Source organism: Chiroxiphia lanceolata, chromosome Z (genome assembly GCF_009829145.1).
Source record: "Chiroxiphia lanceolata isolate bChiLan1 chromosome Z, bChiLan1.pri, whole genome shotgun sequence".
Lineage (NCBI taxonomy): Eukaryota > Metazoa > Chordata > Aves > Passeriformes > Pipridae > Chiroxiphia > Chiroxiphia lanceolata.
This window is the reverse complement of record NC_045671.1, coordinates 36,607,757-36,668,704: the sequence shown is the minus strand read 5'-3', so window position 1 is coordinate 36,668,704 and position 60,948 is coordinate 36,607,757. Positions and strand designations below refer to the sequence as shown.

The window sequence follows — 60,948 nt, the reverse complement described above, 5'->3', positions numbered from 1 at the left end:
CCTGCTGACCATGCTATGTCAGATACAGGCCAGGATGCCATTGGCCTTCTTGTCCACCTGGGCACAACCTGGCTCGTGTTCAGCCAACTGTCAGCCAGCACCCCCAGTTCCTTTTTCAACAGACAGCTTTCCAGCCTCTCTTCCCCAAGCCTGTAGTGCTTGTAACACTTCAGCCCTGGAGCTGCAGGCTCACAGGCTTAGCTGGGAGTTTTACTTTAAAAAAAAAATATATATATATATATGTACACATATATATGTGCAGTTCTTTAATTCCTCAAGATGGCATTAAGAGCATAAGCAACAGACTTGTTCCCAAGATGTGTCTTTATTAATTTAGGGGAGAAAATAAGGGAACTTGGCAAAGGTTCAAAAAGGGCAGTACACAAGCTAGACAAAAATGTTCCACCACAATACTGACTCAGCAGATATTAATCCACAACTCATAAGTCAAGATCTAATCAATCTACAACACTTAAGTCAATATCCAGTCCCTCCAGCTCCAAGCCACCCAAAGCATCAAGAAAGGAGCAAAGAAAAAGAAGCAGAGGGAGTAAGAAGAGAGAAGGAGAAAGAGGGAGAGTCAGATTATATAGCTACCATTGGAACCTTGTGGAAGACCAGCTCTCAAATGTCCAAGCAGCAGGGCCATGACATGTGGCAAACGTATGCCTTTAGTTTTATCTGCTCTGGTCCTTATGGCAAACCTGCTTGGTGGGGCCTCTGACCCACCAGCCACTCTGGGGTTCTAAGCCAGGGTGAGGAGCAGTGTCCTCACTGTCCCTGCCAATATGAGGCTGGCTTAGAGGCTCCAGGAGGTGTGGTGTCTTATAGTTTTCCCAGGCTGCTTGTGTCTGACAGCTACTCCGAGGCTTCCCCATGTAGGCTCCAGGGGTCTGCCATGAGGCATACAACGCCACCCCACGTCTGTGAGGTTTGACCTGTCCCTTCTCCCTCCACACATACACACACACATATGCACACATGCAGTCCCCACAAGGTGGTTCTGACCCAATAATTACTGATCTGATGTCTAACAGTGCTGCATGAAGTTGTTGTGACCAAAGGGCAGGACCTGGCACTTTATCTTGTTGAAGCTCATACAATTGGCCTTGGCCCACTGTACTGTCCAGATCCCTCTACAGAGCCTTCCTACCCTCCAGCAGATCAACACTCCTGTCTGACCTGGTATTGTCTGCAAGCTGACTTGAAGGGGCGGTTGATCCACTTGTTCAGGTCATTGATAAAGATAGTAAACAGGACTGGCCCCAGTACTGAGCCTTCATGACTGATCACCAACTGCAAGTAACTCCATTCATCACCACTCTTGGAATCCTAGCCATCCATTTTGATACTACAGGAATTTAAAAGCACTTTGTTATCTGGTATCTTCTTAGACATAGATTCTTAATTAGCGCAATACTCAAAATACTGAGTATATTCCATTTCATAAAAAGCAAGGTAGTTGAGAACAACCTAAAAGAGGTATCAGATTAAGTTAGTTCCTAGCTTTAGTGGCAGAACTGTGGTCACATGGAACAGCTGCTGCTTTCGTGAGTGCTGACATCTGCCCTTGCAAAGTTTTCACACCTTGAGCTCCTTGATGAGATGAATCTAGAGTGACATTGGCTAGCAGTACACTGTGTATCTTTTTTGTTTCTAGGCTGGGAGTGAAACTTTGATCTTCTCCTTGGCAGTTCTCCAAGGAAAATTACATGTGCAGCAACAAAAGTTGATCTTGCTGCAACTAAAAATACACCCTCGTAGTTTTCTGTTTACACTTTTCTGTTACTTTCTGCAAATAATCACAGATTTGCTAAGAACTTGCTATTGTTTTTGTTTTGAAAAATGTCTTTTAAAAAATCTTATATAAAATTAAAAACAAATCAAAGATGGAATCAAGGATAGAATCCCTAAAAGAATGGAAAAAATACTCCTTATGAGTTGCTTAGTTTTCCTGCTCCCCAGCACCAACCAAGAATTTCCATGAGGAAAAAATTTTGAGGTGTTTGCACCAGAATGAAAGATCACTGACAAAATTTAAGATACAGGGAAAAAAGACCAAAGCTACTATATTTAACCTGCAATACTGACTGCCTCATGTTTGTTTGTTTTTTCCTGAAAATAGGTTTCCATTCTAAAACTGTATCCATTCCTGTAGAGATCTCCTACTTGTAGTTCTTAGGAAATTGGGTTTTTTCATGTCACAAACATAGTTTTAGAGAGAGAACTGTAATTGAAGTGGATGGTGAAAATCTTCCAGCATTTTTCAGTAAATTTATAAGAAAAATTCCCTTTATCAAATAAATCAAAGTACCTGAGATTTGCCTTGATTTTGGAAAACAAACTCACTTAACCTCTATATACCAAATAGATGCACATTCTAAGATAAAATAATGGAGTAAATTAGCTGTGTGAACGATGTCAAACTAAAACTAGGCCTAAGACAGCAGATGGTGCTGCATTAAACTGTGTAAGTGATGCAAGTAAAACCAGAAGTTACCAATTCAGTGAAATGTTTTAGATTAATTTAAACTCCAAACTGTGAAAATGTTTTCTTTTTGAAGAAAAGTTATTTATCCAAAAAATGTAATGAAATATTTGAAGACCAAAAACACAGCACAGGCAAAAAACCCTTACTGTTCTGCTTGCAAGTTCTGGAGTTGTCTAGCTTTTATTTTAGTGGTTTTTTTTGATCTTTAAGTCCTGGCCATGTTCTCTGATCATATTCCCCATAAAAAACTCCCATATTTGTTTCCTTGTGAAACAAATCGGTTTGAGATTTTGCATCCAGAAACTGCATCAAAGGGTACAATTTTCATCATTTTTTGCAAGATGGGCAAGATCCCATCAGAATGCAAATCTGTAAGGTAAACAAAAAATCTAGTCACAAAGTGTTGGAAAGTTGGAACTACAGTATTAGGGACTATCAAACAACAGGTCTACCATAAAATACACATTTTGTCAAAAGAAAATAAATCTGAATTTTTAGCAAACCTTATAGTAGTCATTTACTGACACTGAAACGTTGCGCAGTTCTGCATGTGTGCAATTTATGGTATGAAGGCAATGGTGCACATTTATGATTTACATTGCTTTTTGTTGAAGTGTCTGACACTGTTTATTGTGAAAGTCCCCAGTAGTGTAAACACTGCCCCATACATGAAAAGTTTCCTAGATAAATTAGATCAATTTGTTCTTTGAACTAATTGTCATGTAATATAGTTTCCTTGTTTTCAGCTGTAATTTTTCTGAATTGCTTGTCATACACTATTTTAGTGCAACACAAAAGTATTGCTGATTGTAGTCTGTTATCGTTTATTACACTACACATTCCACTTGTGGAAATATTTATTTATTTAAATTCAAATGATTTGTTTACTGAAATGATATTTTAAGGCTAAGGTTAACTAAGATTTCACTCTCATAAAATTTGTCATAGTTCGATGATATCCGACTGATCACCTACATCTTGAGAGCAAAGAAACCTTTTGCAGCCAATGCTCTTCCCCAATTGCTTGTCCTAGGTAGTCACTAGAGGGCAGCAGTGTCCGATATAAAACTATTGCAACCATTTTATCCTTCAGGTTTGGCTCCTGTTGCAAAAACTAACAAATAAACCCCCCACATGACAAATGCATACGGTCAAAACGTGGGTTAATATAGCAGAACATTTTCACTATCTTAGTAAATTCAATTCTTTTTTTCAGTAAAACAACCTTTCTAGTGGTTTATTACTTTCTTTGAAAACTACCCCAATGCTAAGCTTCACATTCAAGAATCTTATACCACCTGCCCACCCTTCCCCTAACCCTCAACATGTTCATTTTTTTCTATAGATTGGTTTGGCTGTTCTGATGTTGGAGATTGTGGTGCAGCAGTGGCTGTGTCTATGGCTGTGGGTGCCAGCTGCTGCCTTGCAAAAATCCCTGGATTAGTTTCATTCTTTGATTGCTTTTCATTTTTGAGTACCCTCAAGTTCATAATAGTAACTTTTAAGGTTATTATTTTTATAAAAAAAATTGCATATGGTAATTTTCTCTAAAGACAAGCATTTCATTATAGTCTTTGAATGGAGAGGAAAAAACCTCTGACTGACAGTGTTTCATAGAATGAGGAATTTGTGCTATGTTTTGTGTCCTAGAGTGTAGTGAAGACAGTGAAGAGATTACTTCTTCCAAGAGTCTCTTTACATGTGTGTCTTGATAGCCTGACCTTGTTAATTTTGAGTAAGTAAACAATTAAAATATAACAAGTAGAAGACTTTCACTGTGAGACTGTCCTGATTAGAGTTTTGGTAGTGTAGAGGCATACATTAATTGGTAACTATTTTAACTAAAACAACTGTAAATGTTAAGACTGGCTAGTCCCGAGGTATTTATTTATTCATTGCCCCATTTCATCAATGAAGAAATGTTTGTTCTGTATCCTGCTGATCAGCCTAGTGTAATGAACAAATGTTTGCAGTTGGAAACAAATGAGCTCCATGCTAGCCTTACTGTGTGCAATGGAAAACACTTGCAAACAAAGAAGAAATAACTCATCAGGTGGTGAACCTCTGACCCTGGATCAAAGTCACTGACCTGATGCTACAGTAGCCTTTGCCTTTACTGTGGAGGCTGTGAGCCGAGTGAGAACTGGCCCACAACTGCCTCCACAGCCCCTGTCACTGAGGCTTTATATGGCTGCCTGCAGCTGTGGAGAGCTTGATGCCCCTGTGGGATCATGAGATGCTTGAATTAAAAATTTCCAGGTATTGTACAAACAAAAGAGAAAAGGATCTACCCAAATCTGCTGCTGTTGGCTGCCGGTGAGGTCCCAACCCTGCAAGGTGCCAGCCATGCTGGTAGGAGATTGATAAGAAGACTGGGGCATCCTGGGAACTGGTGAGTGAGGGTGAAGCGGGACACTGGCTCTGGGAGTTGACCCAAAGTTCACCCCCATAGCAGAGGGCCTGCTGAGTGAGGGTGGGAGGGTGGAGCTGCAGGGCTGTGCCATCACTAGAGGTGGTGGTATAAAACATTGTCCACTGGCATGAGTGGTGTGGTGAGCTGGTGGGTGCTCATGTCTGCTGTTGGGGATATACCTGAGGCTGGATTCTTTTGAGCCAACCCCTTCCCATATTTTGTATAGAGGCCCTGTGTGGGAGGAGAGAGAGAAAATGACCCTGCTGCAGGCTATCAAGGCTGCTGTGAGGGTGGAGAGGAAATTAATGTATATGAAAGGGAATAGGCTCAGAGGGTTGGGGAGAGATGCGAACAGGGAGCTCAAAGAGGGTGAGTGGAGGACTTGAGAGAGTGCTGTTTATATAGGCAACCTGTAACAGCACCTATTTTTGAGAGGATGTCAGGGCTGCAGGCTCTAAACATGCTCTTCTGCATTGCTAGGTGAATTGCATAAAGATTCATATTCTGTGCTCAGCTGGCCTCTCTGTGGTGTTTGACCCTGCCCCACTCTGGGTGTTGGTGCTGCCTTGAGCTCCCACTCACCATGCCACAAGCAGGGCACAGCCCCTGGTGGGACCCGGCTGTACAGTTTTACAGTTTTGTGTAAACTCACATTGGTTTACATTATCTTTTTTCTTCTTTTTAACAGAGGATTTCAAGGTCAATTGGTCATGTCTGCTGTTTGGAACAGCCCCAGCACTGCCATTATCTATCCCCCTGATGAACCTGTTGGTGGCTGCAGCTACTGGAGGTTGGGAGCTGGGGCATCCAAGCTTAAGTACCCAATAGACCTCTCCAGACATCCTGGTGAACAAATGTCAAAATGCCATGCATACGTGGGCATAAGTTTGACTGTTTAAAAGGTAGAGTCTAATCCCAAATGGTAACTAGATATGAGTTGCATTAGAGACCCCTTGGAGCCCAGGAGGAGTTTGTAAGATGGTGGGTATTGAAGCTATTGTGAGATGATGGTGTTTCCAGAGACAAAATGGTTTATGAATTGTTATTTCTCCTTTGTCTCAACATGTGAAAAAGAATAATAAAACATAAGAAAATAGGATTTTTTTTTCAAAGTCTCATAGATAGCTTTAATTTCTTCCTTGTCTTCTCCGGTTTTTGAGAGGAGTTGCATGGGAAATAATAACATTTTGAAGCAAATTCACATGTATCTGTTCTGGAGGTAGGTTTATATTCATGTGTGTGTCTGTATGTATAAATATATATATACACATACACACTTTTTTCCAAAGTGAGTTGCTTATGAGGTTTCAAAAGCCATGTTTCTATGATTGTTTTTGTGTTGCTTCAGTAACTCTGGAGCATTTGTCCATGTAATAGCATGGTCTTCTGCTTCACTGGTTATATAGAACTCATGCTTCAATAACTTTGTTTGATAGGATTCAGATGAAATGCTGCTTACTATATTTTGTGTTTAAAAACTTACTTATAGCAAATAAGAAAAGCAGACATTTTAAAAGACATAATCAGGTTGATTTAATAGGCTAATTAGGTTTCAATATGTATTAAAATAGAAGGCTGAACCACTTGTTTTTAATTGATGTAAATGTTGCTGTTTATTGTGGTACAATTGAAATGTGAATTATTGGCAAATACAGTTTTTGGTAAGTGAAGAGATCTTAATTCCTTGTATAAATAAAAAAATCCTAATTGGCAGTGTATTTTAGAAGTTGGAGATACAGAAGGTTAGTCTCCACATCTCAGTTAACTCAGTAGTCATAGACATTTCCAGTCACTTTCTTGCAGTTTCTTGCAGTTCAACAGTTACAATGTGTCCCAGGGACAGATAAGGGTTCTTCTGGAACAAGTAAGAAAGTAATTTTTTGAAGCTGTGACTCTTACCAGCTGTGCCTTCTCATATGTCACTCAAGTTTCAGCTCAAACTAGGTTGTTAGTAATTCTTCAAATATGGCAAACCAGAAGGTTTGTCTTTCAAATGAGTTCCATACATGTGAAGTCTAATAGCTTAAACCCCAAACCTGGAATTCAATCCAGACTTGAAACAACTGATTGCACCTAGGGAAAGAGGGATGTGATGAGTGTTTGGGCAACCGTTTTTGACTGCTGGACTCAGTCTATTAGATAATGTCTACAGGCTTGTTATATTCTCTTGGTTTACTCCCTCAAAACTTAGCAAATAGGAGACTAACAATGTCTAGGAGGGTTTCTTCTTCCTAGCATGCAAATGACAATCAATTATGGAGGCTATCGGGAGAAACATGACAAATCATGGTTATTACATTGTCTCCAGAGTACTCTCCAGAGTCCAGTCTATAAGATGTAGCTGTCTGCCAAAACAGTCTAGAAATATACACTGACAATTTGATTCATCCTTTTTTAAGTAGCAGGAAATGTACTACTTGATGAATAAGGAATTGCTTGGATAGCCACATTCAAAGAGTTGCAGTCAGTAGCTTGATATCCAAGTGGAGACCGGTGAAAAGTGGCATTCCGTGGGGATCAGTATAGGGACTGGCACTGTTTAACACCTTTATCAGCAGCATGGATCATGGGCTTCAGAGATGGGCCTGGGTAAACCACATGAAGTTCAACAAGGCCAAGTGTAAGGTCCTACACAGGGGTCAGGGATATACTAAGCCCAGATATAGGCTGGGCAGAGAATGCATTGAGAGCAACCCTGAGGAGAAAGACTTGGGGGTGCTGGTGGATGAGAGGCTGAACGTGAGCCAGCAATATGCACTTGCAGCCCAGAAAGTCAGTTGTATCCTGGGCTGCATCAAAAGCAGCATGGCCAGCAAGTCAAGGGAGGTGATTTCTGCCCCTCTACTCCTGTACTCCCACCAGGAGTGCTGTGTCCAGCTATGGGGCCCCCAACATAAAAATGACATAAACCTGTTGGAGCAAGTCCAGAGGAGAGTCTCAAAGATGTTCAGAGGACTAGAGTACCTCTTCTGTGATGACAGTCTGAAAAAATTGTGGCTGTTTGGTCAGGAGAACAGAAGTATTCAGGGATATCGTATAGCTGCCTTTCACAAGCTAAAGGGAGGCTGAAAGAGAGCTGGAGAGGGACTTTTTATGAGGGTTTATAGTGATAGGACAAGTAGGAATGGCTTTAAACGGAAAGTGTGTCCACTTAGGTTAGAAAGAAGGAGAGAGTTTTTTTACAAAGAGGTGCTGAGACACTAGAACAGGTTGTCAGATGAAATTGTGGGTGCCCTGGAAGTGTTCAAGGCCAGGTTGGATGGGGTTTTCAGCCACCTGGTCTAGTGGAAGGTGTCCCTGCGCATGGTTGGGTGGTTGGAACTAGAGGAACTTTAAGGTCCTTCCAACCCAAACCATTCTATGATTCTGTGAAATGTTGTTATCAGATGTTTGGTATTCCTTTTTTAGTGGTAATCTTGGAACCACAGTTTCAAGGAGTCTTCCATTCATGAAAGAACTTGCCAGAACTTCAGGAACTTCTCCACAAGAAGTGCATTTATACTACAGATATGATTTTTTTGCTTATATACTGTGAGAAGATAAACTTTAGCTTTACAGTTTCAGTATAAAACTACACTGGTAAGTGAAGGATAGAGCATGACCACTGTCTGTATTGTACAACTCTAGTTTATTTTGAGAAAACCCTAAACTGTGTACTTCTGTCCAAACTGGTTTTCCCGCTGTCTGGGTAAGTTAGGTATTGGTGAGGTTTAGTCCACATCAGCCACGCTCACCAGACAACTCCCTAAGCTATGAGTTTCTTAATTAAAGTGTGCTTAGTTTCAGTGAGAGAGCTGAATCCCTAGCAGTGAGGAGGGAGAAGCATGTGGAACTGGTCTCTACTATCTACTGGAAACATATAAAATGGAAGAGCATAAGATCTAAAATAAATTGCCTAAAATAAATAACTCTGAATAGTAAGCCCTCTTCAATGGTGAACGCCATCTGTCTAGAAGAAAAAGTAGGTTTTAAACCTTTTCAGAGTGCGAGTATATGTTGTGAGCCATTTAGACTGCCAGAGCAGTGGTCTGGTTGTTGCAGTTTGATTGATTTGGCTTATCATTTCTCTTCCTTAGTTTCAGGGGATCAAGGGGAACCAACAGAGACAAAGACCCTCATTGTTCACATCTCAGCCTTGGATTCATCTTACGCATCTTATTGATTATGTTGTTAACATAAGTAACTAGAGATATGGTGTTACTTGAATCACTAGTATGTGTTAGCAGGAAACCAGGGGCATGCTGATACTTGAAGTTCTTGTAGTTGACCCCTGACTCTGGGGTAAGAGTAAAGCATTCCTCAAAAACTTAGAACGACCAAGTGTAGACTGGATGGTATAGCTCTGTGTGGTAGAAGACTTAGTTCTCTTTTGGTTTTACCAGAAGATATTGCAAGATGGATAGTATTATCTCTGGTAAATAAAAGTGTATTTTTTCATAAGACTCCCATGTCATTAAGTACAGAATGCCAAATTGCTTGTTGAAGGCATTTGGGAATGTCAAGGAAAGCTAGACCTTTCAAAGAATTAAGACACAAATCTCACTTTAAGCTTGGATGAAAGAATATTTCTCTCTTTTCCACCTGTTTTTTTTTTTTCCCCAAATCTGTGTACTCTTACCAAGATAGAAAATGTAACTTTTTGATTGTTTTCTCATCTTCTGCAGAATGTATGTCGTGAAGTGACTAGTAATGTTAAACAAACTACCTGATATAAATAGGTAGTTTCACAATTTTTTTCCCAACTGAGTTATTTCAGGGAAATGGTTGAGTAGTTTCTGATTGTATATTTAAATAATGTACAGAGAACAGCTTGAAAAATTCACTCTTAACCAGTAAAATTTGCTGAAGTTATAAGCAAGGGATAGACTTATAATAAGATAATACAACATTTTTTTTCTTGCAACATAACAAAAATAGAACTGAAATGGAAATTATTGTAGAGGGAGAGAAGTAGAATATGTATCAGAATCACTACTTCTATAAATGGTGAAAAATATGCAAAATCATACTTGGGTGTGATCTATTACTGCATCAATATCCAACATGGAATATAAAAAATGGCTTTTATAAAAGTGTTTGATAGTTTTCTGTGACTTTTTTTCTCTTCCATTCAAATTACTGTGGATACAGATCTTATAACGGGGTGGGGAGGATTGATTTTGAGGGGTACCTAAAGTCGTGTAGGTACTGATGATATGAGTGACCCTGAGATTAGCTCAGTTAGTTGGAGCATGGTGCTAAAAAAACCAAGTGTGAGGCTGCACAAACATCTGGCATTGCCCCATCCCAGGACAGAATCCAGCGCTTCCCCTTTTTGAACTTCATATGGTTGATAATTGCCCAGTCCTCTAATTTGTTGAGGTCTCTCTGTAGGGCCTCCCTGCCTTCGAGGGAGTCAACAGCTCCTCCCAGTTTTGTGTCATCTGCAAACTTGCTTAGTGTCCCTTCCAGTTTGACATATATTCAAAAGAGATTAGAAAGTTTTCATTTGGTGAATTTTCTAAATTTTGTGTAAACATCTAGTAAGAACATTAAGGTGTCTAATCAAATGCTTAATGCCACAATGTCAGGAACTCCCTAAACTGCAGACTACTGAAAGTTAAGAAAATTCAGGAAAGAAGTATCATGATCTTTAATACATCAGTCTTTTCATCCCTACTGTACTGTGTCTATTTGAGATAGAAGGGGTTTTTTTGGTTGGTTGGTTTGGGGTTTTTTTTCAGTAGCAGGTTATATGGTGTTTTGAATTTGTGATTGAAACACTGTTGGAAACACACTAATGTTTTGGCTATTGCTGTGTATTTCTTGCCCATTATCAAGGTTTTCTCTTTTTCTCACTCTCTTCCCTCAACTTCTCCTGTCAGGGACTAGGTTGGGTGTGGACAAGAAGCTGGCTGGACAACTGATCCCAACAGACTAAAGGGATATTTTATGCCATAGAACACCATGGTCAGCAATAAAAGCTGAAGAAAAGAGGGATTAGGTACATTTGTGGTCATGGTTTGTGTCTTCCCAAGTAACCATGGTGCATGCTAAGGCTCTGCTTTACAGGAAGTGGCTAAATGTCTTCTAGTCCATGGGAAACAGTGAAACTGCTTTTTTTCCAGCTATTAAATTCTATGTTTTGATCCACGAATATTATTCTCTCCCTTCTGTTTTCTGCTCTCCCAAGGGATAGGGGAGTGACTGGCTGGCTGTGTAGGTATTTGCCTACACAACCCATTGTGCGGACAACCCACCACAAGACTTTTTATTTGATAACACAGGGCTTAAGAGGTTCAAGAAAACATCAGATTTGTTTGTAGTCTGAATTTATAGCTGTTATAACTGTTATTTTGCAGCCTCTTATGCTTGCCATGAGGCTCACTTATTAGAGTCTGTGGATTGTTGATGACTGGTTTTGCTGTTTCAGGTACTACTTATCATCTTAGTTTGTCATGGCTGGCAACGTTTTGATTAACAATATGTGCCCAAGTGCCTGGACTGGCATATGACCCTAGCACTGCTGCCATTCCTGTACTGCTGTACCAGACATGCACGAAGTCAGCTAGGAACTGGAGCAGAAACACTCCTGAAGGGACTATGGCCCATGAGTAAGCACATACTGGAGCAGGTACACCCTCAAAGGAACTGCACCCCATGGAGGGTTCATGCTGGCACAAATGCAATGTGTGAATGGTGTTGCAATAGTAACTCTATTACCTGGACCAAAAGAAAAGGGGTGGAAATTGTAATGGATATACATTTAACCTGTTATAACCCATGGTTTGAGTTTGGATGTTGTAGGAAGTGCTGTAGCAGGAACAACCCAAGCAAACGGAGGACCAACCTCACAAGAAGCTGAACAAGTGAGCTGGTGACTCAGGTTGAGCTGTCTTTGCTTCTCAACAACACAACAAGCCATATATTTTATTCTGATCTTTTATAACAGAAGGAACCCAAGTTATGGACTGAACTAACTCAATAGACTTTTATAATCTTACCACCTTTCTCCTATTTTGTCTCCATCCTGCAGGAGAGGTGAGTAAGCAAGCAGCTGTCTGCAGGTTTGTCTGTTGACTGGGATTAAACCACCACACCTACTTATCTGTTACAAGATACATTTAAAAAAAAAATTCTCCCTGGATATGGATGTCAGCTCTGTCTTTCCAAACCTTGGAGGTCTCCCTTCTAGGAACCTAGATAGAAATTAACTGTTGGATGCTATTTGAGGCAGAAACTTAGCTAAGAAAGACCTTTCACATGATCCAGTAAAGTTTTTTTCTTTTACTGATAGGGAAATGCTTCTTCTCAGTCTCCCTTATGTTTTAATTCAGTTGTGTTACTTGGGTTTGGTATCTTCTTAGCAGAAAGACATGTTGACTTAAAACTTTAATTAATACTTAAGATTTATAGGGTGTGAGGAATCACTCAAACTTATAAATGGATAATGAATGGATTATTGCCACGGTCCAAGGGGGTATGGGGCTGTGACACAGCACGGACAGGTCTGGAGACAAGGCAGAGGTGCAAATGGAATACTTTATTGAGATGTCCAGAAGTTTTATGGGTTCAGGCAGGGAAAGGGCTAGAGCATGGGGTGGAGCATGAGACAGACAAACAGGGGAACAAACCAGGGTAGGGACACAGGCAAAGGGGGAGGAATGTGGGAGGAACCGGGGAAGGAAAGGGCGAATGGTAACTGTCTCCTCTCTGCAGCTTCTTCAGCCTATCACAGAGGGGAGCGGGGAAGCAGGGAGCAGGAAAACTCGTGGCAAACCCAGTCATGCCCAGGCTGTGCACTGCGTAGTGTGGATACATTGAAATCGCATAATAATGGTAAAGTCTGTATAATAAAGTCCTGTCAATTGCTATATGTCTTTCTCCATGCCTGGAACCGCTCCCATCCTGAATCTTGTTCCTTCACAGATTATTTATGTGAAGACTACAGTTTTGGATTGAGATGCATTAACTTGAATTAGTCAAAGGGTAAAAACACCATCAAAGAGAAATTGCTTATGTTTGTAAATGAGCTTTATTATGATTGTGGAATGAGAATTTGAAAAGAATTGTTGAGAACACTCCAGATAGAGTTGTATCATTTTATGGAACATATGTTTGAAACTAGACCTCCTTTTCTATCCTGTAGATTAAAAAGGACCACACTGAACAACATGACTAACACCTTTAAAATCAAGTTAGCTATGCTATGTAAAGGTATGGTAAATCAATGAATCTTAAATCAGCTTATCTTTCTTTTCCATTTGTTTTGGTTCCGAACAGATAATTCTTCAATTTACTGTACATATGGTAAGGACCTTAGCCAGTATTAGAGTATGCTCATAACTGACGCATACAGAATGTCTTTCAGACCAGAGAAGGATATGATGAGAATGATAGCAAATTTTTTTTTGCTGGGAAAAATATGGCAATGTCATTTTATCCCAGTGTCTGATTCTGCTGACTCTCCTTATTTTAGTCCCCAAAATTAGGTATACGAGAGTCTAGCTGAACAATGATATAACTACCGGCTTGCCATCAAATTTTGTTACATTTTATGCCCTTTTTTTCCTCTGTTTACGTCAAGAAGAAAAGGTTATTTCTGACAAAAACTGCCTGGCATTCAAGTTCTTTGACAGAAAAAGCTCAGGCTGATGTGTGCAATTCTTTTCTACTTAGGTGTGAGAGTTGTGGATCTGAGTTGTTTTTTTTCAGGTTTTTAAATTTATTTATAGTATAACTATTATATATGAAATAGAAATACATAGTACAGAATAGAATAGAATAGCATATATATTATATGTATTATATATTTTATATATGTAATACATATAATATTATATATATAAATCTAATATAATATATATAAATATAGTATAAAAATATATATAAATATAATATAAATACATATTTGTATAATCCTATCTGATAGAGCTTTTAGTAGTTGTGTTCTACTACAGCAGGTAAAGGAATAACCTTTACATACTCTTGCCAAGATAACCCTTCTTGTGTTTTTTTTTTTCTCAAATCTGTTGGTCAAAGAGAGAAGGATTTAGCCTTTTGGATCAAGTATAAGCATGTCCTTTGACCTGGATTTAGAAACAACTGATAACTAAGGCATAGAGTACCATACCTTAAGCTCACTCAAACAATGGTGTCACCATTCAGCAGTTCAGGATTGTTTTAAAAGGCAAAACCTAATAAATAAATTAACAGAAGAGGAAAGGACATGTAAAACCTGCTGAGCATGAGGTAATTTTTCTGATTCACGTTTTAGCAAATAGGGCAGGGTTGCTATCAGTGACAGCAGGACACATGCTGGGCGAATCACTAGAGCAGAAATTCCATGTTGGTGGATTATCTCCTTCAAATATGAATGAAGGAATGAAGCAGTATTTGAAAATAGTAACGTTTTGTGTTGAAAAGCTTGATTTACTTTCAACTATGAATTATATCCTTGTTGTGGTAAATAATACTAGACTATAGCCTCCATTGCATAGACACACATTTAGTTGAGATCAGCTCATTGCAACTCTCTCATTACTCTAATTGGTTACTCCAAAAGAGTAACCTTTTGGAGAATGTGTAATATGGTGATAGCTGATGACAACTACAGGAAAACGACAGAATAAATAACAAGTCAGATCTTAACAGATCAACAAATGATCTGTGAACATAATTTGGGACACATGGATAATTTGCAACACTATCCTCCTTGTCATATTCTAAGTTGTATGTACAAATAATTACATGGTCAAAACCTTCACTGCTGTCCCTCTGTAGTCTCTACGTCTTTTCATATTTAACATGACAATAGAGCATTTTTTATATATGATCCATTGATATATTTGGCTTGCACTGATACACTTGAAGGCTCCTTTTTATAGGATTTTTGTGTGCACAAAATCTGTTGATCTCTCACTAGACTGCCTTCTTTTTCATAATGGCTTTACTGTGGCTTTCTTATGTTTGAATATAAGAGCTATTGCAGAGCTTTTGCATTTGACTTCATGTTCCTAATAGTAAGCTGACAAGCCCTTCAACTCAAAGAAATTCTGAAGGTATTACATCCTTCCACAACATGCTGGGGAATCTTTCAGTATAACAGGGTACTTGAAAAAAAAAAAGAAAAGAAACTTAAATTAATTAATGATACTTACCAGTTATAAATTAGTTTTCCTCTTCAAGATACTTCAGTCATTAATTAATTTTTCAACATCTTGGTACCTTCCCCGTCTGCTCCATCATTTACCTCTTCATTACTACTATTTTCTACCATCCTCTAATTTTCCACAGGAGGTAATACAGCCTCACTGTGTTTTTCATACTTCCATTTGGTGGTTGTCTAGAAGCATCATTTGATTCTTCAGTAAATGTTTTAATGCACACTCATCACTGAGCATAAATCATTAACCTATAGAACATTTAATTTGCTGTATTTTATTGTGCATCAGATTCTAGCAAACAGACTATAAATTAATCTGATATAACTTTGTGCTGGTTTAAAAGTTAACCAGCAGGGGAAATGAACTCAACTCATAAGAGAGATTACAAGTCAGAATAACAATTAATAAAATAATACAATAAGCACGACTACACAGACAAGCAATTGGTCTCAACCCACAAAACCCAAATGTATAACCCAGCACCCCGGGGCACAAACAAAACGGTGCTACCTGGGCCCCCCCTTGAGTCCAAAGCAAAGGGAGAGGGGAAAAACCTGCTGGTGGGAGAGCTGCTGCAGTCCGGCCAAAAGTGATGATTGCAGTCCAGCCGAGGGTGGTGGTCTCAGTCCGGTTGAGAGTGGTGAACTGCAGTCCTCCTCTGGGTCCCATGAGTGGTAAAAAAGGTTCCGAAACTCCAGGTTTATATACTCTCCAGTTCAGGCAGGAATGTTCAGTCCTCCCCTCAGAGCGGGGAATTCCATAAAAGGGTGTTTAGTCCTTCCCTCAGAGCGGGGAATTCCATAAAGGGTATGAGGATGCTCATTCCATAAAAGGGTATGAGGGTGCTCAGGAACATCCCCCCCCCCACCTCGCAGGCCTCTACTGACAACAGTTTCTGGGAAATGGCATGGAAGGCTATAGAATACACAGTTTGGGCTTTACCCATCCAGTGATGAATCGGTCCCAGCTGTTCTAACTAGGACAAACTTCTAGACTCAGCGCTGCTGATTCATTAGGAGGTTGTCATATATAAAAATTGGTACTATATAAAGTAGATGTTGATAGCTTCAGGAGTGTAAATAAATACTTACAATTAATTCCCTCTTCAACTTTACAACTTCAGTGTGGAAATACTAGTAGAAGTATTGTGACATTAACAGTTTGCATCATAAATATGAATTTTAATTCCCTAGAATATTAGAGAGAAATAGCTGAAATTTGTTTTAAAATTAAGTAAGTCAAGTGTCATATATCTGTTGCAGGGTTAAAAGATGGGACATAGGAAGATCATGCTTCCCCTTGAGATTTATTGTTGGTTCCAGAGAAAAGCATTGTTTGAATCATCTTTCCTGTGAAAGGGATAGAACTGAAATGCAGATACACCTGACCTTAATCTGGATTTAGAGTCACAGAATCATAGAATGCTTTGGTTTGGAAAGGACCTTAAACTTCATCTAGTTCCAATTCCCCTACCATGGGCAGGGGCACATCCCACTAGACCAGGTTGCCTAAATCTCCACCCAACCCGACCTTGAACAGTTCCAGGAATGGGGTATCTGCAGCTTCTCTGGGCAACCTGTTCCAGTGCCTCACTAGCCTCACAGTAAGAAATTTCTTCCATATGTCTAACCTAAATTTCCCCTCTTTCAGTTTGTATCCATGACTCCTTGTCCTATCACTGCAGTTCCTGACAAAGAGTCTCCCTTCACCTTCCTTGTTTTCCCCCTTCAGGTACTGGAAGGTTGCCACGAGGTCTGCATGCAACCTTCTCTTCTCCAGGCAGAACAGTCCCAACTTTCTCAGCCTGTCTTCGTAGGGGAGGTGCTCCAATTCCCTTGGGAACACACTAAATATAGCAATGGGCTTTCTCTGCTTTTCTATAGGAAATATTCGGTGTCCTTTAGGATAAGACAATGCTTAAGTTTTGTTACTGTTTTATATCTACATGAGAATCAATATCTCTGATCAGTTATGATAGTATGAATACTGTTAAAAGTAAACAGCTGGTTTTTTTCATTGACTTCACTTACAGAAGCTGTGTTATTTCCAAGATTTGAAGTAGTCTGGTTGCTGTTTGTCTTCATTTCAGTTAGTTTATAACAGAAATATAAAATGTGCATGGTGTGTACCTGTTATTCTCTCCTTCCTAACTTGCGTGCAGTTGCAACAGTGCTGTCGAAACCAAGAGTTTTTACATAAGGTAACAGACAAACTATGAGTAAATGACTCTTTACTAACTCATGGCTTTAAAATGGGGAAAACTAATGGTTGTACTGGATGTTTGCATAAACGTCTCCGACACTGTCTTGCAGGCATGTTGGTTATACACTGCACGTAGAGAACTCGTGTTTCAATTCCTATCTGGGAAGAGTTTTGCAATTCCTATCTACCTGTATTTACTTAATCTAGATTAAGTTAGATCCATTATCTTTCATCTGCTTTGCAAGGTGATGGTCTATAAATTATTATTTACATTGATGATAAGAAGGGATAATTGACTGTCTTTTAGTCTTTGGGATTTTTCCCAGAAGAGCGGGAAGAGGTTTAGGGTTTTGTTTGTTTGGTTTTTTTGTTTCTTTTGTTGTTGTTGTTTTTTTCCTGTTTTATTTTTATTCATGTTTCATTTATTTTTAACAGTCGATTTGCTTTAATGAGACTAGGCTTGAAGTCTAGAAAGACAAGAGCTTACCCTTTTCCATTTTAAAAAATATAGGAGCTTTTGTTTATTGGTTACATGTAACTGAGAAGCTTTTTTAAGTGCAAACAAATGTTATATAGCTCTACCACATCATCAGAACTGAAAGAGGTCTTACTCCTCCTGGAGATTTCTATAATAGAAGCTCTTAATTATTTTATCAAACACAAAATGCTTATAAAGTCTTTCTTTAGATTGCAATGGGAAGATAACCCAAATCTTTGGAAGTTGAAGATGGTGCTTCTTTTATTTCGGCTATAAAACTTTCAGTTATTTAAGTTCCTTTACAGTATTGATACTGACAATTCCCCTAAATGATTTGTCTACTGAGCTGAATGACAATCTTTCTTTTACCTGAGGCCTCAGACCAATAGTTCTGAGTCACCAACTGGATATTGTCCTAAATGCTTACTACTGCTTTGCTTCACAATGTTTTTTCTATGAAATAAATATTCCTCTTCCAAAATCTGTTATTTCTTATCATCATGTCCATCTTTCTCTTATATTAAAAAACCGTTCTGAATGTATGGACTCAGAAATTCTTGGCCTATTCAGAAAATGTTACTACAAAGGTGGTAGGCATGTAGCTGGAGAATTCTTGGCATGATCTAAATAGATCAATTTTTTAACAACAGGTAGGAGGATGGAAATATTCCTCATATATTCCTAATGCGAGTGATCAAGGCCATTTAATCTTTCAACAAACCCCCAGATATTTAGTGCTCTACCATTTTATCTCCTGGGCCTGGAATGCTCTTCAATGTTAATCACAATTGTTCTACCTAAAAAAAAGTTATGATTAAGCTATATTTAAAAATCTCTCAATTATAAAACTTTCTAGAAAGATTGAACAATACTGGTGAGATGGCATGTGATAGACATGGAAAACTAGAAAAGATGGTTATAGTGGAAATCATCGTCCTAGAATTGATGGGGTAAAATACATATTAGATTAGTTTTCTGTCTGAACCCTGTTTAATTGGGGAAAACAGATTGAAAGGAACTGAGTGATGCAATTTTAGTAAAACAGATAAGGCAACTACTCACAGGGCTGATAGACTTACTAATGAGCAATATTCTTATTAAATTAAGTGTAAGAAAAGACTGTTTTGGTTTTATATTTACAAAAGAAACTGGTAATTAACATAAACCATTTTGGTTTCACTGTACAAGTTTAGAATTTAATAACTTGGGGCTCAATTAGCTTATTTATATTCGGTGGTGATTTTAAGAAAAATGTGCTGTCTTGGTATATTTGGGAGAGGGGAACTCCAATAAGATGAAACCCCTCCCCTTTTGTTCCCCTTCCTCTAATATAGAAGAGACAAAAATGAAAGGAGATGTAAGTGAAAAAACAACTATTTACTAAAAGAAAATAGTTACAAAATAACTGCAAAAATACAGGGGGGAAAAGTTTACCCACAAAACCAAAGATCTACCAAAAACAAGTGGCGCCCACCTCCCTGGGGACAAAAAGGGAACTGATACCGGTTCAGAGTCTCTTTTTTCTCTGCCACATGTTGTCCTGTTTGGCTTGGCTGGGCTGCAGGCAAAGTGGCATTGGCACTCCAGCAGTGGTTCTGGGCAGGCAGTGCTGGCGGGCATGGGAGCAACCCCAAAACACTCTGATTGCGGCATGGTTTTGTGTCCCTTGGCTTTGGTGTGGAATGGCAGCAAGCCTTCTGTCTGTGCAGTAGATCTGGGCTCATTTGGGTGGCAGTGGCAGCAGCTAGGACCGCGGAAAAGAGACAGCCCTGGGCTGATCTCAGAGAATTCCCACCACTGCAGCAACAGAAAGCAAGAAGGAAGGGACTGTTTCCAGTTCCTGCGCCAGGCCAGGTCAAGTGGGGAATCACTTTTTGGCACCTCCTAAGGCCCTGAGAAAGCTCTGACCCACATAAAGCCCTCCCCTGCCTTCAGGTGACGTAATGGTATGAATATTCATTGCTAAAGTTTCATCCCCAGTTTATAACTATAATGTGTCTAATGCCTAAGTTCTGGCTTATGCTGTGTAATTAAGTGTAGTTGCTGTAGTCCATAGTCTATAGTTGCTATAGACTATAGAGTCTACAGGCACTCTTCCAAGCAGTAACTACACTTAATTATAATAATTCCACCTGTTTGTAGCTGTATCAAGCCCATGGGTAGTGTCTGAATGGGCAGCTTCACTGCGGTTGTTTTTAGGAAATTGATTTAATGGAAGGAGAAAATGGGTCCCAGAATGTGGCTTTATTAATATAATAAATAAAACCCACACGACCCGGTTGATTGGAGTCCCAACAACCAAATCCGTTTATTGAAGTGAACAGTATATTTTATATGCACTTTCAAACAACTTTAAAACAACCACCACAGGTTTGCCACTGCCCAGGTGTATTGGAGTACATTTGGGACTACATCTCCCAGGGTGTCTCATCCAGCATCCCTAAAACACGTTCCTTACATCTCCCCCAGTTTCACTATTAAGACGAGTCATAGAACAGTGCAAATATAGAACAGTACATTTTTAAACCTTGTAAAACCTTTAGCAATTACCACTGTATCACAGTGACCCAGCTCACTGCTTCACCCTGGTTCTTCAACAAACCTATTTATCAGAATTTTTCTCTTTAACCTTTCGAACGTGCTTGATATAAACTTGAACCTTTATTTTCCTAAGGGTGTAATGTACTGAGATAAACAACTTTTTGATCTGACAGTTTTTTATAAAACTGGGTGGTACTTATTAACAGGAGAAACAGAAACGTTAGTCTTTATTTGTCTAAGGGTTTGTGTAGAACAGTGAAAATTCAACTTTATTTCAACAACAGGGTTTATTGAGGGGCAAACATTATGAACTGAATTCTTCTAATATGACCATGTGGTTGAGGTAGTGTTACCTTTTTAAGGGTAGTGTTAAGGTGCTTGTACTCTCACACAATTCTCTTTCATTCACTCATACACACTCACACCGGTGGCCGCCTCATTCTTTCTTCACATGCGCACTTAAGGCCTTTAATAAGATTCTGTATTTTTGCCACACTGGTCATTTTCAGTAGTAAACATCAGTTATGTGTCTTTGTCTACAGTCTCTTCAATTATCACTCTGGTTTCTTGCTACTGCTCTGAAGGTGTACCTATATGGGGTTTGACACACCTGGAAGGAATCCATTTTATTCTTTACCTGTAGATATGCACGCATACCCCCTCCCCCATCACGAGATCCACTGGTCCCATCCATTGCCCTGAAATTAAGTCTTTTATCATGACCAGTGGTTTGGGAGAGGAAAATGCCTGAGGTCTATGTTGTCTCTCATACTTGCTTTTCTCTGCATTGTCAAAATTAAAAAATTATGACATACGTTGCCTTCCACAGACGTTCCTGTGGACTACAGATGGACCTCCCCCTTTCTTTGTCTTTTGAGCATGACTTTCAGGGTATGGTGTTCTGTCTCTACCATGGCCTGTCCCATGGGTGAATGCGGTAGCCTGTGGAATGAGAGATTCCCATCTGTTAGGAAAGTTTTGGCTTTTGCTAAATGCATGACGGATCTTGTCCAGTTTTGTCTTTTTTGGGTTCCTAGTGTTGCAAATTAAATTAAATTAAAATGGTGGTGAAACAGGTTGCGTTCTCGCTCCTACCCTATTCACCGCTTTCTTTAGCATGATGCTCCAAAGGGCCAAAGCGACCTCGATGACCAGGACGGATCTACAGTCGATACCGTACTGATGGAAGTCTATTCAATCTAAGGCGACTGAAGGCCCACACCAAGACTTAACCATCTTGTCCGGGAGCTGCTTTATGCTGATGACGCTGCCCTTGTTGCCCACACAGAAGCAACCCCTGCAGCGTTTAACATCCTGCTTTGCAGATGCTGCTGAGCTCTTTGGGCTGGAAGTCAGCTTAAAGAAGACAGAGGTCCTCCATCAACCTGCACCTCAGGAAGTCCCCCCATCATCCCCACATCACCATTGGCCAATCAGAGCTCAAATCAGTCCAACAGTTTAATTACCTTGGTAGCTCATCTCCTCGGATGGTAAGATCGACGGAGAGATAGACAACAGGTTAGCTAAGGCATATAATGCTTTTGGAAAACTCCACAAAAGAGTATGGCGTAATAAACACTTAAAGAAAAGCACCAAGATCAGCGTTTACAAAGCCATAGTGTTGTCTACTCTCCTATACGGCTCCGAATCATGGGTCATCTACCGCCACCACCTGCGTCTCCTAGAACGCTTCCATCAGCGCTGCCTCCGTACAATCCTTAACATCCGCTGGTCAGATTATGTGACCAATACATCTGTACTAGAGCAAGCAGCTTGTCACTAGTATTGAGGCCACGTTACTGAGAAACGCAGCTGCGCTGGGCAGGGCACATCTCAGGATGAAGGACCACACACCGTCTTCCTAAGATCCTGCTCTACAGTGAACTTGCCACTGGCTGCCGCATGAGAGGAGCCCCTAAGAAAAGATTCAAGGACTTCCCTGAAACAACATCTCAGCCTTGGCCATATTGATCATCATAAACTGGTCTACTCTGGCCTCCAATCGGGAGGCCTGGAGGACACCCATCTATAACGCAGCTGTCTCCTTTGAGAACTCACGCAGGATCCTCTCGAGGAAAAAAGGCAACCGCAGAAAGAACCGTGTCTTGCAAAATACACCATCTAAGGAGTCTTTCTGGCTGCGCCTTTTGCAATCGATATGTCTGTCACGTATTGGCCTTTTTAGCCACCAGCTGCCTGTAGCAATGTGGATAGTGCCTTCCCAAATCTTCGTTCGCGAAGCCTAGCCAAGAGAGTGAGAGTGAGTGAGATGTTGCAAAGCAGTTAAGCCAGTGCCTTCTCCCCAGTATATGCAGTGGCATTATGTATCTGGAGTGCGTGTTGACTGTACATTAACATAGTTCAGCCAACCAAACCTCAGCTAGGTGTGTGATATCTGTCTGCACACCTCATTAGCTCTCAGTCCCCTGGGGTTAACTCCTTCTTGGTTTAGCACTGGAGTAGTTTGTTGGCAGCCTGGACATGACATGACTAGATCTCGAGCCTGATTAAGGGTGATTTGAAATTGTCTCTTCAGAGAATGTGAGTTCTGGTGGAAGAAGGAATGAGACAATTTAGCCTGCTTGAGAGTTCTAGGCACTGTTGTGAACATAGCTGCTGCATCAGCTCTTTGGTTCCCTTCTGCTACAGGCCCCGGCATTTCTGTGTGTGACCTAACATGCATTATGTAGAAATCAAACCTTCTGTGCTTAACAAGAACCCATACTGTACATATTTCCACGAGTAAGTGTGGATTAACAACATCTCAAAGGAAGGAAGCCTTGAGAAGTGAAACCTGCTGTATAACATGAATTTGTAACAATGTTAATTGGCTGATCAGAAAACAGTTCAAAGGCAATAGGAACAGCTGCGAATTCTAGGACTTGTACTGAACCATGGCTTATGATCTGTACCTCCTTTTCCCACTATCCTGTGGCAGGGTTTACCCACGTCAGTGCAGCCTTTTTGGACCATCCAGATGCATCAGTAAAAACTGTGAGGCCTTTTACTGGCTAGTGTTGGCATCTGCGTGTGGCTTTTAAGGGTAGGTTACCCATTTCTGCTCAAAGTCTGTGTTTAGGATAGTGAATGGAAATGTCACCATCATAGCCTGCCAAGGCAGCCTGGAATCAGCATCTTCGGCCAGTAGTCAGTCGAGGTTGTCCTTCATCACTGGGATGTAGATGGTCACTGGATCCCATCTGTCCAACTCCTGTAGACGTTCTCTGCCTTTAATGACATGTTTAACAATATTTATTAAATTCCACACAGTCTTTTGTGCTGAGTGGGGCAGAAACAGCCACTCCAGGATCTCAGTGGATCCGATTCAGCCTGGTCCCACTGAAACAAAACTGCAAATGGCTGGAACCTGCTAGGTACAGGTGCAAGGCAGGTGTGAAGTTCAGGATTTCTCCTTCTGCCTTATGCTCTGGATTGCCTGAGAATGCGTTTTTAACGCCTGCTTTGCCTCTGTAGTCAAGAACCGACTAGATGTTAAGTCTGGATCGCCTTTCACGGGTCAAGAGGGGGTGCAGTTCCTCTGTGGTCAAGCCTAAGATAGGCCTTAACCAGTTGATGGCTCTTAAAGTTTCTGCAAGTCATTTAAGGTTATTGTCCTTTACCTTATTGTCAGTGGTTGGGGTGCGATTTCCTGCTGCGTGATCCTCCATCCAAGGTAGGTCCAGGACTGAGATCATTGGATCTTCCCTGGAGCGACCTGCAACCTGCTTCTTGGACAGCATTAGTCAGAGCAGTTAAACAGTTTGTAACTCAGTTCTTTGGGCTGTGGTGACTGTAACAGGGAGAGTTTGTAAGGATGTCGAGATTGAAACGTACACGTTGAAAGCTCAGCAAAACCCCAATATTTATTATAAGAGGTGACCAACAAACAAAAACTTGAGAGAGAGGAAGGAGTAGGAAAATAAGCCCTCAGTACGACTCCCCCAGTCCCCTTGGTGTCGCTTAGAAGTTGTCTTACGACCCAGAATGCTAGAATTACCCATAGCAGAAGCTGCATTCTCGGGGAGTCATCAGTCTCACAAGATAGGGCATCCCCCCAAAAGCCGATGTTGTGCTTTGATGTGAAGCTTTCATTTTTCATCCTTTACCCACATGAGCTATCTACTTTTTATGCAATTAATTAGTGATGTCTATCTGGGCAGGTGTGGCCAGCACCACCCAGTTAGAGGCCTTCAGTCCCACCTCCTGTTATGCAAGTGGCATCTCTTCTGGCATGCATGGGTACCTTGGAATTCCCCTCATGCTTGTGCACTAAACCTCAGGAGTCTTTTCTAAATGAGTCTGGGTCTTACTTTATCCTTCTTCTCCTCACTTTCTCTTTCAAACACCCTGAAAGATGAAAGCTATAAGCCAATCATAAGACAGCAATTAATTTCAGTTTATACAAGATGCTTGTTTCAAGGACGTAGTTTATCAGCACTGTTTTCTCATAACTTCGCAGTAAAAGAACAAACTTTCACAAGTGGACTGGGCCAAACACAGACCAAAGTATCAACATCTAATTAAGCTCTGATACAGCGACTAAGATGTCATCCATGTAATGGTAAATAATTGCTGAGGAGTGAAGCTTCTACAGGGTGGATAGCCTTTGCCACAACAGTCCGACAAATTGTTGAACTGTTATGCATCCCCTGAGGCAAAACAACCCAGTGGTGCCTCTGCATGGGCTCTGCACGGTTTAAAGCAGGGATGGAGAAAGCAAAGCATGGTGCATCATCAGGTGTAGGAAAATGGTGAAAAACAGTCCTTTAAGCCAATTACCATTAAAGGCCATTCTGCTGTGATGCCTTAAGGTCCATCTGTTTTTTTGATTTTTCTAATTTTTATAAGTTTAGTGGCGGTCTGAAAAAAAAAAAGTAGACATGATTCCAGCATGGGGAAAATTGGAATGCTTTATTGAACACGATAATTCAATTTAAAGGCATCTGGGGCTAGACTTGTTAAGGAAGGGGATAACCTATGTTAATTGGGGAGTTACACAAGTTTTACTACAATTTCATAGTTAATTTTTCTTCAAGTAGGATTACATTGGGGATAGAGGGATTACAGGGTTTAGACATGGTTTTAACAGCCATCTCAAAAAGTCCTTTCTTAATTCATCTTGGGAGCCAGGTTTATATCTCCAGGTTGCACATCAACAGCTCTCAGGACAAGGGTCCAAATTTCTTCAGATCATGAGATGTTTGTCAGCCTTGTTTTCCAAGGTTTGTGATTCAAATTTACTGAGCCTCCTTTTGCTGAGAGCTGGTTTTGGGCTCCTACAAGTTTATAAGTCGTTATATAGTAGAAGTAGATTAGAAGCAGCAGCACTTATTCCCTTACCCTTAGCGTAGTAACTACAACCCTCTTACCCCAATTCCCCAAATCAATATCCCCTGAATTCCAGTAGAAATGTTTAATCTCTTTAAGATAGGCCTCTTCGTTTGAAGACATCTAACTGGCCTGAACCGCAAGAGTACAGTCAAGAACTGGGTGAACATGTGCACCCTGTACCCCAAAGAAGATAGACTGATGAAGAGAGGGTCTTAAAGGACACCAGCCCCAATTCCTGATCTCTATACAGAAGCAAATTGCAATAGTCAAAAAGGTTAATTGCAGCTGCTTCAGAATCTATGCAAAATCTAAATGCCGAATTACTTCAATCAAAAAACTACTGCTCTGAACTAGGGAATGTTCATTCATTCCCATGTACTTTGTTTTTCCAGATGATGTGGTATAACTCCTGATCCTGACTCCATGAGTTTGGGGCTTCTGTGAGAGATGATCCTAGTGGAATTATAGCACAAGAAAGAAAGTTGTTTGTTTTATTAACCCCTTGTCTTGGGATTAGAACCTAATTCAGTACAAACAGTTGCAGAGAGCAAAAGGCAAATACAACTGAGTCAAATTAATTACTTTATTCACAAAGAGATCTCATTGAAATATTCTGGACAGATTAAACCACTCTTGAAAGTTGTTTTCAGAAGTCGTTTCAGTAGTGCAAAGTACTTTAATTTTTATTATGTTAGAGAACCACTGTAGAATTATATATGATATTTCAGTGTGATGACATCCATGTAGCTTTTCAATGTATTTTGGCAAGTAAGTTATTATTCTATTTTTTTAATAATATTAGATTGATAGGGAACTCCTATGAAATGTCTATCAACATTCAAAACAAGAAATTCTTTAGATAATATCCATGCATTGATACTTATTCCTGAAAAGATCAAGTAACTTCCTTAATTAGAAGTATTGTATAAATCTCATTATTCTTGAAAACAGTTAAGCTGTGCTTTCATGTACATCAGTAGTATTATCATTGCCTATATAGTATTTGATGACATCCACAATGCTGCTTGTGGAGATACTAGAGATTTAAAGCATAGTGTACCAACACTGTAAAGAATAGACTTACCCTGTGTGCTCAGTAATAAATTTATTTATTATGCCTGTGTAGTTTGCAAGTAGAAATTCGAGGGGTAATGAAAATGTATTAAAAACTCTGACATTATAGGGACAGTCCAGTTTCAAAAGAAAAATCATCACTTTCCAGTTGTTAAAAAATCTTGGTGGCCTTACTCACTGGGATGAAATCATAAGTTAGATCATCTCTCTGTGACTTGTTTCCTATTGGGCTTCTGTGCTACATCACAGAAGTCCTGTCACTCTGGCACATTTTTGGCAATATAACCTGGATCAGGAATGGCATAGAAGAAAGAGTATGGGATACTAAACAGCGTGGGTTTTGCTTAAAGGTTCTTAGGAAAAGTAACCCTGTTTAATGCATATGGTTACTTGGAGATTCATCTGCTGTCTTCCCTTGCTGTCACTGCTAGCTAGCACTTTCTATTTCCATCCTTATGTTCCTCAGCAAAAATATTCAGTGAAAATAAAGTCTTGCAACTCATTAGATCTTACTGTATTAGTCAAATACAAGCCAACTCTGAGGTATGTGGTCACCACTAGTTACACACATGTAGGCTTTCTCTCTGTTGCTGGCAACGGTTTACATTCTGACGTGAAGACTAAACTTCCCTGTCCTGGTTTTGGATAGAGTTAATTTTCCTCTTAGTAGCTGTACAGTGCTGGGTTTTGGATGTAGTATGAGACTAATGTTGATAACACATTGATGTTTTAGTTGCTGCTAGTAGTGCTTACCCTGAGTCAGGCGCATGAGAAGCTGGGAGGGAGCACAGCCAGGATAGCTGACCCAAACTTGCCAAAGGGACATTTCATACCATAGAATATCGTGCACAGTATATAACTGAAGGGAACTAGCCAGAAGAGCTACATGGCTGCTGGGGGTTGGGTTGGGCATCAGTCAGCCGGTGCTGAGCAATTTTATGTACATCTTTTTTCTCTTGGGTTTTAGTCCTTTCACTCTCTCTTTTCCATTTCATTATTATTATTTTACTTTATTTCAGTTATTAAACTGTTCTTATCACAACCTATGTTTTACCTTTTCATGCTTCCCACCAGAGAGTGTGTGTAAGTGAGAGGCTGCATGGTATTTAATTGCAAGATGGAGTTAAACCATGACATGCCCATACAGAAAATAAATCTGAAAGCATGGCTTGGAGTATAGCCAGAGGGCATTCTATAAAGTCCGTGAAGCTGGTGTGCCTGTTTGATGGTGTAGTGTACAGGGAGACACTTCAGAGCTGGTTGCCACATGGACAGGAGGCATGCTGTGATCACAGCTACTCTGAGGACTGCTCACAAGAAGCAATGAAAGCATAACCAGTAAGAGTTGACATTACTCTACTCTGTAGAAAAAGTATTTTTCTCCTTGTGGTCTATGTTTCCCTCCCCCTATCTTCTCACATTACCTATGGCTATGAAGAACTTTAGGCTTCTGCAAAACAAAAAATTTTATGTAAAGATATCATGGGGAGTGTCTTAACCTACAGGCCATTAAATCTTTAGATATCTAAACATCTCTAAAAATCTGGCCCTTGGGCATGAAACGGAGCTAGGGTCTGAAGAGTTAACTGAATACTGATCGAGGAATCTCCTGCTCAGAAGAATGTAATGCTTAGCTAGAATGTACTGCTTAGCTAGAGGCAGAATCCAGGGCTTAAGGATTAGATGGTACCGTACACTAAAAGAATGCTCACACACCTACATAAATAAAGATAAGGAGCAAATAGGGGCTGGAGTCCAAAAGTCTTGCAAAATTCCCATAAAGTCAGCAAAAAACCAGAAAGTTGAAAAGTTCAGCCAAGGAAGAAGAGTAAAATGCAACCCCTGAGGCTGAAGAAACAGGAACGACCACCGAACACACCCCAAAAAGACGACTCTGCCCCAGACTCCGCCCAGACTCTGCCTATTATGAATGTTATAACTAGATGTTGCAATTATATGAATACACATATGAAAATGTTGTAATCACTTGTAGAAATTGTATATAATCCTGTCTTTCACTGAAAAGGCAGAGCAGTTTCTCCAGAGCGAGCTGGCTGCTCTCCAATGTTGCCTTGAATAAATACCTTGCTGCTTAAAGAATAAAACTTTGTCTTGAGCAGTTTCTCTGCACCTTTTGGAGCAATATTTGGCATCAGGCACTTTTAAAAGTTGGGTATTTTTCTGGGACATACTATATATATTATGTATATGTGTATTATACATGTATGGATGTATGTATTTCTTGGATAATAATCTCTAACTGACAAAAGGTAGTTTACTGAATTAATGTAGCTTATCTGGGCATTGTTCCAATTAAACTGTTGTCTAGTGCTACTCTGGCTAAAGATATGGAGAACTAAAAGCTTCAGGTAGGCAGTACCAACTGGGCAGAGCTTCTCCTCAGCCTGGGGAAATGCTTTTTCTGTGCTTTGATGGGAAGGAAGGAGTAAAAGCAGCACCTGCTCCCAGATTGTGGAAAGAAAATACTAAGCAAAGTGAAAAGATAGCTTTTAAACAAATTTTAGTTCTAATTTCTCATATGCATGATAGTGTTGTCCAAATTTTATACCTTGCACTAGATTTCATCTCCAAGTGACACTAAGAAAATGTGTAAAAAGACAATAAATGAATGCATCATAAACTGTGATAAAGTCTTTTAACTTTTTAATCAAAGTTGAAGCTGATTTGCAAATTCTTAGGACATTTGAATATATATTCAAAAAATTGCTTTGAATGTACCTTCATAGACTGAGGAATCTGCCTCTGCAAGACCTTTTTCATTGTTCTCACAGGCCTTATTGCTGCTCTTTGGACTCTTTCCCTGGATAAGAGAAGCTAGAAAGAACTACAGTAGTAAAACAGATAAAAAATATTTTGTCGGGACTCAATTTCAAGAAGTTAATTTCCAGATATATTAGAGAATGAGATAGCTTTAAACTACATGGGTATTGGGAATGCTCAGCCCTCGGTTGCATACTAAACTGAAGTAGCCCCTTCTGTTGCATGCTGCCCAGATGTATACATGAAGACAATTCAGCACCTGCTCTTTAAATGTACAGATCCATTCTAAGTGGAATCATAGAATATTTTGGATTGAAGTGAGCTTTAAAGATCATCTAGTCTAACTCCCCTACCATGGTTAGGGACACTTACCACTGGACCAGGTTGCTCAGAGCCCCATCCAGCCTGACCCTGAATGTTCCCAGGGATGGGTCATCCACCACCATTGTGGGCAACATGTGCCAGTGTTTACTACCCTAATTGTAAATGCATTGAATTGCCTCTTAATGTAGACATAGGTACTTTCTCTTCCATTTAATATGCCAAATAGCACACCAGTATCTGAACATACCTTAATAGTTCATGTATGGAAATGTGTGTGTGTAATATATATTATAATATATTATATAATATATTATATAATTACATATATAGACATATATAATGGAGTGATATTAAAGGCTGTAATCTACTCAAGTAGGCTAACTGATGTTGGAGCCTTTCTGACACTGACACAAAGCAGTCTATGTCCAAATTCTCTTAAAGTAATGACATCTGAAACATGAAATTGCTCTTAAGCTGGCAATTAGCACAGGCAAGAGCCCTTTCAAACTCCTGAGCTGCACCTGAAAGTTGTTTAGGAAGCACCAGGGCCATTTTAAAAACTTAGTGCTAGAAATTACTGGATTTCTGTGTCTAGGAACATTCCCTGGCTCTTTAATTTACTACTGTGCATGCAACCAAAGAAATAGTTGAGTTGCTTAACTTGAGTGTACTCATAACCATGTGGGAAGCATGTGACCATGCTGTACAGCATCTCCAAATAGCATGCAATTCACCTTTCCATTAGTTAACAATCAGCATTTCTGATGCTAGGACACTCCTCTCTGTAGCAGTAAATCTGCAGTATATGACAAAACTGTTGTTTAAACATGTTTCAAAATGGCTTTTTGTAGTCTCTTTGCTAACTCATGCTTTCTTCTTCCTAAGACCCCACGACAAGTGTTATCCCATGCAGGAATGTCCCGAAAAGATATCCTGAGGTGTTCTCATTGGCCCCTTTTAACCCTTTCCTATTGGTTGTTAACCCCTTGAGACTTGTAATTGGTTACTCTGTGAATCCTTAACCCTATAAATGTAACCCCCCCAACAATAAACTCCTTCTTGCCTCCTCTCCACCTGGTGTGCTGTCTCTGTGCCTGCCATGGACCACGTGGGTGGGGGGAGGGGAGAGCACCCTCCCCTCCAGGCTCAGGACCTGAAGAAACTCCTGGTGCTGGAGTTCCCCCTCCCTATCCACCTCAACCGTTGGAAATGGTCCTCAGGTGGAAATGGAACTAAAACTGGTGCGCCTCACACCATGGGGGGAAAGAGATCCAGACCTCTCTTGGTGTATATGCATACACATTAAAACAACAGACTAGGAAGTCATTAGGAAATCCATGCTGGCAGTGGTGCATGCCTTTTTAGCTTGTTCAGCAGCAAATGGGATAAAATTTCTTCACTCCAGCATAAGCCTGGAAATTAATTAGCAAATTAAGAGGAAGAAATGGGTAGGTAATGAAAACTGCTTGTTTGGAAATGTTCAGAAATGAAGTCAAGTATCACATGTAATACCATGGTCACAGGTTTATGGGACATGTTGATTAGGTAATGGCAATAAAAAGAAAAAATCAGGATGTAGCAGACAGTCTGTGATATCTGAGCCAGAGACACTGTGATGCATCACTGATTCGGGGGATCCTGAGGAGGAGGACCTGGTACACTAATAAATTGACAGGGAGGAAAAACTCACAAGTGCCGACACTGATTTTACTACTCCCTCGTTATGGAAATATATACTGGAAAAGAAAATTTTACACAAGAGACTGATTGTATGAACAAGGGCATGAGTATCAGAAATGGTTCTGGGTTTAAATATTAAAAATTCTGAAATAATGTTTCCATTTGTCCCAATCTTAGAAACAAGAAACACCAACTACTTGTTGGTACCTTAGAAACAGTGAAATGGCAATCCACTTGATTCTGCAGAAGACAGCTGTGCATTTGCGGCAGTAAAAGTTCCTGATTTCCTGGGGTAGTTTGTTAATTTTAATTACTAGACTCATTCTCCCATTTATGTTTCATATCTGTGGGACTTATTTGGTACAATATGCAGTATGTATATGGGACTTATGCTATAATATTCTGAAGGCATTCAAGGATTGTCTTAAGTGGTTTATAGGCAATAAGCTAAAATAGGCTGCTCATCAGAAACTTCCTATGCTGAAGAGTTGTGAGATTCATGTCATGTCTTGGACCGATGAAAATGGAGCTTTCAGGGTAGTTCACAGGAAGGAGGTTGCCTGGAATAGAACAAGCCAGGAATGACCTGTGCAGGACTTAATTATTTGTTTGTTCTACAGCTGAGGATCTCTACTGCCTGTTCCTAGCATGGTCTCAATGCTAACTGTGTGCCCATAGCCTCGATATAGCAGTTTCACTACTTGAGAATAGAATGAGGGCCAAAGCTTGACTGTAGTATAAGAGAACTTCCTGATTTCATACTTGAAGCTCTAGGTAAAATTGCAGTACTTTTGTATTTGTCCTATTCAGAGTGTTACACGATGATATACACTACACAGAGGAAAATTTAAAATTCTTAGCTGCTCTGAATTCTGATTTCTAAGGCTAACCATACAGTGTTAGCCTTAAACAACTTCATCCATTGGCTTTGTGGAATAAAAACTTTTAATGTAGAATCAGAGGCTGATTCTTATAGTGGATGTGAATGCAGAGAAAAACTTTATTTTTATTCCCTTTGACCTATAGAAAGGGTAGTGACATTACTTATAATGTGAAAAACCTACTACCATATTTCTGCTGCCAAAGTACTCTTGTAACCACAGCCTAACAGAAGACTGGCAGCCTTATTTAGCTAACCTGTATGTAAAAGCCACATAACTTGCTGTGGCCATTTATAAACTCATCTGGAAATAATTCTTAAAGATACAGAAAAGCAATTTTAAATATGTTTTGCATAAGAAATCTTTGTTGCCTCTTATATTTAACATCTTTATCAGGAAACTAGACTATTTGTGTATATCCTCCAGAAAACCAATCCTGTCTTCATTGTACAAACCACCAGTCCACAGACAAAGGGTAGAAACAAGAAAAAATTACTACATTGACACCCAGATCTTTCCTATTTTGTGACAGTGTTTCATATATGGTGTATTTTTCCCTTGCAGCTATTGCCTCCTGTTACTCTTCATGGTAATTGAAGCTGGGCCCAAAAGACCTTAGAGGCTTGTATCTTCTCCTCACATTAGTGACACTTCAGTGATAAACTTGAACCTAAAGTTACTGAGGCGTAACTGAGGGTTCATTTGATAGCTAGTGGTTTTCAGCAGCACTGCAGGGCTTCAGGGGCTCAGCGTGAGCGAGATTGTTAATGTCCTGTGAGGGAAAACAATAACACATTTCATTAATGCGTTCATGTGTGAAGCATCCATTAGGGCGCTGGAGGTATTAATGATGTTATGCTTAAACTGACATGTGGGGCATGACAGGAATTGCAAGGTCTGATGAGAACAGATGACAAGATAAGCAAATATTTGAATGGCTTCATTTGCCTGCAGGTCAAACTGTGGTGCAGGGGAACAGAGAAAGCTAAAACCTGGGAGAGATTAGTGTTCTCCTAGCATGGACTGAGCCACAGGAAAATTTAAGAAAGATTGTTTAGTAAGTAAATAAAGAGGTCAGTAAGGACAATAAATATATAAAAAGTACAGGCTTAATTGTTACTTAGCTGGAGTTGATATTTCTAACTTAATTTAAGTTTTTAAAGCCATGGAACAATTCAAGGAATAGATATACAGAAAACATTTTTCTTGTATGACTGTTCTTTTAATTTTCAGTAATTCCCTTCTTTCTGCCTGCTGTAAAGGTTTAAAATTTATAGCCAAATAAGCTGCTAACTAAATCAATAAGATCATTGCACTTTGTGCCAGAAGTGAGTTTTGCCATGGGATTTTAGTAAACTAGCCTGTCTGCAGGTAAGCAGAAGCTGTTAGAGTTGAGATTATTTTACTTCTTCGATTGTCATGTGTGTTGTTATTTTGTTATTTTTGAACTAGTCTTAAATTAGCAGATGAAGGCCTATTCCCCTGTTTTGGACCATTGCTGAATTGCTACAGAAGGCTCACGGTACAAAGGATTTGACAGCTGCGACTCAGCCATTAGATGACAGTAGTGCACATCCAGTGCCATCCAGCATAATTTAACATGAATGATCTGACATGCTTGGTAGATCCTTGAAGAAGGGGGAGGAAAAACTCCTCTGCTTACCTCTGATTCAGAATGATTACATACAACCAGACTTTTTGTTTTCAGAAGCTGTGACACTCACTAGCTGGCTAATGCAATGAGATTCCACATAATGGCTTTTGTGTTAGTGCTGCTGTGCTAAACCAAAGTAAACAACTTTTGCATTGTCAGTCCTTTAGGATTCCTTTACATTTCATTTAAATATCTTCAATCCACCCTCATAAACATGTGAACACTTCTCCCCACCTCACTGTCCCCTGATTTTCATGTGGTGATTTCCTGTCCAGATCTTTGTGCTTGTACATTAATTCGTCTTATAATAAAAAAAATTAAGCAAATATCTCTGGCACATTTTCACACTGAAATTCTGGGAAGTTTGCTCTGAAGTTTCCATTATGATTGTTGTCATAAATATTCCTTATTTCATCTGAAAATTTCCATCCACAGACTTGAAGGTACATCCAGACCCCTGAAGATACATTTTTGGGAGAGAAGTTGAAACCAAATCACTTCAATCAGCAGGAGTCTTCAGGAAGTGGGAAAACATACTTTTTGACTGCACAGTTGCCAAAATGTAAAGATATTGTCAAGAACAGTGTGTTTTTCTTTTTAATAAGCTGTAAAATTCTGAGTACAGTTTACTCACTCTTATGCTTATCTTCATAGCAAGCCATCTAAGAGAGAGTATGCTAATGGACTACATGTAACTTCCTCCCTTGCCAATTAAAAAAATGAAAAAAAGTCTTAAAGTATTCGCATCTCCTTCTCAGGGTTCTCTGCATGTCATGGCCTAAACTTAACATACATTTTGTTTTTATAGCATTTCCAGTCTGCTTTAGAAATGGAAATGATTTTTGTAAACAGTTGAACTTGTGAATGTTTATTTGAATTGACCTTCCAAGCGTTTACTAACTTTCCTATTTCTAATGCTGAACTACTGTCTGTGATGTTGATGATGATGAGGGGTGGTGTATGATGGTAATGCTGAACTGTAAATGGTGATGGCAAGAGCCTAAGATAAAAGGAGGCCTTTGAGCATGGGTTGTCCCATGGCAACAAAGTGACACTATGGTATTTTTTAGGAAAATATGACCTTTTTGATGAGGATATGTCTAGAGATAAACTACAAAATGTCAGATCTGCCCTTTGCCTTTCATGTTGAAAATGACTAACCAATATTTCTTCTGATAGCAGAAGATGCCTTATCTAGCAGAAGATATAGAGGTGACAGTTGAAGAATCTGAGGAGCCATAAGGCTGTATGGAAAGTAAGTTGGAGTTATTACAGAGATGCAGTATGGGTATGGGGTATTATCCATATTGCATTCCATGATTTTGATTTCTCACTGTTGCTAGGGCTCTTCTGCTTAAAATACTCAATCAGATGTGAATTCTGATTTAGGGAAAACTTCTATAGGGGCAAAAGTGGTTGTGGTAGAATGAGAACTTTGAGTCTTTGTATTATTCTTGTGAGAAATGAGTTAATAGTGTGACTTTCCTTCTTCATAATTTCTATTTTTTTCCCACTAGTCATCATAAACAGTCATCAAGTTATTAAACTGTAAGAATATAGGACATATACTTTCCAGCTTTTGCTTTTACAGTTTATAGAACCAAGCTTAAATCTTCGCAGAATAGCTCTCAATTTTTTCATTGTGAACAGCTGTGTTTTATTGGATTGAGTAATGAGTGTCGCACTGGATACTTGGAATCGGAAGTTCTGAACATGACCAACCATTCAGCTGGGTCCACCAGGTCACTTCCACTTCTTGGTAGAATACTTACGCCAACTTTTAAGAAGCACAAGGATATATTCTCACACACCCCTTGAGTTTGTTACAAGCTGAGAATTTCCAGCTTACACCAGAGGCCTGGTAAATGCTCTCTTTGTCTTTGCTATTTATTTTAAAATTAGAAGCTTTCATGTAATAAAACAAGCCGGCTTGACAGGGGGTTCTCTTTGCAAAGGCAGTTCTCAAAACCTGTGTGTCTTTTGAAATTGAAGATTTGAAATGGTTTGAGACCTTTTTAAAGGCTTGTAGAGTAATTCTGTCCATTACTTAAATAAATCTTACCTCTTGCTTTGCTTCCAAGACTTCCTCACAATCTTACTTAACGGGTCTACTCTATAGCAAGCAGCTTTCTGCCTCTCTATTTCAGTGGCTACAGTCCATGATGGAGAAATTCAGGACGGAGGAGGCTCTTCAAGAGATTGTGTTGAGAAGTGGATATTAGACAATTGTGAATGCTCTGCCTGGCTGATAGTGATGGTGCGAATGTCCTTGTCCTTCCTCCAGTGATTTTATTATATGACAAGTCCATTCTCCCAAACATTTTGTGAAATTGCAACTATGTGGTGTAAAAATTCGTTTGGGATATTGGTCACATGGAGACTACAAATAGACTGTAACTCCAAAGGTGGAGCTCATCCACATAACCTTTTTGTTCACTGTTCGTATTTTGAATGTCACTTTTACTAGAGCAGGCAAGTTTGTGTTGTCTTCTTTGACAGAGTTCATAAGCTGCTACCAGCATCTTTTCAGGGAACTCTTGGAAACTGCTAAAGAAATCCTGGAAGGAATCTACCTTGAGTAGCAGGCAATCTGCAGTGTAAATTTCTTCCAGACAGCTGAGCACTAGGAATCACACTGTTTTAATATCAGATACAAACTTTTATATAAACAACTGCTGATTTGCAATTAGTAACTAGAGAGAGTTTGTCAGAAACTGGCTACTTTGTATTTCATTGATTATCAATCACAAATGATGGTCTTTCTTTGCTGGCAAATGATTCAAGCAAAGTGATCTTTCCTATTGCTATAACGGCACATTCTGGTCATTGGACATACTTTGAAAGTCTTAAAATAAATGAAAACAGAACTAATATAAAATGTTGGATTTGGGTTTTTCTGGGGTTTATGTGTGGTTTGTTTGGGGTTTTTTTTGGTGGTTTTTTGGTTTGGTTTGATTGTTTGTTTTATTTTATTTTTAGTTTGGTTTTGGGTTTTTTTGCTGTTGATAGTCTATATATAGTACTAGGCCTTTAGAATACTTTATATGTCTATACATATGTGACTACTTAAGGACATTAATAAATAAAGGGAAAATAATACAATGCTTAGAACTATATGTATATGGCCAGTCTTCGCGAACGAAGATTTGGGAAAGGTCTTTACCCTTTGAGCCTGCGCAGTGGATTTTTTAGGTGAGACACAGTGTGCGCTGAGCTGAGCCCACCCTTTAATCCTAAAGTTCATCTGCCGGGGCCGAGCGAGCTTGGACAGTGGCAGTGAGGTCCTCAGGACGTAGGTTTGTTTAGAGTGACCTTCTCTTAGATGGATGGCCTTACAGGGCTGATGAGCTCCATCTGCCCGGGGGACTTCTCTGACCGGGAATCGAACCTGGGCCGCGGCGGTGAAAGCGCCGCATCCTAACCACCAGGGGGCCCCCTGCTTAGAACTATAAGACTGAAGTGAATTGTCTGTATCCTAAAATAAGTAGGACTCATGTTGAAGTAACAAATAACGTGCTCTTAAAAAAAATCTGATCAGCACGATTCTTCCTGCTGCAGTAAAATGTTTGAGAAGATGGAATGGTAGAAATTGTATCTACATGAGCTGAGATTACAAAGATTTTTTATACACTGCTAGCAGCATATCTCTGAGATCAGTGTTCCAATGACTTCATTAGCAAATGCATAAATATGTAAAGGATTAAATCTGGCTTTAGGACCTTGCTCTGCCACAGATTTTGAAAAATGAACACAAGAGAAAGGAGAAGAATGGTGTGGTTAAGCAGCCTGGCAATTTTTATTTGAGCCAGTTTAGTGAGAGAAAGTGAAATATAGTACGAGAAGAGAATAAAGATACAGAGTTTAAAACTGGTGAAAGGAGAAACATCTGAGCAAGAAGACAATGGGTCAGACAAACTGGCAAACAAATAGTTGTTTAACAACTAGCACGTGAGAATTTGCACTGTTAAAAAATTGGTGGATTTTCCTGTTGTACTATGTACTGTGGCTTTGACACAGGTTGTCTGGCAATCAAATGACAGAGTTTCTGAATATTGTTCTCAGATACCTTCTAAGAAAAACTAGCAGTTTTGAAGTCTCTGGAACCATATAATTTCTGGGCTTACGCCGCTGTGCCATAGTATATTTTACTGACAAACATAATGATAAATCAGTAATTTGTGGCATATTTCATTTAGACACTAATTGCAGTTCTAACTCATTACTGATATTAATGATCCAACAACTCTAACTGTTAAGGGATGAACAAGGCTGAAATCATGGTTCGTAAGCTTGCTACTCTTTTATAGATTTGAATGAGAATTAGAATATGTAAAATAGGTGGCTGAAAGGAATGGGAGTATTTCAGCCCTGTTGAATCAATACATTTAATTAGAAATCAATGTTAATTTGTATGGGGTTTTGACTAGGAGCTGAGCAGTATTCTCGGCCTGTGCACCAGGTGTTAGTCTTGGAGTTGACAGAGAGAGCTTTGAAAAGATCCTCCATGTTTGGATTAATGCTTATTTGCCAAAGACTTTGTATGATGCTGTAGCAGTTTGAGCCACATTAGAAATCTAAAATCCATTTTTAGGCTTCTCCCCACCCCTTTGCACAACTTAACACCGGAGAGAAACTTTCAGACCAGAGGCTTCTGTAGGGGAAGGGGAAGTATATACATTTATTTACACAAATAAATACTATAAAACTAAAGGCAACTATATATATATTACATTACTATCAGTCAGTCCTTTCAAGCCCTTCCTTTAACTTTAATCCAGGAGCAGCCTTTAAGGCTGACATGTAACACAGTCTTTTGCTGTGGGAGTGTTCTGGGCTCCTGAACACTCCCCCTCTCACCAAGTTCCAGCAGTTGTTTTGTTGCAGTCTCTCCTCATGAAGTCTGAGAAGATAACTTTGAGTCCCTGCTCTGCTGCTGGTGATTTCTCCCTCTCGGTGTCTCACCTCGGTTCGTAGGCTGCTGTAGTGTAGCTTATCAAGCGTCCACATCCTGGAATCCTCATTCCTCCACATCAGTTCTCAGTTGCCCCTGGTCAGCTTCGGCAGGCAGCTCCCGAGCTCTTGGCTCGTCTCCAGTTTCACGTGGGACTCTTCTCCCAAGCACCAGGCCTACCTCCACGGCTCGTCCACTTGGCTCAACTTCAGTGCTGAGCCTCTCCTCCACTTACAGTGGAGAGAAAGGAAAAAGTCCCCCTCTACAGCTTCACTGCAGAAAAAGAGGGGGAAGAGGGCCTGGCTGCAAAGCCTGCCTCTCTCCTCTTACCTCAGGTGCTGTGAATCTCTTCCTTCACAGCACACACTGCAAATGTTGACTCTATCTCTAGCCAAAGGCTGAGCTGGGGGTCACAGGGCTCCCCGCTCCCCCTGGAGGGGAAGAGAGGGAGCCCAGCCACCCCCTGGCCTTGTCCACCTACCCGCAGCAGACACCAACAGCAAAACAACCAAGACAGAACTGCCAACAGGTTCCGGTGCTGTGATATATGATTTTGAGCAGAATCGAACAACATGAGTGGTGATTGGCTCTCCAGGGAACACTGTCCTGGCACCCAATCACCTCTGAGCCCCCCAGCCTCTCGGGGGGGCCAATCTCAACCAATGACAGATGCTTAGCTCTACATTGAGAAATATAATTGAAAATATAATTTCTGTTAATACGAAAGAAATCTGAAGGGTCTCATCAAAAGGTCAACATCCAGCACAACTGCTTGGAAAGAATGTGACTTTGAGATTAGTTTAGATACTACCTGACATTTTTGGTCAAATGCAAATATAACAATAGGTAGCTAGGAAAAATAACATTTTAGGAAACTACTGAACAGTAATTGTTAATTATCCAAGCCAAAGGATTTGTGTGCAGGTCTGTTGCTGACTGGTGAACATGAATGGAACTGCCCTTATCAACCATAACAAAACCAATTTCACGTACTTTTAAAGTATAGAATATGTTACCTAACATGATTTAATTCCAGCATTCATGACATTTTCCCATAGATACAAGTTTATTTTGCAAAATATGGATCAGGATTCCAGTTTGAAATTGTTCCTTATTTAAAAGTGGTAACCATACACTGAGTGACTCAAATCTGCTAGTCTAACAGCACAGTTGGAATAAAAGATGGAACATCAGTCAGGTTTTAAAATCTCATCTCATCCTTCTTCTCGATCTCCTGTATGTCAGTGCTTAAGTTTCATATTACATAGAATAACAGTGATTTAGTGAGCCTGTCATTTCTCAACCTGACCACTTCCTTAAGGCATCCGCTCTCTTGTTTCAACACTTTAATTCCATTAGATGAGTTTGTTTCTTCAAAGTAGTAATAAATTCAGCTGAGAAGATAGCATCTGTCTTAAAGATGATGTAATTACATGTACTTTTTGCCAATTTGAGTCACTGTTACATGTATGTGTTTCAGGAAAAAGCACTTTAAAACCAAATTAAAGTTAAAAATCATTGACATGTCAAAAAACTACTGTTAGTATATGTATTCTATTGTAAACCAAATCTTTTCCTTGTTAGTGTGCATTGCATATGGTTTTCTCAACCATTTGATTGAGAGGGAAAAAATGCAAACCATTAGTATTTTGTATTAGAATTTTTCTTGTGAAACTGCAGCTGTAAACTCTATTTTGAGGTTGAAATAAACTTGAACTGGTAACAATATGAAATTTCCTTGCATGAGACTTTTTTTTGAGCATCACTATTGTAGCCTGGTAATCGTGGTATAAAATTTGATGAACATCTTGATTATATGATTTGGTGATGTCCTGGGAGAAGTGGAATATGTGATTTCATTCAGATAGTGACAGTAGACCTTCCTGAAAATGGCTGAAAGAAACCCTTCAGAAGTCCTCTGAATGGAGTAAAAAGGGACATCTTAGACTTGAAGGTTTTTGGTTGGTTGGTTAGTTTTCGTTGTTTGTTTGTTTCTATGTTATCATCTTCATTCTGGTAATTGTTCATGCTGAAATACATGCAACACTACACTTTGACTCTGGAAACCTGGTGATATTTGCAATGTAGAGAAACACAACACCCTTGATGTGTCTGATATTAAAGCTTGACTCATCTCTTTCCTGATGATTGTGCTTAGTGTTCCAGTACAGTGAAAGGTAAAAAAGCCCTTTGCATGGGAAAGGAGATTTGGAACTAAGGGGAAAGGTAAAAAAGCCCTTTGCATGGGAAAGGAGATTTGGAACTAAGGGCATTAATCTAATGGCTTTAGTAAGCTTTGGATTCAGTTTTGTACTCTACTATTGACATTTGTCAATTTTATTCAAACTCCATTAAACCAGTTTCTCATAATATTTGTGTATGTAATTCTTTGGAAAATACAGGGCTTCTGACTTTTTCCCCTTCTCTATCCCATCTAAGAAGTGTATCTAAAGTGTGAACATACATGAAAAGGTAGGTGTGAGGATGAGGACATAGGTAGGTGTGAGGATGAGGACATAGGTAGGTGTGAGGATGAGGTCTTGAAGATCATTGGCTGCTTTTTTAATGGGTGTCACATAATTACTCCTCAGATGAGGAAGAGGATGAACAGCGGCTGATGTGATGATTTTTGAAGATTCAACAAAATATGTCATTTCCACTACTGGTGGAATGCAAAGTTTGTGAAAAATATTCCTACCTTCTTCTAAAAACTGCTTCAAAACCTCTTTAGAAAGAAGAAGTGATGGATCCATCTTTGCATCAGTCTAGTAAGTAAATTTTATTGTCTGAACTCATCCGTCTTTCTATGTATCACCACTAAGATCTGCTGCTTCAACAGCTGCTTAGTCCAATTTCCTTCCAATATTTTCTACCTAATGCTCATTCTAAACAGGAAGCCATGAAAAATTGAATGTGGTAAGTTTGGAAATATTTTGTCAATATCTGGGATAACTCATTGTTTGTGAAGCACCTCACAAAAGTGCACAGAGAGTTATTGACCTTTAGAGATTCCAAAGAGTACCACTTCGTAAATTTGGCAAATATATTAAGGTGTTTATATGAATATGGACAGATTTAAGCCAATTTTCTCAGAAACAGAGAGCTCAGTGATAAAAAGTAAAAAAAATGTCCATTCAGAAAAAAACCTTATGGTGACATTAGAACTGGTATTGTTCTTGGGGCAGGGGTCAGGGCTCAAATTTCTGTCCAGAAGCTAGGGAGAGATGTAGGAATCATTATTTTCCATAGTACTAAGAAAAATGTGTGAAATTAAATAATAGAAAACTTTAAATACTAGAGGAGATTTCTGAACTAGTCTTGGATGAAAGAAAGAAATGGGTTTCTCTGATACTCAAGGCAAGCAAGCTGTGACTAAACATCATTACTATCAACAGCCAACAAGAAAGGTAAAGCTTTAGGTGGCAGTGACTAAGCAGTTTTTAATTTTTTTGTCTGTTGTTCTTTTTCTCCCATTACATAAGATGTAATGTTTGCTTTTTGTTTATTAAGTTTTTTTGTTTGTTTTTTGGTTTGGTTTGGTTGGTTGGTTGGTTGGTTTTGTTTTGTTTGTTTTTTAAATGGAAAATTTAATATAGAATCTTACCTGAATAGATAACTTAGGGACAGAGCTTTTATTCGAAGGAGAGACGTAAGAGAGGAAAACCGTAGCCATATGTGAGAGATGAAATTACTTAACTGGCACTAGGAGATGAGTAACCATAGGAAAACAGGAGGTAAATATGAGAAAGATGAAATTATACATGAGCAGATGAGCACACATCATAATGAAGGGGAGTAAAGGAAGAATAAAGGATGTAAATTGCATGAGGCAAGACATTTACAGAATTGTGCAATGTATTATCTTAATGATGACAGAACAATATATTATCTTAATGATGACAGAAGAAACTGAAGTGAGGTACTTTTTTTTTTTTATTCTACCACAATGGGAGGATGACTGATGAAGTGGTTTTTTAAATGTCATAGATGAGAGGTGACAAGATTTGCTGTTGTTACAGATGTACAGGAAAAAAAAATGAAAGAATCTGAGATGACCACCAGGTTTTGACCCCTGTATCTTAAGTGTAGGTGAAAATGTTGCCATCTGTTCTCATGTGTTTAAAAGTTCTTCACAGCCAATGGGGATGCTTGACCTAATCATTGTGAGTTACTTTCTCATTTTTGTGTTCTAAAAAAACTACTAGCACTGTCCAGTTCCTATACATGCACATCATGCGTAAGTACTCTTATAGGTCGGCAGATCTGTATCAACACTGGCACCTAAAAGAAGTTTATCTAGCTAACTACAACCAGAATTAGCATTGCTTTTAGTATAAAATATTATTTGAACTGAGTTCTGCTTATTCCCCCACATCTTCTTTTGATACCTCTTGTTAGAATGCCTGGTAGGCTCATAGTCCGTAATGACTGAGTACTATCCTAATAATTAGATGATCGGTCGCTACTCATCAATTCTTTCTAGTGCATCATACAAAGATATGCACCAGCTAGATACTTGAGTTACTAAGAAATGTGACACTGAACAAAAAAGACTCTTCTCCCCTGGGCTGTGCTGGTGGGAAGAGAGTGCATCTACAAAGAGGAGCATGAGGGAACTGGATGCAGAGACCAGCAGAAAGGCACACTGTGGAAGCAGGACAGCCAAAGCAGATACCATGAGTGTTGGTCTGGTTAGAGCTTGGTAAACTGATGTGAACCATTGCAGTAGTAAAATTACTTCGCTGCCTTCACATTCCTCTTTGTTACACTATATAGATGTATTCTGAGAATGCAAGGAAAGGCAAGAAGAGAATTTTTTTACTAGTAATCTCCTTATAAGGTAAGGGAGGTTTTTCCCTCATTTAAAGAAATTAACTTGATCATTGCCTGATGTTATTCAGAGTTGTCACAACTTATTTTTTTGGGAAAACATGCCCATATGAAAAGGTTGAAGAAATGAGTAAGTGTTGAAACCTGTAAAATTTTGAGGGGATTTTTTTTTAGCTAGGAACTTTTATAAATGGTTTTGTACAGTAAGACACTTGAAATTTCACTGAAAACAGCAATGGCTTAGTTCTGTTAAGGTTTACAATGAAACTGATGAATCATCTATATGAAAAGTGAGAGATTGATAAAATGGCTAAACTCAAATACAAGTTTAACTTTCTATTTAGTTCAATCTAATACAAGTTTAATTTTCTCTTTAGTTCAATCTGGGGCAGGGGGGTGTCTTTGTTATGGGGAACCATTTGTGGTGGAAATACAGTCATTCGGCTGCAAAAACTAGATGAACAAGTCTTTCCATGTTCAGTGAACAGGCACTAAGATGTAGGCAGATCCATATACTCTTTTAAGAGAAGGACCGGAACCTATTCTCATTTGTCTTTTGCAAGGTCCCAAGAGGTCTCTGGCCACCTGGAACTCTACAAACAAATTGAGCATTGGTTTTCATTTGGACTTACATGACGTCTGAAAGCTCACAGACAATAAAAGCTCAAAATAACAATGGTAGATGTAGGCAGAGCCCAATGCAGCCATCCAACAGACAATGACCTTTCTCTGCCACATAAAAGACATTAATTTGCATGACTGATACCTACAGAGAGTGATATTGAACCCTTTCTGTCCTGCCTTGTCTATATGACCTATGTAGGCTGTCTTTAGAAATCATACAGAGCAGTATTTGGGAGATATTGGGAGATAATTTACAGGAATTCTTTATTTCAGATGGCTACCTTTCAATGGCAATTATTTATCTGCTAATTATTAAGACAATACGTACATATTTAACTTACTATGATACTGCTATGGTTCTTGGTTTTAAGCTATGTGGTCCTAAAATTAGCTTTACATTTTACAGAAACCAATAGATCAGGAGAATAGATGGGATAGACGCTTTCCTACAAAGAATTCATAGGTCTTCTGTAAAAGGGCCATTTCACATGCAGTAGCAAACTGCTACAGAACATTGAACTTTTGAATCCAGATGGTATTCATGGTGCTTCATTTTGTGTTTACAGACTATTCCTGGTGAAGGTTTCTTCTATTTTATAACTATAATAAGCAATGCTATAACTAGGTATGGAGTGACCTGAAATAGAGTCTGAAATGGAAGTTGTGACAAAACTATTCTGGTAAATGTTAGCAGTTTCCAAATCTAGATTTTATTTTATTTTTTTTTGGAAGGTGGGAGAACAGAGGAAGAAAAGGACAGAGCTGTAAGACTTCCACTTATCTTGTTTTTCTGTGTAAGTTAGAGTTCTTGTAGAGTTCAGGTGTAATCACAGCCTTCTGTTGCAACAGGAAGCACCATCTGCTGAGGCATTCTGTGAGCAATATAATGTCTCTCTAGAGACAGTTTAGCATTCAATTCACAGAGAAGGATGGCAGGGACTTGTAAACAAAAGAAGACAACTGAAGCAGTGAAGAATAGGCTGTACTGTAAAGATTCATATGTTTCTTTACAGCTGAAAAATCCTGTATTGCTATAAAAGCCTGGTAGAGCTCTCTTATATTAATTGTGGTTTTTTTTCTCTCAACCTTGTTATTTGAAAGCCAAAAATAATGTCAAAACATTGATCTTTGTTTGTTTGTTTTTTTTCCACTGAAACTATAAAGTTTGTAAGGGTCTAGCACAAATTATGTAGCAATAAGTATTTTTAGGGAAAAGGGGGAAAACTTTTAATTACAGTTCATTAGTAATTACATAGGTAGAGTATGCTTACAAAAGAATTGGTATTACCTGTCAATGAACCTAAAGTTATGAAGTCACTTGGAATGAATGATAGCTTTACTAGTTGAAAAATGTCTCGTATAAACATTTCTTATATCCTAAAATATTTTAAAGCAGAGTAGTTGTGGTAGTGGGAGATGAATTGAATGGAAACTATTTCCTGTTTTGAATTAAATAAAAGTATCAGAATTATAGACAACATATCCTTAGAGTAAGTCTTAGTTTAAGGAGATTGGAGTGTTTTGCTGGAGAGGATGAGTTATGAGGTAGACCAAACTCCTCTCTCTCAGCAATCATAAATCTGAAATTAAGAGGCTCCAATCGAGGAAGTATGGAAAAAAGGAAGAAATAACAAGCCTTTATTAAAGGACATATGTATATTGGCAAAAAGAGCAACAGAACACAAAACCAACTAAACAGTAATCCTGTACAAAAAGTCCCCTTCAAAAAAAAGAAACAGCTTGATACTTCTCTGTCCTCTAGTGAGATTCTAATCACGGTTGGCAGGAGCACTGTTGGATCACTAGAGGTGCAGAGCCTGGAGTGCTCTGTGGTGGCTGGGAGGGGGTGCTGTTGGGCTCTAGTGGTCACCACATGGGGGCCCCAGATCTCAGGAGAAGCTGAAAAGTGGAGATTTTACACCTCCCCCCAGGGGAAAAAAAAGGGGGAAAGAAAGGTGATTTATTTCCCACTAAACTCACGCTGTCTGCAGCTGGCTGTAGACAGGACTCCCCCCTTGTTTGCTGGTGAGCACAAACTCTCCGATGAAATCTGAGCAGATTCGGGTTGGAGACAGGGCAGCACGCAGGCAAGCCAAGGCCGGAGAGCAGCCGGATAACCAGGTCAAGAGCAAAATGGCCTCAAAGCTTTTCCAATACCCACACATGCCTTGCCTCCATTAAGGCAGAAAGTGAAGTGTCCCACGTTTGTAAGGAGAGGAGGAGAAAAACTCCTTGCCTCACCCTGCAGTTTTTTAGAAGGGCTATTAGCCGGGAATGAAGGTCTACCAGCTAGTTCTTTTGTATAGTCAATTAGCCCTTCTCCCTCCTCGTTCAACCTCCTTCTCTTACAGTGGGACAGGGAAAAGGAAAATTTCTGCTCGTAGTTTTAGAACAAGTAAACCTATGACAGAATATCATTAAGTAGTCCTTATTGATCTTTAAATGAAATGAACGACAAAGATAAGGTACTGCAACTTTAGGGTTTGACATTAGAGAGTTCATAGGTTCTCCTGGACAAAGCAGAATGGCTAAGTCTCCAGTGGATCTAGGATCAAACATTTTAAAAAACCAAAATCTTACTTAGTCACTGTCTCATATAAAGCAGATATTCAGCATTCAGGGAATGTGAGCAACTTCCACTACATGGTAGCTCCCCTTAGTGCTATCCATAAGGAAAAACCAGTGGACTGTATGTTTTTCATGTTTTTTCTACTGTAAACATTCAGAATATGTAAAATTTGTATGATGAGAGCTGGATGGAAGAGAAAGAGGAATAAAAGGAATATCTCTGTTAATTGACTTCTATTTCATGATAAGTATGTTGTATTAGGTGCGGTAACATCTTCATGGTTCTAGTGCAAAGTATTGGACATTAAGGAGTCCAGTATTTGCTTTCTTGAGTTTAAAGGTAGTATTGAGGCTGATTGGTCACTGAGATAAGTGTGAGTCTAATCAGGACAAGTTATATGTGAAGTAGGTGGCTTTCAGCTAAATTGAACATTTTAATTATGACATAAACCATGTGGTTGTTGGCATGAGCTCTTGAAAAATCACAGCCTTGTTTTCAAATGGTGCAATTTACCATGAGTACCTAAAGGTCCAAGAGGGTTATATGTTGGTCCTCTACTCATGGATGAAATTCTCTTTTAAGGTATTTATATTTTGTTAAACTTAAAAGAGAAGAGGTACATTGATTTTAGCCACTGCGCTAATCAAGATTCAGAATATTTCATCCTTTGTATTTTATGAGCTGTAGAGTCCTCTGGGCTGCAGAATGTCTCATTGGTGCAAAGGGGACTATGTGTCCTCACTTACAAAATGACAACAGTAGTGACTTTTACTAAACAGTGTTTGAGAGGGAAACAAGGATGAATAAGTATTAAGTTTTAACTATTTGCAGAAATCAGAACTCTGTTGGTCACACAGAAGAAGTATAGATTAAAAAGCATGATATGATGGACAATATTATCTCATTCAAATAAATCTTACAGAAAATGAAAGAAAGTAAAGCATTTATATCTATCTCCCCTTCCCTCAGATTACTGTATTAATTCAATGATTAGCAGGTTTCCATTCATGACTGAGGTCAGTATTGGTAGATAATCCTTTCAGAAAAATGCTTTGCAGTGTAAAGAGCAATAAACAATGCTGTGGAAACTGGAGAATCACATGTGGAGAGTATAGCTTTTTGTGTCCAAATCGCAGAAGAATGAGATCTAAGAATTCAAAGTGTTAGAGGAATTAAGACATGGTGGCCTTCTGATTTAGTAATCCTTTCCAGAAGAACTTCTGCAGTTTTCTTCTGTCTTGGTACATGGGAATAGATAGCTGTTTAATTCCATGGGGGTTTTGCCCCTGATTTTTTTTTTGTACCAGTGCTTTTTGTAATCACTGGGAGATACAACTGGAAAAACTCTAAAACAATGTAATTGTTTAATATTTAAAAATGAGCATTATCTGCAGGACTTATCCCTAGAAATTAATAGTTTCTAGAGAGCTGTCGGGCACTACCTGTAATGTCCACAGTCAGGCTTATTTCCTTCCTCTAAGAATGGGCGACTGATTTGTGAAAGATGGAGTAAATCTATTGCCTAGATTTATTCTGAAGTGTGATTTTCCCCTCTAAAGAGTACTTCATGATGGATAATAGCAAATAAAGATAATGGGATCTTTGCCTAGCTTTCTTAAACTAGCTGTTGGCTGACTAGCAAAAAAAAGGGGCAAAAAAGCCCTTCGAATATTTGTAAAAGGACTTATTTTGTAAGTCTGAGTCTCAGACTTCTAAAATCCTGCAGGAGTTGTTTGGTATTGCATGGGACCAGTTCTCCTGTCGTAAGTTAACCCTGTTAACTACTTACAGTATCCTGAAGTCCTACAGTGTAAAGCAGTAAAGCAGTAAACTGGTTAAGAACAACAGCCTTTAGAGACTTGCATATTGCATCCTCTTAATCCCCTCTTACTTGGTTTAGACATCATCCATGCAGAGACCTGCTTGTTCTGTACCTAGAAGCTGTCCTGTTGACTGGTTTAGGAATTAAACCGATTTACCTTTCTTAGGCTTGAGATTTATACTGTTCGTTGTATTCTGCTCTCATTAATCCAGCAATCTGTCTAGCCTGCAATCTGGAATGATGTACTGGTGCATCTTAAGTAAGAGGAATTTGCTCTTTGTTGGATTTTCTACTCTAGGCCTGTATAATCAAGGACCTGGCTGATTCCTAATAAAATATCCTTTCCTCTAATTGCATGGTTCTTGTTTCCTAACTTTGAATCTTTTTCCTGTTGAAGAATAAGTTTAATATGAAAACCATACTTTGAACAAAGATTCTAACCCAATATTATCTGAAAGTTTCACCCACTTTTCTTTAAAATAACACCTTGCACTGCTATTGTTTAAGGAGATGAGACCAAGACTGTTTTTTCAGCTTGCCTATTATGTATATTTTCTTTAGTAGGAAGCTCTGCAACCTGAGGCATTTTTTCAATCATGAATTTAATTAAATAAAGGGAATTTGTAGGTAATAATTCCATTTGTTCTTCAACTGGAAGAAAGAGACGGAAGTAGGTTTTGGCTTTTAAATTAAAAGTTCTAAAATATCAATAAGCTGCAAAAGGGTAAACCAAACCAAAATAAAAGCCCCAGAAGAAGTAGCATTCCTTGTGACTTGCCGATGTCTGCTAAAGCATTCCCTGTCTTCCTACTTTCCATCATCTCTAGGATGGGTTTCTTGCTCATTGTGATAGTTTTCACCCTAGGCCTTTCTGGAGATCAGCTTGTAACCAGGAAGGAACTAGGAGGGTGACCCAGGAAGTATTCCATGCTATTCCTTTACGTAACCTGGGGTAAAAATAAGGCATAGACAAGAGAGCTTGCTCTCTTTCTTTCCAGCGACGTTCGAGAACGGTGGGTCCCTGTCTCGGTCTTGCTTATCTGGAGCTGAGGCCTACAGTGACTATTGTTGTCTGCCACATGTGAGGGGAGAGTGCTGGGCCGTGTTCAGCCATCCTGCTTCTCTCAAGAGAAGTGATGAGATTTTGCCAGTTCTTTATTTTGCTGGTTTACCGGATTTTTAGATTGTGCATACCTGTTTTGCTTCTGTCCCTTTTCATCTTTTTTTTTCTCCCTTCCCTCCCCCCAAAAACGTGAAGAGCAGGCGGGGCTCCCACAGAACTGTTATTGCTCAGTGTGCCGGGTGGTCAGACACGGGAACTTAAAGCATCAGGAATAAGTGCACTGGGTGAGGGAACTCATCACTATGGTGACCCGTGGGGAGCTGCAGGACACCAGGTTGACTAAGGAGGAATGAACTGGCCCAGGCCAGAGATGGAGTAGGTCAAAGCTCCCGTGATGGTCAGCAATGGGATTGCACCTGTGAACAGGCCCTGCAGGGTAGCCTGGGCAACGCAGAGACATACGGGCTCCCTTCTCCACCCCTTATTCCATACTGTTTCTTTCCGTAACACCTGTGTCTTGCGTTCGTCCATATCCTGCGCATATATACACATATATACATATAGTCCATGTTTATTTTTTGAAGGCTGTCGTCTGTCGTTGAAGACCAGCACCAACAACAGTTCAGTTTGGATCCTTGGCACGATCACAGTTCTGGTTTAGGGCTGGCTTATTGGTTTGGGCTGTCTCATCATCGGACATCACTGGATACCAGCATCAGCTTTGTTCGGGTCTTTTTTGTCTGGTGTCTGGTCTCCTGTAAAACACAACTCAAGGCACAGAATTAGCTTTTTTCACAAGGTTAGGTTTCCTTGAGGCACACATTGGATGTCTCCATCCGTCCTCATTACCCACCAGGTATTTTCGGGCCCTTGAGTAAAAACAATCCCACGAATGGGTTTGTCTTGGCCCAAGGGTGGAGTAATCCAAACGGCCTTACCTAACATACCTTTTAGATGGATTGCTGGAACTTTGTCTCCATCTACAGTGTGGAGGGATTCTGTTTGGGCAGGGCCGGCTGGATTGACAGAGCCTCTAGTGTTGACTAGCCAGGTGGCCTTGGCTAAGTTCTTATCCCAGTTTTTGTAGGTTCCCTCACCTAGTGCCTTTAGAGTTGTCTTCAACAGTCCATTACACCTTTCTACCTTTCCTGCAGCGGGTGGCATGATATGATGTGATATACCCGTTCAATACGACTCATACACTAATAAATGAGACCATTTTCAGACAAGTTTAATTAAGTAGTTCCTTTGGAAGAAAGAAGAAATGAAAACAGGTCTTCACTGTAGTATATAATACTAACCAAGATTTAGCTGTTTTAACAGAGGTTACTGCTATGGGTCCAAATTTTTGTGATTGCCTAGGGGAGACTTTTCAGGAAGTCACCAAACCTCACTAACAAGTCAGAGGTTTCTTAATCTTGTGCCTGAAGAAGGGCCTGAGAAAAGTGTCTCCTGGTAAGAAAGGGGTTAGACTACCCAAAATAAGCTTTGCTGGTATGCCTATACAGTGTCATATGTGTCTGTAAATTCTTATCACTGGAGAAAAACAGTACAAAAGACTGAAGATCCTCCTGGGAATATATGACTCTTGATAGTCTCAGTATTTTTTCTTGACTTTGGCATGTGAAAAATCCTCCATATTAGAGAATTGTCCTGTCTGTGATACTATACAACAACACACAGCCATACCATTAATGGTAGAAGCAGAAATAATAAAGCACATAAAGCAGAATAAACATTCCTGTAGCTGGATCCATAAACATATCAGAATATGAAGTGGTGTCCGCAGCACTTACAGATTTTCTCATCTGAATGAATGGAAGAAAAAACCCTCTTGAGTCATGGGGCTATTGCACATTTAAAGTCAATCATCACTTCTAAAAGACCCTTGCACATCTCTTCTGTTTCAGCTATATTTTTAGCCTGCCTGTGAAGATGGATCCCTTCAGACCTATGCCTTTTTTAACATGCTTATTTCATTAGTATTAGTATAAAAAAATTGCAAAGCTTACTGTGAATTTTATCTTTTCTAACAGTTTTGCAACCAGAAGACCAGAAATATAACTTTGCAGATACCGAACAGGAATCCCTAGAGTATTAATAATTGGAAGTGCATGTTAGTTTCTCTATTACTTGATCAATGCTGTCACTAATGCAAATCTATTCCCATAATGCACGGAGTGTCATTAATTTTATGTTGTTTACGTACTCTTGCCATAAGGTTAAGCAATTCCTACTATTAAGCTAGATGAAATTGCATTACCTTAATGAAATGCACTTTACTGATAAAGAAGAATGTCACTTTCACAAGTGAAAGTGCTGTTAGCAAATTTTTATGAGAGAATTCCCAAAATCATTTCTTAATTGCTTAGACAGCTGTGTACTTTACATAACGAGCAAACAATGCCAAGGTTTTTTATTTTCTTTGTCAGCTGTATTGGATGTTAGTATGCGTGGTGGACCTTTTTTAGGCTTTTTATTACTTGATTGCAAATAATTCTTCATTGCTGCCCAAATTTATGGAAGGACATTACTCCCTGAGGTGCCATATCCTTTCAGGTCTGTAACTGAACATGACTGATGGCTCCAGTGTAACAGTTGCTTATTACGGCGCTCACTGAGCTATGATTGCACCAATGCTTTATGTTGGCAGATGTGTTTCCCTTGGAACGGCATCTCTGAGACAGAGGTCATTGATCAACCCCCCCTCTGGCTGTTCCATTATGTGCAAATTATTGCTAAAAGTAGAGAGACTGAGAAGAGGGGTGGGTGAGTTGTGTATGTGGATGTGTATGCATACCCCCTGCTCACTGCCGAATTGAGGGAAAGGAAAAAGCTAACATAATGAAGAAGAAAAAAGATATCTAGCTGGAAAATAAACTGGAAAAAAAGCATTTTCTTTTTAACTGACAGTATTTTTACCAGTTATGTGTGTCTTGTGTGTATTTTTAGTGCTGAAGTTAATGAGAAAATGCCTCAGATACTTCTGTTAACACTTGTTAAATAAACAAGAGAACTTTTATGTATTGGAAGGGGCCTTGCTACATAGCAGTGGACAGTGACTGAGCTGTGCAGCAGTTTCAAAAGATCATAGCAGAGACAGAGCTGTTGAATTAGATAAAAGATGGTGTAAATGAGACTATGGACACTCACTACGAAAACCACTCCTTAGCAGAGTGTGAAGGGTGCCTTCATGTGACGTGATGGGTTTTGCATAGAAAAGGATCCTACGATTATCTTATACTGCAGGTATAAGATAACAAAGCTTTGTGAAATTTTAATGCAAACTTTGACCATTAAGTCTGTTTGTCACTAAAGGGATGTTTCTTCTTCTCTTCTCTTGTGGATGAGGTTGGACAGAATCACATAATGGGTAAGGTTGGAAGGGACCACAAGGGGGCACCTGTTTCAACCTCCCTGCTGAATTAGGGTCATCCTAGAGCATGTTGCACAGAATTGCATCCAGACAGTTCTTGGATATCTCCAGTGAGAGAGACTCCACAACCTCTCTGGGCAATCAGTTCAGTGCTTGGTCACCCACACAGTAAAGAGGTTCCTCCTCCTGATCAGGTGGAACTTCCTGTGCATTAGTTTCTGTCTATTGCCTCTTGTCCTGTTGCTCAGCACCACCAAGAAGAGCCTGGCTCCATCCTTTTGGCTCCCTCTGTTCATGTACTTGTCGTACACATTGATGAGGTCCCTCTCAGTTGTTTCCTTTTGAGGCTGAACAGGTCCCTCAGCCTTTTCTCATAAGAGAAATGCTCCCAGTCCCCTAAATGGGTAGTTGTATTCATTGACCTCTGATAGATGTCAATGACTTAGTGTCCTGGTGGACATCACTGACAAGTAGTGTCCCTCAGGAGTCTGTCTTGTGACCAGTGTATTTAATCTTTTCATCCGTGACAGAAAGTGGGATTGAATGCACCCTCAGCAAATTTGCTGACAGCACAATCTGAATGATGTAGTTGACACACCTGAAGGACAAGATGCCATCCAGAAGGAACTGGACAAGCTCAAGAAGTGGACCCTTGGGAACCTTATGAAGTTCAACAATGCCAAGTGCAAGGTCCTGCAGCAGGGGTTGGGGCAACCCCAGTATCCATACAGGCTGGGGATTGTGGTGGGTTGACCTTGGCTGGGTGCCAGGTGCCCACCCAGGCACTCTATCACTCCCCTTCCCAGCTAGATGTGTGGAGAGAGTAAGGTGGAAAAACAACTCGGTGGATTGGGATAAGACAGTTTATTTAAAGCAGAAGCAAAGTGGAAGCCTGCACATGCAAAAGCAAAGCAAAAGATAACACGGTTTATTCTCTACTTCCCATCAGCAGCGATGGTCAGACACTCCTGAGCAGCAGGGCTTCAGCATACATGACAGTTCTCAGCAGGCAGCCATTAGACAATGACTGCCTGCCTTCCTGCTCCTTGCCTTAGCTTTTATATCTGAGCTGACATCATATGGTATGGAATATCCCTTTGGTCAGTTTGGGTCAGCTGGCCTACTTGGGTCCCCTCCCAGAATCTTGCCCTCAGCTGAGGAAGGAATGTTACAGTGCTGATGCTGTGCTCAGCAGTAGCAAAAACACCAGTGTGTTATAAACACCCTTCTAGCTACCAACGTGAAGTACAGCACTGTGAGGGGCTGCTGCAGGGAAATGAACTCTGGCTCAGCCAGACCCAATACAGGGATGAATGGATGAAGAACAGACCTGCCAAGAAGGACTTTAAGATGCTAGTGGATGAGAGGCTGGACATGAACTGGCAATGTGTGCTTGCACCTCAGAAAGCCAGTCTACTTCATTCTGGTGAGACCACATCTGGAGTGCTGTGTCCTGCTCTGGGGTCCTCATCACAGGAAGGATGTGAACCTTTTGAAGTGACTCCAGAGGAGGGTTGTAGAGTATTTGCAGGAAAATGGACACATTATGAACAATCCCTCTTTTTAAGAAGCACTAGGCCTCACTTGACATAACTTTGGAGATTGCAAGCGATGTGAAAACTCTGTGTGTTTATACTTGCAAACTGTGTGAAACTATGCATGTTTATAGTTGTTAGCTGTGTGAAAACTGTATGTTTATAGTTGTAAGGTATGAGAAAATCATGTGTTTATAGTTGAAGTTGTGGGAAACTGGAGATAAAGGGACACCTGGAAAGCCTCGGGAAAGTCCCTAAGGCGAATCAATAGGAGGGACTTTGGGTGGCATGAATGATGTCAGGCCACATGGACAGAGCATCAGAACGAATGAACTGAAGGCATGAGACATGTGCACAGACTGAGCTATCCAATCATCTTCTTGTAATCACGTACCCAGAACAAACTAACTGTATAAAAGCTAACTCATTTAAATAATGAATTGAACATCGCTTGATCATATTGATCGTCTGCGTGTGTCTCCTGAAGTCCTGCCATCCAGGAAGATTATTAGATGGATGGAACCCCTGTCCTATTAGGATTGTTCAGTGTGGATAAAAGAGGACTCTGAAGAGACCTTGTTGCAGCCTACCAGTACTGGAATGGGACCTATAAAAATGATGGTGACAAACCTTTCGGTGGGGACTGTTGTGATAAGCAAGGGAAAAGTTTTCAAACTAAAAGAGGGTTGATTTAGATTAGATATAATGAAAAAGTGTTTTACAATGAGGGTGAAAAACTGACACGTATTGCCCAGAGAGGTTGTGGATGCCCCATCCCTGGCAAGATTCAAGTTCGGTTGTGTGTGGCTCTGAGAAACCTGATGAAGTTGAAGATGTCCACACCCATGGCAGGGGGGTTAGGTTAGACGACCTTTAAAAGCTCCATTCCAGCTCAAACTATTCCCTGATTCTATAGTTTGACAAAGGCTTCTGAATCACCTTCTCTATTAACTAGTATTAACTATTCTCTGCAAACTATAATTTTACTGAACTTTACATCTTTTTGTGTAATCATGGTGTGATTTTGCAGCCTTTGCTTTATCTATCATGCAGTAAAAAACCATACCAATTGGCTTTGAGTCTGTACTTCTCATCACAAGCATAAACAATCTATGACCTCCCAGTAGTTTCTATGTACTTTTCCAAATTATGCTTGTTTCTTACCTTTTTAGGAACAGTACAGTCAGATGTTGGAAACAAATTTCCTATAAATTTCTGCTGCAGTTAAAAGCAAGTTTTAATATTCTCTTTCTTCATCTTTTAACCTGCTATCTTACCTATTCCCACTCCAGATATCTCCCCTCCAACTACATTAAAATTTACTAGTTCAGTAAAAAGTTTGCTATAATCTGGTCTAGTTTCCAACTTACTGTTTTAAAGAGAAAATGTCTGGGTGAAATCTGTCGATCTTGTAGATTGTGGTAAGTATACTTAAAATATTCAAAGACTGGCCCAGTATAACCAGACAAGTGTAGAGATCTTAGACTGTATCAAAGCAGTGAGACCAATTTGTCTGATAATAAGATACTTTATTTTATCTTTGATAAACTGTTAAGATCTTACAAAATGTTCAGAAACAGCATTCTCTCTAAGGAGTTCTATTTTTCTTCACAAATAGGTTTGATAGTGATTATGCTGGATACCAAGAAATTTCCATGTAAAGATTGTCAATTATTTTATCCACATACTTTGTATTGTATCTACTTTAGCTTTCTTTACTATTATAATAATTTCACTTCTTTGACTAAAGAAGTTAATCAAAATCACATCCTTTGGTAAAAATAAAATACATGTGATTAATAGATGATTTCTGTTCTCTGCTCTTCCTCTTGTCTTTATTTCTGATAAGGAATTCCCTTTTTAATTTATCTAAAAATTATAATGATTTTAGCAGTCATTGAAGTTTTTTAACTGAGAATCTGAAAGAAAATATTTCCTTACCATACCTTGGGTTTTGCACATTGTCACTTATTTGATGTGGTGGGATTCAAAAACCTTCAAAAATCACTGAAAATCTCATCTTTTAAAGGAATTAAAATTAGAATTGTGATTTTTGTTGTTGTTGTTGTTGTTTTTATATTTTGACCTATGCAGAAAGGAAAAATTCTTTGCTATTGTTTTATTCCTGATGAAATGCTAATATTAATATCTGGATAGGATGATATATTAGAAAGATCTGCCTATAACAAAGTTTCATTTCCATATCAGGGCCTTTTAACAGAAGAAATAACAGTGAATTAGACACTATTTGAAAAAAATGAGAGGAGACAGAGAATTGCAATCACACTCCACTCACATTGCACTTGCATTGGTTATGACATTTGTTCGGCATGTGGGAGACTGGGCTTGTCTCTCCCATACAGAAAAAATTTCTGAACTGTCCACCCAGCATGGGTTATTTTTTTCTGAAGGCATGATTATCAGATTGTTCAGGAATATTTTGCCTTTTTTCCTTGAAGTAATCCTGCTGACATTTACCTTTCTCTCATCACAAAAAATAGAAAAACATTTAGTCCCTGTAATAGCTGCTTGCTGGGGGAAGTAATGAAACCGATATATGTTCATTTCTCTAAGTAAAAATGATTGCAGATCTGTCAGTTCTGAGAAAATGTATGAGGAGAAACTGTATAATTTAAAATTAAGTTATTTATTTAGAGACTGAATTGTGTTTCTTCTCTCTCCTTTCACCTCAAATAAGACAAATTACTGTCCCAGAACCTACAGCAGATATTTATGGTCTGGTTACATGATGCACTTTCACTGCTTTTTATTGGTAACTCATACATCTCCTTGTGCTGGTTACACTGTTTCTACCCATCAGGACAAATATATAGGCCATAATCCTGAAGTTGTACCATGAAGCTATCTTCCCTGCCTGAATGCAGTTAACTCCCCTTATATTTTTTTAAGTAATATAGTAACTGATTGAGAGAAAATTGTTTCCGGTCCTTTCTAATGTGATATGGGCACTCACAACTGAAAAGTAGGACTTGCATACTGCCTAGCATTCTTCATAATTAGCTATTTTTGACTCAGTTTATGTTGTTCTAAACAAGTTCTATGAGAAAAAATTCTGCTTTTGAAATGGTGGATTAGAATCTTTTGTAGTTTGGGGGAGAGACTTAAGGTCAAGGATAACCAACATTATTTTTTTTCTGTAGGCCATGACCTTGACAATTTCTCTTGGAATCCTCAAAGCCCCTTGCCTTTACTCTCATGACATTAAGAAAATCATAGTGCCATTATTAATTACATCTGTTCTTGAATGTGTTTGTTCCAAAAAGGGAGCACCTTAGATAGCAAGGCATATGTAGCCATTGTCTTTTGATTATTTTCTGACAATTTTCAGCACCCTAGTGAATTAATGTGCACATGTAGTCAAAACAACTCTAATAATAGGAATTGGAGGAAAAAATAAGCAAATTGACTGCTTAAAAACCTGATTGGTGACTCATGCTCAGTCAGTGGCCTCGCTATTTCCTCCTACTAAATGATGTGTCAGGTAGTAAATGCAAGAAATACTTCTTGATAAATTTGAGAGGGGACAAAGTCATAGAAGTAAAACTACTTTATTAAACGAGGCAGCTGAGTCAGGTGTCTCTCTCCAGGGAGGCACACCCAGACACCAAAATGGACGACCTTTTATCTCCTGCCCCTGCTGGCAGTGGTCCCTCGCCACTTTCCCATTGGCTCGGTACTCGGGGACTCACATTCTCTCCCAACCACCTACTTTGCCCAAGTCTCCTCCCCTTCATCTTCTGCCTTTTTTGGCAAGTCTTTAGCCTTTCCTACTGGTTCTTATCAACTCTGCAAGAAACGGTCTGAACCACATCTAAACAATAAGCAGCTATAAGTAAGAAACAAGGGTTAGCACACACGCACCCCCATTAGTCACTGGCTTCAGCAAAACATCACTTTATTTCTCACATGACCTGTGAACTCAAGTCTTCTTTTGATCCACGAAAAAGAGTTAAGTATCTCTTTCTCTATAAACAGTGCAATTAAATATGGGAAACAAAAATATACACAATCAATGTAAAGTATTACAATTTTTTTTAGGTTCTTTAGGTTCTTCACGTCAGGTCATTCACCTACAGCATTAAAAACAGATCCCTAAACCCCAATCTTTTGCTACAGCTTATTGTAGTCAGAAATACCATTTTAAATCAAGAAACCTCTCTGGATAATGGCTTTATCATATATTCCCAATAAATATTTGTTTTGCTGAACTGGTCTTTTCTGGGTAAGAATAAATACTTCCTTGAAAAGTCTTAGTGCTAGCAAAGCAGTCTCAGATAACAGATGGTATTTCAGTAACAGGTACTGAATGAAACCACGCTAAAGCACTAGAAAGATTCTATGGCAATTCACTCAATACAAGTTGTGTGTGCAATGTAGTATTTATTCTTGTAATCAATGTATGAACCCTTAAAGTGCTTTTAGAAATGAAGGCAGATGGGTAACAGCAACATTGTTCAGCAAAACAGAATAACTGTTAGTAAGAACAAAGTCAATAAAATTATTTTATAATCACTCTGTAGTAAGCAAGGCTGAAAAAGCAGTAATTCCAGGTTAGTGAATGTCTTGTTCGAGCCCTGCTGACTCTTTCTAGATTACGGAAAAACCCCATAAGAATCTAGAGCCTTTGCAGGTCAATAAGAACATTTCAAGAGCATGAGTTTCCTTAAGATGTGGAAGAGTCAGTTGAAACAGTTTAAACCAAATACAGTCATGATCTAGTCAACATTGTTGAACTACTGCAAGCTGTGTAAGATCTTTTTAAAGTTTTTAAAAGCACATATTGAAACGGGTGTAATGGACTGATTAAAAGATGGAGTCTGCTTCGCCATTGCCTTGAGCATGGAGCTAAAAAGCCTTAATACCACAGCTAGGCTGCTGCAGGAGCTGAGCTACTTGCAAAAGCTCCAGGAGGTACCTGGCAAGCCATCAGAGGCAGGTAGACAAGCAAAAAAGATAAAAGTTGTTACAATCAAGAACATGGCAAGGATTTACTCTCCCAAATAAGGTATACCAGGCAGATCTTGTGTGGAGACTGGGGAACCAGCCAATGGACACTCAGGGCCCATCTTGGTACCACACAAACTTTGCTTGGATATCGATTAACTGGCCAATGGGCATCCAGGCTCTACCAGAGCAAGGAAATTTAAGGCCATGCCCGGGAGACTGCTGAGGGTACAACTGGAGGACTGAGTGGCAGCTGCTGCCACTCTGTTACCCTGCCTGCCATTGCTCCTCACAGCCTACAAGGTGACCAGGGAAGAAGCCTGATGGAGATCTACCAGCTTGCAAGCCACTGGCCTTTCACAGTGGTGGTAACTCCTGTCCTGTGCTTTTAGCAGTTACCCTTAGCTTTTCCTACCTTTCTATTTTCCTTCTTTCTCTCTGCTCTTTTGTGTTACAAAATAAAGTTGAATTATTGTTTTACAATCCAGCGTCTGGCCTGTTTTGTGCCTTAATCTCACTCATAGGAATGTTTTATAACCTGGTTCCCCTCTGCATCTAAGCAGATCAGAACAACCAGTAATATAACAGATCTCTTGACATGGGAAAATAAAAATGGGAAAAGAAGCCCAACCAAAACCTTCAAAGTAAAAACCCCCAAACTTAATCCTTAAAAAGTGATACCCTTAGAAGAAATTTTTTACCTAATTCTGTTTATTTTTTATAATTTATAATCAGATTTGCATATTTCTTATGTCGTGTCTACAAACAAGTATATTACTGATGTATTCCATAGTGCTCATAGGTGGTGTTACTTTTAAGAAATTTCTAAGCTGTGAAAATGAGAAGGAAGTTTTAAGGAGCTTTCATTAACTTGGCAATCAAAGATAGGACTATTGTGTACGCTCATTTCAAAAGTCCTTCTCCTGCAGTGTAACATCACTAATAGATGTTCATTAACATTGCAATTTCCACAGCCTCATTCATTTAAGTAACTGGACTTAAATTCAAATGTATGGAAAGACATTTCACTTCATAAGAGTTCACTCAAACATGATTTTATTCAGTTCAGTGCAATATGTATCATTTGCATCCATATAAAAGAACCACATCACAGTAGATTTCTATGTGTGACTATATGGAATTAATAAATACAGTGCAATTTCAGTGTATATTTATCACCTTATGTTCATCCAAATCTAGATTTCTTTGGGACTCATA

General features: G+C 39.4%; 2 long non-coding RNA genes across 3 annotated transcripts; both read left to right on the top strand.

The window, feature by feature from the left end:
* The first annotated feature begins 4,515 nt into the window (after positions 1-4,515).
* Positions 4,516-9,323, top strand: LOC116780934. Of its 2 annotated transcripts, none has more exons than XR_004354708.1 (3): positions 4,516-4,883; positions 5,593-5,934; positions 8,987-9,323. It is a non-coding gene; the product is annotated as an uncharacterized LOC116780934 (long non-coding RNA). The 2 variants fall into 2 exon arrangements; XR_004354709.1 differs by having other exon boundaries at positions 4,517-4,883; positions 5,593-5,885.
* Positions 9,324-11,839: 2,516 nt separating this feature from the next.
* LOC116780935 lies at positions 11,840-36,888 on the top strand. The gene is made up of 3 exons (XR_004354710.1): positions 11,840-11,924; positions 35,178-35,250; positions 36,143-36,888. It is a non-coding gene; the product is annotated as an uncharacterized LOC116780935 (long non-coding RNA).
* The last annotated feature ends 24,060 nt before the right edge of the window (positions 36,889-60,948 follow it).